We start from the raw sequence: 72,089 nt of genomic DNA on the forward strand, positions 1-72,089 counted from the left end.
CAGACACAAGTCACAAGAAATGCTTATTCTCAATGAGCCGAAAATGCTCAGTATGCCTGTGGTACAAAAAAGAGTACATTATGTTCAACAATGATCATGATATTAACAGAGCACGAAGGTCAGCCAAGTGGTTGGCTTTTTTGTTTCACAGAGAATAAATCATTGACTCAATAGGTTTAAGTAAATCCCATAAGGCAACAGTCCAATGTGCCAGAGGACACGGACAAAGAAAAAGACTCGGATTCATTGAGTCACCTGGAAACTTTATTTTTCTGTATCCAGTTGAACCAGTTCAGCCTACCTCTTTTCAGTCCGTCTTCATGAAACCAAATATTGACCTTATATAACAAGCATGAGCATCACACTATACACCAGGCATGTGCTGGATCTACAGTGACATATTGACTATTTACACCGGGAAAACTGCATCCAATGATAGACGGGACATTCAACACATCAAATATAATATGTATTTACCATTCAGTTATTGTGAGCTCTGAGTGAATGCATGCAGTGAATACATTTTCTTCTTCTGTCCTGCATGTCAGCAATTGGTGACTCAACAACAGCATTTCTTCACAATGCTCATGTGGTTGATGACTTTGCATAGAATACCTGTTTAACCGAAGGTTGCTGATTGGACACGTATCTTGAATCTATTGTCACCTCTTCATTGTTAGGGTCACGACGTCAGAGTCGTTGCATGAAACACTGATATCCTTGTCCCTCTTTATTAGTTTTACTTAAAAACAACCCTGCAAAACAAGAGAGCGCACACTCCACCTTTCACTCGCTGACGCACACAAACTCATGCACAGAGAACACTCGAAAGGCACATGCATGTACACATACAAGCTTATCACCTCTGAAACAACAAATTCCTTTGTCACGGCCTCAGCCGTTTCTTATGTGACTCATAATTCCTCTCTGCTCAAACTGTAGGCTGCAAGGATCATGTTTGATCGCCTGATAAAGTATTTGGGCATGTCATCATTGCATCACACTATTGAGAAATATTTTCATGTACATAACATGACATAACCTTAAAGGAGATATTTGTAAGTTTTGCTTTTGCTACATAGCCAATGTTAGCATTAACAGCTTTTTACTTATCAGTTTAGAAGGATCGTTGTGAGTTCAGCATCAAACAACAAACACCGACAGCTGTCTCCAGTGGTGGAACGCCACTGTTAACTCTTGTCTCTGTTCTGTCTTTTCACTTTCTGATAGCCACTCACTGTACCCCACAATCTGCCCTGAAGACGTAGCGCTGCTCAGATTGCAAATTATAACCTCTTGTCTTGTTAACGCAACGATGGCAGATGCTCTTGTCAAGCGACAATCCTCATCACCCACTCCCGGCAAGAAATCACGTTTGGCAGGAAAGGAAACCTACAAATATCCCCTTTGGTGTAGTAGATATGAATTGTTAGCTATTGTTAGCAAACAGTTGCTTATTTACACGTCAAGCAGGTGGATGGAGCAACATTATCATTCATTTGTAGTCGTGTTTATGTCCACCATGGTAAGTACAATATTCACTCTCTTTTAGCTCCATTTTTGGTCTCTACCAACCCCTGAGGGAAACATCCGGCTCTCCAGGTGCTAAATGCTCCAGCTATGTTCACCAGCTAGTCACTATAACTTTGTTTGTCTATCTGCTGTTTGATACTGAGCAGGTGGGTTTTTTCGAGTGTTTTCCCTCTGATACAGGTTCATGCTGTGCCCGAAAACAGTGCTATGAGAGTGTGAGGGTGAAGCAAAACCCTAAAGTTGTGGCTAAACAACGAGCTGAGGGGAACTGCAGAGTCAGGTGATAAATCATCAGTCTGAAAAATCCCTTGCACATTGTCATTTCATATTATATAAATATCAATTATAGTCACTTTAATTTATTCAACATTCAAAAAATTTTAAATACTGAATAGATATTGGAAGATATAGCTACTGCCCTGTAATATATCTTGGTCTGTAAGGCTTCATATTACTGTGTACACAGTTGTTCGGCCAGTTAAGATAAAAGTTCCTAGCAATGGGTGACTGAGAGCTTTTAAGGAGAGCAACATTAGAACTTGCTCTTGTTTTTTCTTGCCTGAAACTGCATGACTCATTAATTGGTGAAAAATGTTAAATTTCCCAAGAACAAAACCTCCATTAGCCTAAAGCACAGAGTGACTCAGGGTGACAGTGTTGCTGTCAATGCTCATATAAAGTGCATCAACTGTGTCTGTCCCTAGTAGATTGTAATACACTCACAATATACTGTCAAAGAGTGGGCTTTGTGTTCTTAGCACAGAAAACAAAAGCCAGTGAGGAGTGAGGAGTTCAGTCTATGGAAAATACCATTTTTCAAGCAGTGCAAAGTCATTGCTTTCATTGCTCATTGGACAAATAGGCATGGTCCCTACACTTTAAAACCCAACAGCTGTTTTATTGCTTCACCGGAAAAGAAAAAAAAAAAGTTTATGAATTCTGATGGAAGAGATGCAGCTGTTACTATAAATCTATTATGTTTATCTAAACAACCATTCCTCCTTTTTTGGTCAGACGCAAGTGAAAATTCACCACACGGACAGATGGAATGACGACTTGTTCAAGGGAAATTGTTTGGGGCCACTTTGTTAGTCAGCTGGTGAGACAGGGTTTGCTCATGATGCGCAGACAGTCTGAAATCATGTGGAACTGGCTCAACAGCAATTGTCATCTTTCATGTAATGGTCCTTGTGCCAAACCACCAGACCCCTCCCTTGGTTTGTCTCTGAATTTCCTGGACTAAAGTTGTAAATTTACAAGAAAATACTCAGAAAAATTGTGGCTGCTGTGTGTTATGCAGTGGATGACCTAATCAAATTATACCAGAATCATCAGGACTTTGAAGAGACATTGCTGTGAAATGGGCCCATTCACAAGAAATAACTTTAACTATAACGTTTGTGTGTATGTGTGTGTGTATGTGTGTGTGTGTGTTCATCTTGCGTATGAAAAACACACAGCATAATTATGGTCACTGTACATACAGTACATATACTGCAGATGTTTATTGTCACTTTAAATCAGCATAGTTTGTATGTTTTATCACTCATATTCTGAACACTGGTATTTTCACAAACAACCATGTCCACATATTTCCAATACTTTCTTCAAACTGTAACTACTGGTTGGTCGTGCAAATAAGCCGGACAAAGATATAAAGACATGAAAACATATGACAAGTTGCAACAATGAGATGAATGGAACAGTTCCTGTTTTCACTGGAGAAGCTAGACAGCAGCCATGGGCATCAACCACCAATAGATTTTAAAGTCAACTGAACACAGCCCGTGTCATGTCCGGTGGAAGCATAAGGGGGGGCATCCGGCATTAACATTCACCTTGAACCAATTTCGCAATGGCTGAGGCAGAGGCGAGCTAATTTGTGAAAGAAAAACAGCCTATAGCCTGCCGAATCATTCTATTGACACTGTTATACCTTGGATGTTTAAGCCAAGTGTCTTCTATTGGCCGGTTATGAGCATGTTTGACAAATGTTTTAAATTCATTGTTTATTCACGAGTATTTCCTTATTGCTAAATCTGATTGCAAAGTATAATTTGATTAGGCTGATCCAACCCTGCACAGTGAAGTGATGTAGTTCCTTTACCAAAGAGCAAACTCACAAAAAAAAAAAAACGTTTTTTCTTGTAAAATTGGAAATTAGTGAGTGAGTTATTCCAAAATGCCTGCTGCCAGTACGCTATTACAGGTGGTATTATTGTTACCAATGATGACTATGGTTGGATATGCTTGGGTTTTGACTATGGTCCAGACCAGAAGTTTTTACCTCAGTGAATTCTCACCAGCCCTCCACTTGTAAAGCGACATATTAAAAGTTTGTGAAGATGCCAGGTTTTAATGCCCATTCGTGATCAAAGTATTGTTCAACTGTCAGTATTGACCACACCAGTGGATTTAACTGTGCTATAATGTAAAAATAAATTTCACAAGATGTACATTCATGCCAGCTAAATTTCATTAGCGTCACAGGAAATGCTGCTGTGACTGATTGACTGTCAGTGTTTTAGGCCCATAAATATACTGTGTCCTGCCTGTGAAAAATTAAACCAATACTCTTAATCATAGAATTCACTGCAGCACTGTGGACAAATTACTGTTTTAGCTCAGAATTACTGCTTCCAATTTATTATTTTTATGGTGCAGTGGGAAGACAGCATTACCCTGATAAATTTTAGAATATGTAAAACATTCATTTAACATCTTTAAAATGTTCACTGCAGTCTTTTCTTGCTCTCAGTCCACATGTGTTATATATATATACTGAATTTATTCCTCCGAGCAGAAATAAAATGTGAATGTAAGAAAGAAACAGGTTGAAAAAGTTCTGGAGATACCGACAAACAAATTAGATACTTTTAAAATCTGATTGTTTCAGTACGATGTTTATCTTGAGCACTGATGTCAGTAGTTTCAGTGGTTTTATTGGTGATTTTCGACTGTTTTAGTGACCAAAAATCTTTTGGACAGTTTCCTGTCACCACTTTCTGCTGCCACAAATTAAAATGGCTATGAGGCGAGTTTAAAAGAGCGAAGTCAGACCTTCCTTTTAGGAGGTCTGACTTTGCTCTTACACAATGGGCTCACTACAGGATAGACATGCAGTAAAGAAAGCTACAAACACTTCCCATCCCCTTCTCAGGTCAAAGGCACAGTGTCCTTGCTGCTATGGTCGTAAATTTGAAGTGATTTTGTTTATTGCGTGCTCATGTTCAAACAGCAGGCAGTTAGTTGTCTCAAATACAAGATGGGTTTGCATCTTAAATGGGAGAAACTCAGAATAAAAGTGCCTCGTCATGATCGTTGCGTGTGACTTCTCTTTTGAAATAATACATTTGCATTTAATTAGGGTTTGCCTCTTTACACCCTGTTCCCTTTTTCCATGTATGAAGCAACAATGGGGTGGTAATGAGGCGCTACCACTAGCACCAGAGCTGTACTGCATAACTGTGAAAAGTAACAGACCATTGCATATTCTTTTGGTTAGTTTTCTCTGTCCTTTGTTTGATAGTGTAAACTGTAGCAGTTCAATCCTTGAACTCAATTGTAAATGTAAAGAGTCAGTTACTAGTCACATCCTCCAACACATTATTTCCACTTGGATGATACATTTTTACAAGATATTCCTCTTTCTTTTGAAACTTGGTAAATCTGTAGTCATGGTTTTCCAACAGGGGATAGTTTTTACCATGAGGAGAGTGTGTGTAATATGTCCTGTCTGGCCCACACATGAACAAACCCTAAAGTCTCTCAAAAGTCTAACTTTGAACTAATGCATATAACTGTGGTGTAACAAGAAGCTGTGAGACCCAAAAACATCTCGTTTCATGACATCACCACTGAGACATGAGAGGGCAGGGCCAGATGGAATAAACACATGTGCGGGACAAGAACCATGTCCAAGCTACCCACACAAGTGCAAGGACTGTTTGATACTTACAGCTGCCTGTCACTCCATCAGATACTTGGACATTGATTTATTTTAAAAAAAAAATGCATAAGATCTTTGATGGTTAAAAAAAGAGTCACAGCTGACCCTGATAAACACGACAATTAAGGATTTTCAAATGAACTGAATTTGGATTTAAATTCAAATGATTTCATCGTGAGCTTGATACTGAAGCTCGGCCCAAGTTACTTTTTATTCTCAGTGCTGCCAAACCACAAATCATCTTTTCCTCTGCGGTCTCTTGCTGCTGCTTTGATAGATTATCTCATTTTCCCATCATCCAGAGGAGAGGTGCTGTACACGCTGAATCAATGGTGATCTTAGCAGTTTTACTCACCCCCATAATTCCTCTCTGTCCAACTTCACCCCAAGAGTTGGCAATATGGCTGCCAAGTCCTTTATGCATTTATGACTCTTTGGAGCAGTCATGCTGACATCACCAGAGCGGCGTGTTTATGACAAAAAGGCACAGGGGTTGAACAGTCTGAATTAAGGGCAATTACTCTTGTACTTTGGCATTTGTTTGATGCTTAATCCTTCAATGAATGTTAATAAGTGGATTTCTTTTTTTTTTGGAAGAAATATGGCGCTCTGTGTTGACATAAAACATAGGCAGGCTGTTTTTTGACAAGACACAAGACTGGGTGTCACTGGGATTGGAAAGTTAGTGCAAGAGAGAAGCAAGCCTGGGTGAGTACGAAGTTACAAAACCTCCAAACCAGATGTGGGCAGCTGGAGAGTTGAGTTCCACGTGGAGTCTGTTAAGGGAGCAAAACCACATGAACTCAGACATAACTAAGTGTGTGGGAGTGGATCCTCCTGTACAGTTTGTTATCATGTCTTAAAAGCATAACATTGATCCCCTACTTACCTCAGATATTCATTTTTTTTATGAAATCATTAAAACTCTTTTGGGCAAGTAAAACTACTCTCTCATGAAATTTACACCACCACAGCTGTTGAAGGTGCCAGCAGAAAGCCGTAAAAATTCAACATTAAGGTGTTAAATTTAGTGCAATTAAGTCATTCATGCATTAAAATGAAAGTAAAAACATTTTTACATTAAAAGAAGTTTTATGGCCGCTTACACTGCAAATGTAAGGAAGGCTCTGCTACTCAGAGTTGTGTTGACAGCAGCGGAGCACAGAGGCCATCTTCTATAACAACATTTCCTGCACCTTGAGGTGTTTCTCTCTCATCTCTTCAAAGATCAACCTTTGCTCTTCTGTCTCAAGTATGTTGGCTCTGAGGCATCAAAGATTGTTCCTCTATTACGTGTGTGAAACTGTGCTGTGATTTGTGTTTGTGTAATACCGCGATGATCCAAATCTGAAGACTAAACAGGGCTGAAAACTTATTCAGTCGCTCCCTAAGAATTTGCACTCAAGAGATAGGGTTGGGTTTTTTCAGTTCGACTCCATCTTAGTACAGTACCCACATATGAGCACTGAAAGAGATATTGAACTGTATATGCTGGAGTCTTGTGCTGACCTGAGATGACTTGAGGAGTGTAGCTCCCTGGCTAACACATTTGAAGTATGCATTAATGTGATAACTAATCTAATAGTTTGAATAAGTCAATTTCGCTTATTCAAAATATTGCTGGAGCCTCTTTTTTTTTTGACATTTCAGGAAAACGAGAGAGATTAACGACCCAAATGGAGTTAGGGGGGAAATCCTGTGAGCTGCATCAGCTACTGGGAAAATGCTAAACATGTCATCGCTACAAGCTGAGCTGGGAAAGTCACATAAAGCGCTAACTGAAGAAATGTCAGAAAGAAAGTTAATAAAAGCTTCTGTTTCTGCAAAATAATATTTACATTTTTTTCTGCAATGATCACGAGGCGAACATTAGAGATATGGTGTGCACACTACAAAGTAATCCAGATGAATGGACACCGCAGTGATTTGTCGGATTAACTTTATTGCCAGATGAATCTGTGTGATTTTCTAGCCTGTCTGCATTGGCATCCCCACTGTGCTGCTGAACCAGCCTGATGCAGAGCTGAATTAAGCTGGTCCAAATATCCACAGTCCTTGTAAAAATGCACTCTAAGAATTAGCCTTAAGCAGCCTGAGCTCAATCAATGATGTGGTTGTCTTCCAACGTTACTGTTTTTGTTTCAGTGTGAAATTTTCATACTCAAGTCTTTGTGTTAGCATCCATCAAACACAGTCAGGGAAACACACATTTTAATACAAATTTGTATTAAAAAGACCTTGAATCTGAATGAGACCTGCTTGGTTGATCTGACTCAGACCTCTGAAATGTCAGAGCTTTGGATGAACTTAATAGTGTTTTTTGTACGAACAAACAAGAACTGTGGATTACCCATATCTCTGATACTGTGATGCAAGCAGGGAATGATTGCAGCGGCCAATGACCCCTTCAATCACAATGTTTCAACATAGTTAAACAGTTAAAACTGTTTACGGGTTCATTTTAAAGCCAACAATTTCAGTGTTTGCAGAACAAAAAAAAACAAGAACTAAACCAATTAAATAGGTGGTTGCAAATACACCAGTGTTTTAAATTTGATCTGTAATAACTCATCTTTTGCTTCTTACGTTAAAAAACAATTTAACACAAACTGAAGCCACCTGTGTTATTAAGAAGACACACACAAGCTGTTGTTTCAGGACGGTAACCTGGGACAGATAATCATCTCTGGGTCCCGCCATCACTACACCCAGCCCCCGATACCCTCACCACCACCATCTGCTACGGGGGTAGGGCTGTCTGTTTCCATGGTAACTCTGTGCCCCTCCTCCCTATAAGCACTGGGGCTTCTTTTGTGTGTCCCACGTGCAGTCTGTTCCAACTGTAACCCATCCATGCTACTGAGGGGTGCTGGTTGTTAACTGCATGACAGAGGGGTTTTGTAACAGGATTGGTAGCCATAGACAATATAAAGCAGCTTTTTGTCCAATATCATACTGTGAAACGAGGATGCTGTTACAGACAGGATGCTTCAACACTTTAAAGACTCTGGACACCATAGATACACACAAAAAAAAACCTCACACAGAACCTCACTATTGTGAACATCAGTCCCCCTCCCCCATCAAAAACAAGGTGACCTTGCAACTTACGCCTGCCCACCCCCCTCAGGCCTAAGTCACCCTGTCCCCCTCCTGCGGACTGTCCCAGAAGTGGACTGATAGGCAGAAATAGGGAGGAAAAAGTCGTAAACTGGCAAGGAAGGAGCAGTAAACCACAAGACAACAATTCAGAGACTGCACACAGGAAATTTTTTGTGCAGCTGTCAAAAGGCAACAAACTTGAAGTCACAAACCTCAAAATGCAGAAAAGTGCAACTTCAAAAATATATCTAACTTTATTATTTGACCCATAACGTTTACTGTCTCAGCACTCATTTAATTTAATATGGCACCATTTATCTTGAAATGAAGCTCATCAAACACCAAATCTTTGAATCCATAGTCATAAGCCATAGTACTGTAAGTACCTGACTTTCCTTGCTATATATGGGACTGTATGCATGATAACTGAACATGAGCAGTTTAACATTTTAGCCTTTCAGCACATTTTGCTTTCCATTTTGTTTAATCTGTTGTAATTTAGGCTTTTGTGAGTTCATGTTGTCTAGGACTCATCTCTAGCAACGACAGCAAGTCAAGTCCTCCTGTATTTGATATATTCTTGGGTTAAGTTGAAGTGAGTTAGCCAGATCTGATGCAGAACCTTATTAGGCTCTATTTGGGATGCACACAGCTCCTAAACATCACACAGATGGAAAGTATTAGTCTTGCTTGCAGGAAACTCCACTTTCCTGTTGTACTGTGAATTAAAATGTAACAGTGCGGTCTAGGTTTACTGCTGAACTTAATTGCTCTCTGTCCTGTGAATACCTGCCAAACACCGCAAACATGCAGGTAGATTTGCTACCTGAAAATTAACAGAGGGTCATGTTCAAATAAGTATTGATGGTTGTAGAAAGGAATTGTAAAAGATAGAAAATAGCCATGAAGAGTGGACAAAGGCTACAATAGAAAGGAATTCCTTTTTGGGCCACAGCGAAGACACGGCTGCTCATTTTTCTAGAGTCATCTTGGACGGTTGCCAGGTTAACCTTGTGCTAATGCCATTTAATAAAATGAGTTGCACCCTTGTGCTATTTGGCAGGGAGACTGCCTCAAGAATGCAAGTTAAAAGATTAAAACCAGCAGGAGCATGCAGCAAGCATTACTGAACCCTAATGTGACTATAGCAATGATGGTAGTCATACACAGAGAAAAGGAATTCCTTCATTCGCAATAGGGCAATGAATGCACACATGATCTCCTAGTTTAGGAAACACAATCACAGCTGTCAGAGACTGAGTTCTGGGGTGTGAGCCATATTTTTTTCAATCTTCAGAACCCTCTCGAGCATTTCAGCTCCTCCTGCTGACAAAATATCTGTCCACAACTGCCAGCAGGGGAACATTACGGCTTTACCAGCAGAACTTGCACAAGCATTCAGGCACAAAACCAGTTGTAGGCGTCGCAAACGTGCATGAATGTGTGTGTGTGTGTGTGTGTGTCATCAGGGATGATTCACAATGGGTCAGACTCTGAAGCAACAGGAGGGCAACTCCTGAGCAAAGCCCTTTCACCTTTTTAGAAATGTTAAATGTTGCAACATCATATCCTTGGAGCTGTAAGGACAATGTGTGTAAGCAGCCATAAAATCCAGGCATTTTTTGTGGTAAAACAAGAAAAATGTCTGTCAGCAAAGCAATATGGATAAATGAAGCATAAAAACATTAACAAACCAGTAGTTTTAGACCAGATCCATGCTAATGTGGAAGAATCATAAAATGCTATTTGTGTTTTTAAAAACATTGACTCCCACACTGAAACACCACAACAATAGAAGGATGTTTAAATATCCTCTATTGGGAAACCACAGGCAACTTGAGCAAGCAGCTTTTAGCCAGTCTGGATGCTGTATGCCATACATCAGCATTTACACAACCATCAGTTTTGCTATCCACACTAAGATGCTAAATGAGGTGTTTTCAATTTCCTCTATTTTGGAGGGCATTTCTGGAGTGATCTGTTTTTGGTCATTGCACGTCAGCTTATGGATGGATGGATGATAGACAAAGAAAAACAAATGTGTTTTCTAATACTAATCTAATAATAGTGTCACCCATCCAAACCTCTGGATACAAACTGTGCCAACGTACTGTATATCTGTCATAAAATGTAGGCTATCCTTACATGTATAGCACCACTCCAGTGTGAAATGAGGCTCCTCTGAGTATCCGGTCCTCGTCCTGTACTGACTGCACTGTGATCCTCAAAATAAAGGCAGGAATAAAACAACCTTGGTTTCAAGAGGCCATTACAGCACATTAACCGGATAACTGTGTCTTTTTCAAATACAGACAAGCTACTCCGTGATGTTTGGCCCCAGTGTGTATTCAGGATAAACAGTTAATATTCCTGTCTTCTTGTAAACATGCATGCTCAAAAATTGGACCAGTGTAGAATCCACATGCAAACACATTGATTTATTCTGTGTTAGCAACAAGAGAACTAACTTCAGTGTTAAGGAGACACGATGCCAGGCTGTTCAGTCTACAGATTATTTCTCTCTGTCCTTTGGTTTAAGCAGGGTACCCCACATTACACCCAATGAATAAAAGCATGCATGTGGTTCACAATAGAGCTTAGCTGCTCCCCGAGAAGGGGGAAGGGCATTGCATTCCTCCACTGACCTCCTGTTTGCAGCAGATATTAAATAATAACTGCTGCTTTTAATGTGCTTTTACCAACCATCCAAAAAATGAGACAAAGCACCACAGTCCCTTATCTTCGCAGTGCATTCACAACAAGCAATATGTGAAAGTGGAGCAGATCTGCTTTGTCTGCGTTTTTGTTCGGAGAGGAGGGTATAAGCAATGAAGACTGGCATTTCAGGAGATCCAGGAAGGACAATGTGATCATTCAATTTGAGTGATTACCTCAGCAGACCGATTCTGACTGGATGCTTGCAATAGATTTAATCTGGGTACCCGCACATATCTCATTTAAGTCACTTCTCTGGGGAAAGTGCAGCGCAAGCCTACTGAAAATACAGCTGCTTAAAGGAAATCTCACCTTTGACTGAGTACAAAGCTAATAGCATCGTGCAGATGGTAGATGCCACATTATTTCCCCAGAATAACAACTCCATATAGTGCTGAGTTCAGGCAACTGACCATACACTTTGTGATTCAAGACACTGGCCGATCCAGGACATAAATCCTGGTTTTAAATAGTACACACTTCCCTTTGTCTTCTAGTAATGAGCAGAATTAAGTGTAGGATGTTGCTTCAAAGACATGCTGAGGGGGGGGGCTGAGGAAATGCACGTGCTGCTCTTGCCAAAGAAAGTGTGACATGGAGGAAGGGGCCCTATGATAGCAACAACTTCCGAACATCTGTATCAGCAGGAAGAGGGGCACTCACTATCAGGAGGTTGTATGTTGTTCCACATATCCCCAACAGAAGAGGTTAGACGGTGACAGGGCTGCTGCCTGACAGACCACACAAACTCCTGTGACTGCTATCTTCACCTGCTGCTCTCAGCAATGCGGGCAGATAACACCTGCAGGTTCTAACATGAGGCACAAAGGAGTTTTGTATCTGGTGTTTTGGTGATAATTCAAATGCTTTTGTTTGAAAATACATGTGTAATTCAACTGCAAGCACATTATATATTTCAAACAGCTTTATATATTTTGTACTCCAGACAGGACATGTATAATTTCCTTCATGAGCACCTCTGTTGTAACAGATTTCACTGGGTTATTCCCAGTCTCTGAGTCTAGGGTAAAGTTATGGACGAAAGACGAAGCAAGGATTGCATCAGGAATGCAGGCGGTTGATCGTTTTCCTCCACTCTGCGTAGACAGGGGGTGGGGTGGCCGGCTGAAAACTGGGAGGAGAAAAGGGGGGGATTTGGGAATATTCTTTGTCCTCACCCCGCAGTACAACGCATAACAGGGGAAGGACACAAGCCCCTCGTAGGAGAGAAAAACCTGGATGGCTTGATATTAGAGCGGGGGAGCTTTCTTTTAATAAAGAGAAAACGAAGGAAAAGCTCTCGAAATAAACGACAACTTCAACAACAGAGGACCTAAAATCACAACTGAAGGTAAAATAACACACACCGACGAAGCGTGGCAGCGCAGACGCGGCAGCATCACATATAGCCGTTTAGCTCCTGCTAACAATGGTGCACGAGCTCAAGTTTTATCTTTAACTTTTCACCGTGAGTTGTTTTTAAAGCAGTTAAAGCGTTTGGATTACCCGTGTTCACCAGAGCAGTGTCGATAAATGTATTGTTAAACCGCCAAGTTAAGTTTAGGCGCACAGGCTGGCAGGAGACAGCGCTAATTAAAGCCCGCAAAGTAATCAGATTATGTGGAATTGTTGGTAATTTACGACACACTGGCGCAAACTGTGTTGTCATTAGCATCAGGTGATGTGGTGATTCTGCTGGTATGTGCATAATGTTGGATAATTTTAAGGGAAATCTTGACTATGACGACTGGATTTGGTGATGGAGGAACGCGCAAGGATCGTGCCTTGTTTTTTCCCCCCTCTCAGAGTTGCCCTCACCCCCCGCCGTCAAAATCCCATATTGTGGAGAATATCTGATTAACATCTTAAAGTTTTATCACTGAGCTACTTTGTCCACACAATATGGCGAGGCAGTTTCGGCCGTTGGCTCCTTTAACCATGGATATAATCGTGGAAGCATGTGGAGCACCGCGGTGACGTCGTCTCATAGCCACGAGGAGGGTTTTTTTTCTTAAGCTCCCTGCAAATTGAATCAGTTTTCATTCAATATTATAGTGTTTAATTAAAATGGTGTGCTTCAACAGAGCGAGCCCTGCATCATCTTCATTTTCTGTGTCTTCATATTTAGTTTCTGCTCCAGAAGTGGACTGAGCAACTTGTTTATTCAGTTTTTATGGAATTGTGGATGGTGATGTGGTGGGGCGGGTGATTTTATTTTCCCCCCCTAGTTTCACCACCATGATTTAGTGAAACTCATAAATTCAGTTTAACTCATATGCTGGTTATTATTTTTCCTCCCCAAGCCCAGGGCCTCTCGGGTTTAGGGTTTGGGATATAAGAGGGATAACCGTATCTAGCCTCCCAGATGTGAGAGCCACAAAAGCCTCTCTGTTCTGCAGGGCTGGGTCAGTGGTGAAACTCAGCTGCTTTACTTTGCTCCTTACTTGGAAGCAGGCTGTTTTTCTTTGAAGTGCTACAGATCGACAGAGGCTGCCTCAGTGGACAGGACATGAAAAGGACTGAAACTGATGGGGATGTAGTTGTATGTTATGAGGTAGAGACATGCAGAACTCATTATCAAGTTATCAGATTTTTTTTGTCCACCTGATCTATACACATCTTATTTGGCAATCCACAAGCTTTAAGATGTTAACATCAAAGAAGAATTAATCTGATCTGTATTTAGTGAAAGTCCCCCCTTTTTTTCACTCTATGGCAGGAAGAGCTGTTTCAGTTACATCTTTCCACCACATTGTGTTCACCTATCTTACTGAAAGAGAGGCGTCATCAACCAACCACCTGACAAAACCTGCCTTATAATTTGGTGTGGCCACCCTAAGACTAAACACTGTACACACATAAACTAAAAGCCTGCTCCTTGTTTGAATAGGCAGTTGAGAAATGGTTGTTTGTCATTATGTGGACTGACTAAATAACACTGCAGTGCCTCTACAACAGCTCATGTTTAAACAGACTTTGTTTGCATTGTCTGAAAGAACTTAAGCAAGTGCAGTCAGACTGAGCAACAGCAGCAGCACAAACAAGTCCATCCATGTGTCAGTCTAACAACACATGACTGTGGAGATGACAAAAAACAAACAAACAATAATTTAGTTAAGAGTCACAGATTCCAGCTGTCTGATTTGCTGTCTCTGTGTGGGAGTCTTTTTCTTTTTTTTTTTTTATCAAGTTGACACACAGTGGCAGACTCTTGCATGTCAGGCAGTGGTTTTCCTTGGACATTGATATCATTTCTGACTGTGGCTTGTGGCAACCGTTAGCCAAGATTACAGACAGCAGAGTGTGCTGTTAACTTCTATTCCTTAGCATTTTTGGTAAGTATTGAAGATGATCACTGTGATGGCAGAATATAGCTCAGGAGCTATTAAACTTGATTCCCCACCTATAATTGAGCTGGTGCTAAATTTTCCTCTGTTTACATTTTCAGCTAAAAACCAAATGTCAAAAGTTTTGTCAGTTATCTTGATATGGAAATGTGTCATACTGTTATTCACGTGCAACTGTTCTCATGCAGGATATAGCTGCATGAAGGCTGCTCTGCAGAAACCACACATGACTGATAATGTCAGTGTTACTGACTGAGTAAACATGATCAGTAGTGAATACGGACAACTATGTTTGAGATATTTGTGGAAAAACATGCAGAAATTAGTTTGATTGCATACTAACATTACTGGTAAAGATAGCAGATCAACAGTTTGTGTTTTTGTTCTTTTCTTCATGTAAACACAGATTACAGGCAGACTCCACCACAAACTAAATATCAATGATTTCTTCAGTCTAAGAGCAACCACTGAGTCTTCAAGATTGAGTTCATCGCTCACCTCTAAAGCAGATGATTGATTAGATTGTTCATTGTACAAGAATTACTGTTACACAATGGAAACTTGTGTGCTTCATCCTAAGCCTTTTATTTATCAAACGATAGTCGTGTGCACCCCCCCCCCCCCAAACATGACATCAGATGCAACATTCACACAGTACTGCCATTCATACCTGGGAGTTGCCCAACACAAACCATTCTTATTAAATGTGATGCAACATCTTTAGTCTTCTCAGTGGTACTTTGTCATGGAATCTATGAGCACTACTTTGTCATTTTTGCCTTATTTGTTCCATTTGAGTTCGTTTTTTTTATTGTTTTTATCGATCATTGAACTCATTTAAAGAAATATTGTGCCACTGCCATCACAGTGTGAACACAATTTTTCATCTTAATGATGTGGGATTCTAATGTTCAGCACTATGTATTTACATAGCTATTGCAGAGCCTTAGGGCCGTGTTATACTGGAAAAGAAGTGGTTCGTTACATGTGTTGTCCGGCCATGTGGAAGTCAAAGGTGTTTAAACCTGATCTGAACAGAGAGGAGGACGCTTCAAATGCAGCATACTGTCTCACCTCGGCACATATGTCCAGTCCACAGAATAAAGTGGGTGTGAATGTTGAACAGCCAGTTTTGGAAGGTTACAGAAATGGGAGCACAAAGCCGCCTGTAATCCAACATCTGAAAGGTTCTGGGGGTTTGGCTGGGGGGTGGGGGGGTCAAAGATATCTGATAAGTAGCTCTGATGGCGTATACTCACCCCTCAACACTGTGCCACTTGCCTTGTGTATTAAGACTTGCTATCGAGATAAAATTAAACCATGTAACTGCAACAGTTCTGTCATTTACGCAGACTATATTCTTTGGACTTAATATACGTAGTGTTGCAGTAAGGTAGCTGCTGTTTTTTAAAACAGTTGTCTTTTCATGTAAAAAATTTAACCAAATATGCAACCAAATACTGTCGTTTGGACTTAAAGCTATAATTATAATTTGACCTGATGCATTATGGATGTAGATGAGAAACAGTTGTTATAGGCTGCAGACCTTCACAGCCCTCACTGGTGTGCTTTAAAGTTATTTAACTTGATTATTGATTTTCTGTGTCCATTGAAGGTTGATGATCCAATGAATTATATAATCATCAGCTCTACTGTTGATACAGCCTTTTTATTAGGATTATAAATGATGAGTCTGTTTCACAATAGCTGGAATAATAAGACTGGTTGATAGGTAGATTAATTGTAACAGTTATAAGATTTTTGTGTTTGTGTATGTTTTTTATATATATATATATATATATATATAAGATAACCCTTTATTTTTTGAGGTCCCCTATGCGTAGTAGTTCAATTACCCGAAGTGTTATCCGTGCGGGAATAATGAGATTTAAAGGATATTTAATTTTGTGGTAATCTTTGATAAGGCGCTGCCTCTTTGGATTTACTCAGCGGGTCCTCAATTGCTTCTGTATAATTTATTTTAACTCGGATTCAGTAACTTTGGTCACAATTGTGTCTTACAGAAGGCTTTGATGGAAAAGACTAATAAGCCATCACATTGGTGGAATGAACATTAAAGTAACAATATAAAAAAAGAAGATAGCTGCAAACTCATTAGATCAGTCAACAGGTTGCAAGATTTCTGCCTTTTGTTTGAATTTTTTTGTTTTTATTACGTTTATGATTGCTTTTAACTAATTGAGCATTCAGTTTGATTTTCTATGGTATCTTTTGCTGTGAATTGAAGACATAAAGAAATGTAGTAGGTCTGAAGAGGTGAGGGATGGAATGGCATAATCTTTTCGAAGTTACAATTAACACCGTTGTTGCTGTTGTTGTTTAGCTACGTGGCACAAGCTTGGTAGTATAGTTGGATAATTACTGAGCAGAAGTTATGAGGTTAGTCTCAAATGGTGAGAAACCACAGGAGCTCTTCATTACCTCAGTGGAGTTTTAACAGTCAGCTCTGACTTTTTCTTTGCAGTACCACTCAGGTTATTCAACCATGACTATCAGACTGAATGTGATATTGGTTCAGTGTTTGTGGAATGGTCAGATAATGTACCTGTGGCATTTTACATGTGGTGGATGATGTAAAGAGAGCTGTGTTATTGAGCACCAATCACTGAACACTAATATTTCTATTTTGAAACAGTGGGAAAAGTGTTGTAATCCTGGTTACGGTCATTAATTCATAGGTTATAGAATACAACTCTGAATATTTGCTGCTACTCTGTAATATATAGCTATAGTTTCCATAACATTGACTTTGAAAACACGTTTTTCTTTTATCTGTGTGATATGCATCACACACCATCCTTACTGTCCTGGTACAACATGTCTTCATTCCAGTGCTCAGATTAGTGAGGCTGTGGTTGAATGACTCTGGGATAGCATCTACTGAGACTTTCTCAGGCCTCTTTCCCCTGAGCATGTCCTGTCACAGCAGTGAGGACTGGTGTGAGAGAGTTCAAGGTAACAGTGACACAATAGCTCCGCCATGTGGCACTCATGTGCAATACCACAGGGACTCAAGATGAGCAAGTTTAAGTGATGGACCAAAATTAATAATAAAACTTAATTTAAATTAGTGATAATAATGTAGGAGTGCAGGGAAACCTGATACCTTATATTTGTATTCAACTTTTGTTTCCAGCTTATTTCATATTGGTCAACATTTGTCTTCGTTTAAGATCATTTAAAATCACTTTTTTTGTTTGCTTGGTATATTGATGTTTGTTCATGACAAATTTTATTGAGATTGAGTGTTTTCAGTGCTGATGAAATAAAACAGTTCAGATGCTTCCTTTTGCCAGTGACCACTTTTGTAAAGATATTTAAAAACAACCTCTGAAAACAGTTTTGTCTCTTTCTCTGCTCAGGTTTGAGAGGTTCCCTCCTGTTCCAGTGGCAAAATGAGCTGGAGCTTCCTCACACGTCTGTTGGATGAGATTTCCAATCACTCCACCTTCGTAGGCAAAATCTGGCTCACCCTCCTCATCGTCTTTCGCATCGTGCTGACAGCGGTCGGGGGCGAGTCAATCTACTACGATGAACAGAGTAAATTTGTGTGTAACACACAGCAACCTGGTTGTGAAAACGTGTGCTACGACGCATTCGCGCCGCTGTCGCACATTCGCTTCTGGGTCTTTCAGGTGATTATGATCACCACCCCCACCATCATGTACCTGGGCTTTGCTATGCATAAGATCGCCCGCATGGAGGACGATGACTACCGGCCCCGGGGCAGGAAGAGGATGCCTATAGTGAGTCGTGGTGCCAACCGGGACTACGAAGAGGCAGAGGATAACGGGGAGGAGGACCCCATGATCCTGGAGGAGATTGAGCACGAAAAGGAAAAGGAAGTTGTGGAGAAGCCCAGCAAAAAGCACGATGGACGCCGTCGCATCAAGAGAGATGGCCTGATGAAAGTCTACGTGTTCCAGTTGCTATCACGTGCCATCTTTGAGGCCTCGTTCCTCTTCGGACAGTACATCCTTTATGGGCTGGAGGTGGCACCATCGTATGTATGCACGCGCTCTCCTTGCCCGCACACAGTGGATTGCTTCGTCTCGCGCCCCACAGAGAAAACAATCTTCCTGCTCATTATGTACGCCGTCAGCGCCTTGTGTCTGCTCTTCACCATGTTGGAGATCCTCCACCTCGGCATCAGCGGTATTCGTGACTGCTTTTGTGCACCGCGGCCCCAGCCTCCCACCCCCCGTCACCCAGCTCTGGCCAGCCAGAGGTCCTCCATCTGCCGCCAGCCCTCTGCGCCTCCAGGCTACCACACAGCTCTGAAGAAGGACCCAACAGGAAAAATGGGCTTTAGGGATAACTTGGGAGACTCAGGCCGCGAGTCGTTTGGGGATGAGGCCTCATCGCGGGAGCTGGAGAGGCTGCGCAGACACCTAAAACTGGCCCAGCAGCATCTGGACATGGCTTACCAGAATGAGGAGAACAGCCCGTCACGCAGCAGCAGCCCAGAGTCGAACGGTACCGCAGTCGAGCAGAACAGACTAAACTTCGCCCAGGAGAAGCAGAGCAGTACGTGTGAGAAAGGTGAGGCTTCATAGGTTCATTTCTTTTCAACTACACAATGGCTTTCATCTTTATTTTGTGACGGACAACAGACAGAACACTTACCAGCACTGACACCACCTATGTTCACAGGTCTCCGTGCGTAGGTCGTCACCAGCAGATCAGTTCACATCAGGAGCAGTGAGCGCACATAAGGGAATCAAACAAAGAGTGTGTGTATGTGTGTGTGTGTGTGATGTCATGAATTTGCTTGAGGTGGATGAAGTCAGCCCAAGCCTTCCAGTGTTACGGCCGGCTGTGGTCGAACGTCGAGTCGAACGAGGAGGAGAATGGTCGTCTCAACCCAGCAATACTTGAGACACCAGCCTGTCTGAAGATCCAAAGTGCTTACAAACGACCGTTGTGCAACAAGAACGGTTAAGGTTAACTCGTACTTCTCCCTCAGGGCAGCTATTCATTTTTGTTATTTTTATTATGAGACTTAGACCTATTAGTTCTTTTTAAGAGTTTTTTTTCTCTGTTGGAAGTTCACAGTGAGTGCATCTCAAGTTTGCCTTAGACCTAAACTGGAACTCCATATTATGGCATTTTGTCAAGGCAAGGCCAAGCCAATTGTAGTGAAAAAAAAAAAAAACAAAAACCATGCTTAAACTGTAAGAGTTGAATCTCGTCAAACAAAAGGTCATTGGACGAGGCACCACTCATAAAAGAAAGGTACTAGATTTATTGTCATGCTGATGAAGACTTTTTTTTTTTTTTAAGGTGTTTTCATACAAAGATTATTTCGAGTGTGTCTCATTTTTTAGTTTTTTTTCCTCTCCACGATGTTGGCACTGGACCAGTCAACATTCCCAAGTCTGGTGCCTGGCATTGTAACTGGAACACACTTGGGGTGCCTTTGTCCAAAGGAGTAAACAAACCTGGGTAATGCTTGAAAAACATGTAACTCTTGATATTGTCTTGTATTGTTTTAAACTTGTATTTGATACTGTTCTTTATTTTTGTATTAGTTTAGAGTATTGTGGTGTTGAAAAGAGGCTCTCATCACTGTGGCCAACATTTTATAATTTCTTTATTTTTTATTATTAATTATTTTCAAAGAATGACATTCACAGCTGTTTTAGCCCCCCAGAGCCTGATTCAATCCATGGACTAGTGAATTCTCAAAGTAGGTCGGTACAACTCATTTCAGCTGCAACAGCTTTTTTTTTTTTTTTTTTGTAAAAACATTCTTGTAAAACTGAGTAACCTGCAGCTTCTTGTAATGGGTGCACATCATCTTTGACCAACAGATGTTTTTTTTTTTCAGTATGGACCCAAATTATAATTGTATCTGTTGGTTAAATAAGGGATAATACTGAATGTCATGTTAATGTTCCATGTCTGAAAGTGAAGCTGATTTTTGGATTAATGTTATGACTGTTCCAGAGTCTCAATGAGGGTTGTAAATGATATAATCATTTCAATGTGAATTCAGTGGCTTGAATGCTCTCTACTAAGATGCCATCTTTTGTATTCTGAATCATACCCACAGTGCCATCAGTGCCAACTCAAATATTTTCATCTCAAGTTATTTTTGAGCAACGCTTTTTGTACTTTTTATACTTTTTGTATTGATAGTACTTTGTGGTTAGTTTTTAAAATAAATTTTTTTCAACAAATACCAGTTTTCAAATGGATTGTCTCGTTTTATTTACTTGAAAATTGTTCAGTTCCAATTACAGTTATGTATGTATTTTCGTTTTTTTTTTTTTTATTGACTTAGGCATAAAAGAAATGGGTGAATATATTCATCTCTGTAAGGTGAAGGTCTCTTCATATAGAAGCTTAACACACTGTATTATCTTACTAACCTAACCTAGAGAGGCTCTTGCTGTTTCAATTAAAATCAAACAATGTTAGCCACATTTTGAGGTTTTCAGTTAAACAGGTGTTTTTTAAAGGATATAATAAACAGCTGGCTCAGTTAAACTAGATAAAAGATCAATACAGTGATTAAAAGAGACTTGGGTGTGTCATATTTACTGTGGGTAAAGTTGACATCAGACAAACTTTGCACATGTTCCTACAGGTAGAGGACTTGAGGTGGTGCACTAGTGTGTGAATGGTTGCCATGATTTTACTGCTCCATTTAGTCAGATCAACAGTAAACCTCTCTGGCATCACAGGTGGGAGACTAGGGTCTGCTTCACAGGATTATTTATGTTAAAAGATTTAAAATGAGAAGGTCTGTATCTCCCCCAAATCCATTTGTACTGAGGATTACGCAAACTAAAGTTTTAAAATGCCATGCGCTATAAAAGAGCAGCAGCCCCGAAATATGCAACTGAAAGTTTTTTTCCTAACGAACAAATTCAGCATCCTGACACCAAACTGATGATTAGTAACAGAAAATACAGCCATTATTGTGCAATGCAAGAGATCTCACTTCTGCAAGTCACGTTGCAGTATTTCATGTATGGTGCAATATCTTGTTTCACAATGTAAGTGCAGCTGATACTCATATACTTAGATAGGGTTTCTAACAACACAAAAAACAGTTCAAGACCTCTCTGGATCATATTGTGTAGGGCCAGAAGGTGGTGTTATATTTGATATGTCTGTGTTCAAAAACAAATCATGAAATATTTAATAAGGTAGGTAATAATGTAGTTTTATGTAATGCGATATTCGGTGGGTATGTTTTGGAAATAATATGGTTGGTAGCCAAAATGAAATGATCCTCTCCTATTTAAAAGCCTCTCCCTGCAGGTGTTGCAGTGGTTGTGTTTCTTCTGGTTGCCAAATGTTCTCGGGGGGGGGGGGGGGGGGGTGGGCGGTTTATGGAGGCTATAAAGAAACCACAGCATATCTATTAAAAATACTTAGGTGGCAAATTTGTTATCCACCAGCCACTGGTAGAATAAAGTTAAAAGGTGTGAGTGTGAGACTGCGGTTGGAATCAAAAAGTCTTTGGTGTTTTTTTTGTTTTTTTTACTTCAAAACATGTTATTTTCAACTTTTTTAACATGCAGGGAATTTTATAAAATGGTGTTTATATTAAGATGCAGTACAGACATTTACTGATACATTTTGCTGTATGTTGGACTTCCATACAATTCAGCGTGACTGCTATCAAAATTTCATCTTCATGTCGAAAGTTTTTAAATAATGTTTTCTCTTGGATTGTTTTCTTGCCATAAAGAAGCAAAAGGATGAACAAACCGCTCCGAGCATTGCAACAATCAGCAGAGCAAAAGTGGTGTTAAGTCCGACCTCAGCATCACTGGTGGACAGCTCCATACCCAGGAATCTCACAGTGTCATCAGTCATCGGCGCACTTGTTCCTGCAGAAAAGACACTGAGGTCATATTCATTTTGAACAGATTGCTAACAGTAACTGTACTTCTACCATCACTGAATCTTGTGTTCTATTAAAGCAATGCTTATTTTCTTTTTTGTTGAGAGTTAGCTGAGAAGATCCATACCACTCTTAAGTCACTACATTAAATGTGAAGCCGCAGCTGTTAGCCTTAGCTTAGCATAAAGACTGAAATCATGAATAAACCTCTAGACTCGCTCAATCCAAAGGTAACAAAACCCACCTACCAGCACCTCTAAAGCTTCCCCATTAACATGTTATATCTCTTGTTTAATACACTGACAAGACTCCAGGAAGTCTGTGCTCGTGATTAAGAAATCTGGCACACAACTGCTACTTTTTGGTTTTCTTTTTTTTCCCCCCCCAGATTAAAGAGATATAATAAATTTAATTAGTGCTTTAATTATTGAGCTTTAAAGGTGCTGGCTGATGTCATGCTAAGTTAACAGTCTACTGGCTCTTGCAGTAGATACTGTATATACTGTTACATAATTAATTTAAGTAATGCTTTTAGAGCTTCAGTTTCTCACACTGATCAATTAAAACAGGTATCTGAGCAACTCTGCTTCAATTTACCTTCAGGCACAGGGTTTAGACACTCATGGGGCCCTGAGGTGGGGTCAGGGAATCCGTTGCAATTGATGATGGTAGAGTAGACGGCAACAGAGGTCTTGGCCACGCGAGGAAGTTTAGGGTCTGATCGATTGACGTAGAAAAGGCCAAATCTCTCTGAAAAGCCAGTGGCCCATTCTAGGTTGTCCATCAGAGACCAAGCTGTGTAACCACGGATATCGACATCGTCTAGCAAGTAAGCTGGAAGGAGAAAACAAACAGCTTTGGGAATGCAAATGCACACTATCTTTACTGTCAAATTGTTGGTAATTGTCTCTCTCAGCCTGACCTAATCCTAATTATATTCAATGAAAGTTGTAGTTTCATACCTTTCAGCACCTGGTTGATGTATTTTTCATAGTAGTAGCTCCTGTGAATATCATTTAGGTCAATAGGCCCACGCTCTGACATGCCATTCTCAGTGATGATAATAGGTGGATTTCCATATTCCTCCTTAATAAAGTTTAAAATCCTCCGGAATCCAAATGGTGAGACCTTCAGCCAGGATGAGCCTGAATCCAGCCAGATACGATCAGCTATTGTCCCTGCACCCCTGTGAGCATCAAATCAGTTAAATTATGTTATTTCCAATATATTGAAGTTGTACATTTGAAGTTAAATATATGTAAATATTACTTATTAGCTAAATAAATAACCAGTGTATAGCTCATGAGGTTACTGTACTGTGGGAATGTAGTTCTTGCTTACCTGTCAGCATCATAGTGCTGAAGGTTTCCATAGTCCACAGGGAATGCCAGGACAGTGGTGTAATGGTTGAAGCCAAAATAATCATAGGTACCCTTAATTCTCTTTATCTCCTCAGGAGTAAACTCAGGCAGCCTAGAGAAAATGAAGTGAAATAGGTGAATTTACCTGATAATTGTAATATGCAAAGCACCACTGGTTATAACCATATGCCATTATAGTAAAAAAAAAATTCATGTTGCCAATTATAGGTACTTCTTAATTGGTTTTAAAGGTAACTACATAGTAAAGACTTCATAAAAATAAAACAAGAAAGTTATTTTATCTTATGTTACACATGACGATTTCCATTATTTCTCTTTCAGAATTAATCATTAGTTTTTATAATACCGAGATTTTGGCAGACCAGCAGCTAAGCTTCGCTCTCGAATGATTGTCTTCATCATGTCACTGTAGTCTCCATTAAATATGGGATGGGCAAACCAGCCAATATAGAACTGTACAGAGACACACAACAGCTATTAGAGACTCCAACTATTGCCATATATGTCTGTAGTAAAATATGAAAAGAATGTGCATACAGAAGAAGAGCCTGCAAACTATAAACTGTAAAAATCCCTTTTTTTCTTTTTAGATTATACCTGCACCACACGTCTCGCAGCATCAATGTCCTCCTGCTTGTAGGGATTTCTGGGTTCTGACCAGTCAGAGTTGATGGTGATTGAGATAATTCCTTTCTGTTTGGCCCGGTATTTGTCATTATAGAGGTGCCAGGCCTCAGCATGAGCTTTAAGCAGGTTGTGACCCACAATGTAGGGCAGAGTGCCTGGTCGGAAACTGATCCCTGAACACACACAGAGTAATAGCCACATTTGCAGATTTGTTTAGCTATGTGCTTTTTGTCACTGTGGTTTAGAAAGATCTAGAAAGATTAAAGATTGGTTTACAAAAACAGATTCAGTTTCAAAATATACAGATTATAATCTTGAACTTGGCCACAGTTTTAGTTTCCTTAATGATCTTATTTCTCGTGCCACTTGCAGTAGAAGAAAATGATAAACAGCAGTGCTAGTTAGCAATACTGTTTTGATCAAATTCCATTTTTAACCTATTTTTCTCACCAAACAAACAGACATGCATTGGTGTGAGATATAGTATAAAATGGAAAGCATTGCATAAAGACATACCTGGGGCAGCTGCGCCATAGCCATGGCCTACGTTGGCTATATTGTATGGCTCATTAATGGTGATCCAAAATTTGACTTTGTGGCCAAGGCGGCTAAAGATGAGGTCAGCAAAATCCTTAAATTTGGCAATAATCGTCTCATTCTCCCAGCCCCCAATATCCTGCAGAGCTTGCGGAAGATCCCAGTGGTAGAGTGTGATCTGACAGCAAACATAATCAAGATTTACCAAATTTAATTAACTTTTCTATTGTAAGCATTTCTTGAGATGCTGGCAAAGACTACAAGAATTATGGAGTTATACATGAGGCTTGATGTTTGCAGCAAGCAGTGCATCCACCAGTCTGTGGTAGTAGTTGAGTCCAGCCTCATTGATGTGCTTGGTAGTGCCATCAGGAAGCACCCTCGGCCAAGATATGGAGAAACGATAATGGGTCACCTTAAGTTGCCTCAATATAGCAACATCCTCCTCTACTTTATTGTAACTGTCACAGGCTATGTCCCCACTGTCATCATTGAACACTCGGAGAGGAGTGTGAGAAAACTTATCCCAGATGCTTAGACCTTTTCCATCTGCTCTCCATCCACCTTCAATCTGAAAACAGTAAAAGTAAGATAGACATTGAAGTAGGCAAAATCAGAGTCAGGAGTATACATGCAATTCCCTGATCAGGCATTGATCTAAACAGTTCACCTGGTACGATGCTGTTGCAGTACTCCAAATGAAATCTTTGCGGAAATGTCCATAGAGCATCTTCTCATCATCTGGTGAAGGGAAACCATTGTCCTTTACGACCTGGTAGTAGAAATGAGCTGAGTACTTGGGTGTCCTTGGCCGATGTGGGTTGGTGAAATCCACATGGTGTAACCCAAATCCAACTTTGTACCCATTAAGCCACTCAAAGGAATCCATGAGGGATGTTGCTATGTATCCTTTCACCTTCACACCATCAAGGTCATAGGCTGTTATCAAAACACACACAAGGAAATAAATGATCTAAAATTCTAAACAGTTATGACATTCATTAATATTTAGCTTAAGAAATCTAGTTAATGTACCTTTGAGAGCCTCATCAACATAGGTCTTGTAATAAAATACTCTAGCAGAGTCATCCCAAGTTGTCTTGGATTCTGTAGCTACACCATTCTCAGTAATGTAAATCTCTGGATCTCCATACTCCTCTTTGATCCAGTTGAGGAGTCTTCTCAAGCCCCATGCTACAGCTCTCTGCTTACTGATTGCAGTAGTTGGTGAATCACCTTCCTCTTCTTCTGACAAATCCCGGTCATATTCATAAGATTGTGGGGTAAGTCTCAAGGTAGCATGACGTGCAATCTTTGTAGTATAGTGATTTATACAGAACATGTCAGCAGTTCCCCTGATGAAGCTCTTTTCTTCCTCAGTGAAGAAAGGTAGTCTTGACTCTGAAAGACCTTGGAGTTCACTTTTGTTTCCAACTTGCCACTTCATTGCGTCAGGATAGTCACCATTCTTGAAAATAGGGTGTGCAAACCAGCCCAGTTGGAACTGAAGAGCGCGGTCAGCAGCTGCCACTTCTCTGGGAACGTTAACATCTTTAGGTTCAATCCAAACAGCATTTAGGGCAATGGATACTAAACCACCTTGGGATTTGCGATACTTATTGTCATATGTGTGGTAGGCCTTGGCGTGAGCTTTTATCAGGTTGTGTGCAACTCTATATGGAGCAAGTCCTGGCTTTTTAACATTTGGTGGAATCTGTCCAAGTCCATATCCTGACCATGCAATTGTATGAGGCTGGTTGAAGGTGATCCAAAATTTCACTCTGTCTCCAAAAGTGGCAAAGGAGAAGTCACAAAAGTCATTAAAAATGTTAATCATATCCACATTGTCCCATCCACCGAGGGTCTGCAAAGCTTGAGGGAGGTCCCAATGATAGAGTGTCACCATGGGTGTAATATTATATGCTACGAGGCCATCAATGAGTCTATTGTAATAGTCAACACCTCTCTGGTTCAGTGAGGTACGCTGACCATCAGGAAAGATCCTGGACCAGGACAGAGAGAATCTGTAGGACTTCACCCTCAGAGCTCGTAGCATGTAGAGGTCTTCATCAAGTCTGTGGTAGCTGTCACAGGCCACATCTCCACTGGGATTGCCAGGAATACTGCCAGGTTTATGGGTGAATGTATCCCATATGCTGGTCCCCTTCCCATCTGCATTCCAGCCACCTTCAATCTGGTAAGCTGATGATGATACTCCCCAACTGAAGCCTTTTGGGAAGGTACCATAGTGGTAGAGTTTTCTCTGAAATTTGCTTTGTTTTGAGAATTTCCTCCAGACATCCATGGCTTGTGATGGGACAGTGGAGGGTGGCATTGAGGAAACTTTATTTGACCTCATGTTTTTCAGTTCTGGTGCATGTACCATCAGGCTTTTGGAAGCAAAACCATTTTTCTCAATGACTTGGGAGTAAAAGTAGGCAGATTGCTTTGGAGTCCTGGGTCTGTCAGGTAGGTCAAAGTTGACATGGTGGAGTCCAAAGTGTTTACTGTATCCTTGTGGACCCTCAAAGCCATCCATGAGTGACTGGACAGTAAACTGCTGCACATTTACTCCATCCAAATGTATAGCTGTTGAGAGAACAAAGACATTGAGCCACTAAAATTCATTTAACATGACCTTGTATGACAAGTCTTCAAAAGCTTAAAGTAGAAAACACATATGTAATCAGGTATTTAAAGGGTCCAAGACACAAAGCATACATTTCAAGGCCTCATTGATGTAACTCCTCATGTACTCTATTCTGCTGGTGTCATTGAAAGTGTCCCCACTGTGCTCAGTAGGCATCCCATTCCCAGTTATGTGGATCGGCACTTTGGTAACGTTCAAGTATTCTGTGGAAATGTAGTTTAGAAGCCTTCTGAGACCCCATGGTGCTGAATAAATCCAGTCAGAAGCTGTAGAGGACCATGATGGGTCCACATGTGCCTGGAGGTCACCAACCCCCTGAATACCAGGGGTGCAGCCTCCATCACTCTTGTTGACCAAACGGGAGGTATAGTGGTTTAACCCTAAAAAGTCAGCTGTTCCATGTATCCTCTTTCTCTCTTCAGAAGTGAGAACTGGAAGTCTTGCAGGCTCAGAGTGGGGACACTCTCTTCTTTTCTCTTCAACCTGAGTCTTGAGTGTTGCAGGATAATCTCCATCTACAAATATGGGATGTGCAAACCAGCCCAGCATGAACTGCAGGTAGCGATCTGCAGCTGCTATGTCTTCAGGTCTGGACGGGTCCATGGGCTCAGCCCAGTCAGAGTTCAATGCAATGCCCACTTTCCCTCCTTGTTTCATCCGGTACTTGTCATTGTAGACATGCCAGGCCTCAGCATGGGCCTTGAGCAGATTGTGAGTGACCTGAAAAGGCAAAACTACTGAGTGCACCAGAATAACAATGAAACAGTCTATATTTACATTAGAGTAATGATATTACTCTCACCTGATAGGACGCGACCACATAGTCCTTTACTCCAGGGGGGTGTTCGCCAGTGCCATAGCCAGCATGGCTCACCACCCAGGGGCTACTGAATGTGTTCCAGGTCTTGACCCTGTCTCCAAACCTGACGAAGCAAAAGTCTGCATAGTCCTTGAAGGCTTCAACAATGGAAGTGTTGGTCCATCCACCATTGTCCTGAAGTGCCTGAGGCAGATCCCAGTGGTAGAGAGTGACCACAGGTTGTATGCCAGATTCAATGAGTGCATTGATGAGCTTGTCATAGTAGAGAGCCCCTTTTTCTGATTGGCTGCCTCTGTGGCCTGAGGGGAAAATACGAGCCCAGGAGATGGAAAACTGGTAGTTGTTGACATGAAGACCTCTCAGGAGGTAGACATCGTAATCCACCTTGTGGAAACTGTCACAAGCTAGATCAGCTGTCTGATTCGCAAAGGCCAGGCCTTCGTGACCAAAGTGGTCCCAAATGGTCTCTCCCTTTCCACCTTCTGACAAGCCACCTTCAACCTTGAAGGACTCACTGGAGGTGGCCCATTGGAAGTCAGCAGGGAAGGATTCTATGAGGAAAGCATCTCGCTCTGTTGTAGTTTGGGCCTCAAACTTCTCCCACACACTCTGATAATTGTTTCTGAACCCTGTCATCCCTGTGTCGCCTTCAATGCTGTCAGTTTTGGAGAAATTAAGGTCATGAAACTAAAATAAACGAGGAATCCTTTGACATACTTAGGAAGAAGTGCATTTTTATCAAGATAAACTCTTACCTGGCCTGAGCATCCTCCATGTCCAGCTTACCCAACATGTCCTTCATGTCACATCCCACAATATTCAGGTCTTTGTTGTTCAGTACTGTGTTAACAACAGAGTTACAGACATTAGTCATTTAAGTTGATGGTCTCATCTAACTACTCAGCTTTTTGAAATTTCTTTACCACAGTCAAATTGTAATGACCTTTTTTTTTTTTTTTACATTAAACAATATGCTGAGACATTAAACAGACTGCTGAACCTATTGTGTAATTAACTGTAATTCTGCTGTTTGATGCATGAAATACAAAACCAATTCGTAAGGCTCTGTGCCACCTAGCAGATGATCTCTCTTGTAAAACTTTATTGGCCCATAGCAAGAACAATTTACACAAATCACTGCCATATGATAACCTTTATGATTATTGTACTGTAAATGTTTATGATATTGCAGTTTACAACAGGCCTGCCTTGGCTAGCCTCAATCATTATCTTCTTTGATCATTAAAAACACATTGATTCAAATAGGGTTGTTGTTGTTATGATGTTACTTACAATCTGTTAATAGTTGCATTTACTGCAAATTGTGTTGTGGTGAAAGTTCACAACAGATTTTCCACCTTAAGCACAATGCACTTACTCTAGAGATTATTTTGATAGCATGCATCAGCTGCACACATTATTCAGTGATATCGGAATAATCTTTAATTTTAAAAAAATTGTCACTATAACAGTACAGACTTTGTTGGAGAAGCAGTATTGTAACATAGAGAGGTAGTGGCAATTTTTACATATACAAATACAAATACATTTTATACTAATTAGATAAGTAAGATACTTCCAAGTAGTAATATACATATATACATATATGTATATTACTATGTGTGTGTATATATATATATATATATGGATAACAGAGTAATATTAAGTGAGTTGTAATGACATTACTGTACCTTGCAGGAAATCCCCAAGGAGCTGGAACTGACTGTAGGAACAATCATGAACAGTCATCTTGTATATCAGGATAGGCAAGTTCCCACTGGACATCTACAACATAACAAAACATGCATGGGGTTGCAGTGTCGTAGCAATGAAAGCTATGAAATTCAAAGTGAAAAGTAACACCTTGTCATGTTCACTGTACCTGTAAGCTCCTCAGTTCCTTTGTAAAGCTTGATGTGGAGGCACAGTTATATTCAACTTGCACTGACAGGAAATCCATCTGGTCCAAAGATACAAAATAGTTTGATATCAAACTCCTGTCCATTCATGAAAAACAAGTTGCTTGTGCAGTTAAATCCATTTGAGACTAACTGTTTTAACGCATGGTTTCTGATTGGTAAATACGTCTATGAAAATTCCCAAAATGTACAACTTTTATTTTCAAATCTATTATTATTTTAAATAGTTTTTCTGAAGAATATCCCAGTAGGATGTTGCACCGGGTAACAGCAGGCATTAGAGACAGAGCAGATAAACACCTCGGACAGGTTGACAGTCTGCCATAAAACAAATACATGCAAACACCTGGCCATTAGAGTGTCCACAGAAATAAAATAGAAATAAATGTCCACAGAAAGAGCCTAGATTTTTCACACAGAAAAGATGCACACAGACACAGACAGATACAAAATGCACACAGACCTAATTTGTGTTCATGTAAAATAGGTAGGTAAAACTGAGGGTTTTGTTGTTACGATGAGTGTCCACAGGAGGGCAGAGACAGGCACAGGTAAGATATTGCTGACACATGATCTTTAAGCGTGTATTGTTCAAGAGTTAAAATAAGGAGAGGCATAACATGTTTTTAAAGGTTTTCAACATTCTTTCCAGCATAGATTTACTACTAGGATCTTGTCTAGATTCAACCATTATTTCCTGTACAGAGGGGAAGGCTGACAGGGAGGCCACATCAGTAAAACGGATCATGTGCTGCAGTCTGACCATACAAACAACTGTGGGAAGCTCTGCATTAGAGATGGAAAGATGGAAGCTTTACATGACGGAAAACATTGTATTATATCAGTTGAAATACTGTATGTTAAATCTAATGAGAAAAAAAGTAGAATTTTGGTCCGTTCTTAAAGAAATTTGGTAGATATATATAGTCTTTCTCTTCTGAAAGAACAAAAGGAGATAGTAAAAAGGGGGTCAGCCCTATGTTCCCACATTTCTTAGAACTTTTTTTTCACAGAAATTTTTGAAAATTAGGGTTAGGGCTGTGGGAATATAGGGCTGTGGGAACATAGTCACGCTCCCGTAAAAAGTAGGGCCAAAAATATAAGCTGAAAAGAGGTTGTTTTTCCTGCCAATAATAAAGTTTATTGGTTAGTAACAAATTTTGCTTCCATTTATACAGGTGGAATTCAAGATTGACATAATATCCGCAAAAAATCTGGAAAATTTCTCTTAATAATATTGTTAAAACCATATCTAATGTTAATTTACTTCTGAAAGTTACTACTGAAAGTTCAAAAGGCACATATACAGGAGGACAGATCTTACTGTTGTTGAAGCTTTGATCTGAGAAATAATGGCCACATCTCTAGCTCTCAACCCAATTGACAGATGCCTCCCTGTGAACATACAAGCATGAAGACATTCTTAACACAATGTAATATCAGGGCCATATATGGCAGACTTCAGTTTCCTATCAGCTGAGCAGAAAAACACCTTTTTCTTTTATTGATCTCACCTGGACTGATTACTGACATAGGCATGATAATCTACACATGCAATCTGAGCACACAGGTTAGTCTAATGGGGTGAAGGGTCCAGCTGGTCATAAAGTAATCATAATTCTCAAGACACATTGAAAAGGCAATTTATATTTTAACATATTAATGATTACATAATATTCTTAATCATTAAGTTAATTCTTTTTCTATTTAACTATAAAAAATAGTGAGAACTGACCAACCCTGAAAACATCAACTAAGTCAGTTAATCATATCTTTAATCGTCTCCTCTTCAGCTGTTGGTTTTACCCACCTGTGTCAGGAGACCATTGATGGTAGAGCTGGTAAATGTTCCTGTTGAGCTGGAGGACATTTTGCAAAGGTTTGGAAACATCTGCAGAGTCCAAGTCATGCCAAACATTATCCAAATCACTCAGTGTCACCCATGAGTGTGCCAGTGCTCCGAACTCCTGAAAGGCAAACTCTGCATACTGCTGAAACATATCCACCAGCCCCTGGCTCTCCCAGCCTCCATACTTTGATCTCAGAGCAACTGGCACTGTGGAGTCATGAAGAACAACCAGAGGTTGAAGGCCCACCTTCAGCAGCTGTCTCAGCAGGGTCTGGTAACAAGTAACCACAGCCTGTTGGGGCTGGCTGGGGAGGCCTGCAGGTAGAAGCTGAGCCCACGACAGCGGCACTTTGAAGTGAGTCACTCCTCTGCTCTGGAGGTACTGAAAGTACTGTCTAGAGCCAGGAGGTATGGGATGACTGCAGTCAAAGGCTTCATTCACCCCACTATCTGAACTTAGCTGTTTTGTCAGAGGGCCAGCAAGAAGCATGAAGTCCTCCTGCCCATTCACCCCACTGCTCCAGCACTCACACACACACAAGCCGTACAGACACACAACCCACCACAGGTTCTTCATTGTGGCTCGAAAAGGATTGAGTGATATTATCCGCTGATAGCAACACTCTTTAAATCAGTAGTGTTTTCTTGTTATTGCATTGTTACACAATTAAGATCAATATCACATCCAGGTGGTGCAATTTATAGTGTTTTTATTACAGCTATGTGATAATCAGGCAGACTCTGGACTCACATGTCAGGTTATTACTGCATCCCTGTCTTCTGCTTGTGTTTCGGGCTCATGTAATATGCAGTTGCAAACTGCTTTTTTAATAAAACGTTGCGCCGTTTTTTTTTTTAGTTGCATGCAGGTAAAGCAGCAGCTGACTTCTGAGATTTAGATGGTTGGTATTTGTGTCACAAAGGACGAGAATACTAAACTGGTAGACTAAATATAGACATAATATATTTATGTTTGTATATATTTGCATGTTACCTGTGGGTTTTTCGTTATTCATATTTAATGGATTTAATTCAGCTACATTATACAGTGTATTTTGATGCACACGCTGCTGAAAGGGGAAGACCTGCACATCCTGCAAGCAGCTGGAAGACATGATTGATTCATCTTGCTACAAACACTGTGCCAATCACCTTTAAATTAGTATCTTGATTTGCATGTGTACTTGATGAAAGTAATTCTGAATAAAGTCAGCAGTCATAAACATTGTTTATGTATTTTTAAAGGCGACTTTGTACATTTGCAAATGTGCTGTACAGACGGCGCTGACAACACTTCCGCCTCAACACAAAAAAAAATCCCTCTGTGTTAAAATAGATGACACAAAGTAACACCTCTACAATAACCACCTCTGCCTCTTTAGACTTTTCAAGGTACAATGTTGAGTAAGAGTTTGATAGCCAGTATAATAAATTTCATTACTCCATGATATGCTGGCACGGATGTGGATAAAAAAACATAAAAACAACTTGCATTTCAGCTGCCAAAAGGAACTTTTTATTTTTTATTTATTCATATTCTGAAGATTCCTTTTTCTTGTGCAATTAAAAAAATCACCTCAGTTCACTGGAATTTCTGTTGTAAGAAACTGATTTACAGGAAAGTCATTGTGCCTGAAGATAATATAACTAGAATTACCACCAATCTATCAAGCTGCAGTTTTGCATACATGTCTGTGTAGCCGTCATGATTACAGCCTTTATCTGCAGCGACTTCACAAACCCTTGGGAATTTGTATTATCTTTTTCTATCAGACCTCAGGATGAACTCTTTTCCTAGGAGCCCAAACAGTTGATTACCTTACCTGTCAATAAAATTCACACAAGACTGATGGACAAAATTACTTTTTACTTTGGCCCATATAAATAGATAGAGAGTTTGTTTTTTTGTTCTATTCTGCCGTAATTTTGTCATTTTAAATACATGTTTTCCCTGAAGTCTTTACCACTGTAATATTGACTTTCATATTGCATCCATGTGGCACAAAAATCTGGGTTTTTGTTTTCATTTTAGTAGTAACTATAAAAAAAGGAATCAATATTTATAATATTATATATAAATATATATATAATGGTTGAAATTTTGTGGTTTCTAATGAATAAAAATAAATTATTGGATATACTATACTATAAAATATTATACTGAGATATTATGGTTTTGCCACACTGTTTGACAAACAAAACTATAACCAGCCTCTCTATGGACATTTAATGTGACACCTAGTAAACCAAATTGTGTCCTTTATTTTTTTCTACTATTTTCTCCTTGACCTCAGATGTTAGTTACCATAAATCTGTTCTGCCTCCTGTTTGACCCTTTGTATTTTATCAGAAGTTTTCAAGGCTGTGACCACTCTTAACAAACACACCATAAAGCCTCACGGCTGTGGTGACCCCAGCATACAGTGGTGAATATTAACTGAAACAGGGCTTCTATAAAAGCTTAGCTACCCAAGGGCTCGATCACTTCCCCTCGCTCTGACAATATGTCGCTGCTGGGGAAACTTCTCCCTCTGTGTTTGATAACTCTGTATGGGTGCATGTGCCAGAAACATGATGGTCAACATCAGGCCATGTTTCTTGCGGGTCCTATGACCAATGAGCATGTGCTGGACACCTTTGACTGCAGTCATCCCATACCTCCTGGCTCTAGACAGTATTTTGAGAATCTCCAGAGCAGAGGAGTGACTCACTTCAAAGTGCCGCTGTCATGGGCTGAACTTCTACCTACAGGCCTCCCCAGCCAGCCCCAACAGGCTGTGGTTACTTGTTACCAGACCCTGCTGAGACAGCTGCTGGAGGTGGGCCTTCAGCCTCTGGTTGTTCTTCATGACTCCACAGTGCCAGTCGCTCTGAGATCAAAGTATGGAGGCTGGGACAGCAAGGAGTTGGTGGACATTTTTCAGCAGTATGCAGAGTTTGTGTTTGGGGAGTTTGGAGAGCTGGGAGACTCCTGGCTGACACTGAGCAGTTTGGATGAGCTGAAGGGTGCTGAGCTGCACCACGCTCTCGACGCGCACACCAGGATCTATCAACGTTACCACCAGCTATTTCCTGGGAGAGGTAGGAGACCAGTATTTTATTGCGTTATGTGCTGAGTTTGGATAACAGAATGAGGAAGCCGAACATTAAAGTTTTCTTCTGTTTGGAATGGGAAAATATTAATTTGTGGTTACATATTCACTAAAAAGGGAAATATCTGTTCAGTTGTTATTTAAAAACTGAAACATGCGAATGTGCTAATATTTCTTGAACCTTTGTGCCACTGTTTTCCCTCTAATCTTCTGCTTGTGCCAATACATTACTGAAGCTTAACAAACATTCAAACACAAGCAACCATGCATGGCTGGAGAAATGAAGAGTCTTGCACAGCAATTTATGCACATTTCCCTCCAATTTTACTTACTTTATGTTTATGTTTACCCGATTTATCTTAGCTTAGAGGTTAATTACCACCACCATTAACTAAACTCCTATAAAAGGACAAAAGTAGAGTTGTTTTGACACATAATCATATTTTTTATTTTTCATCTTCTGCTGTATTGTAGTTGTCCAGCTTTATTAGATGCAGAGTGATTATGACAGTGCTTGATGAGATAAAGCTTTTCATATCTATTTACCTTATGTGCCAAAGGTAATGATAAGGAGGATGAGGTGATGCACGGGGAGGAGAATGTGTACTCAATGGAGAGGGTAAATTAATAACAGAATTTAAATATGATATGTTGCAGATGGGCAAGTATCAGTTGGGGTAAAGGGCAGTAAAATCCCAATCATCTGTGACTCCCGACAACTGGTAGGATCACACAGTCACATCAAATATAAGCTATTAAAAGAATAAAAGTAAAACTTGTGTTCGTCACTCATACTAACATAGTTATGTCATTATGTCAAAACTTCTTTTAATAGAAAAAGCTATTTGATAAACATGGTTAATTTCATCTGTGTGAGATGAGAGAAAAGTAATATGGATTCCACACCCCACTACACTAACACATGCATCTCTCTCTCAGAATTATTTAGATTTCCTGTCAATTAAAGTTCAGTATGACTGCACCACTGGACAAATCCTGGCTGAGGAGCTGCAAACTGTCATGGTATATAGCTCATACGTAATAAATGGTAAGATCTTGCTGTCTTACAGTGTTACATGAACTTGTGCTGAATGTTTCTGTTTTCTTGTAGGAAAAGTGTGGAAAGAAACCAATTCTCATTTATGAGGTGAACATCAGTGTTCACTGTTCTCCTCAACACTTCCTGTCTGATACCAAAATATTAAAAGGTAATGTTTTCATTAAGAGTCAAAATCTCAGTGAATAATATTGTTTGCTTACTGTGAATTAAATTGCAAAGTTGAACACCAAATTGTATAACAGATCAATACTTTTATTTTCCTTCCTGTCAAAAATACAACTATATCTGAAATAATGTGATTATGTAAGTAATGTTTTGTACTAGTTCAGACATTTATTTATTTTATAAATAGAGCAGTTTGCACTTTTGCAATTATGTCATGTCATGAAAAATGGTTAAATGATTCAAGAATTGTAATATAGACGGATCCATGCATAGTTTATATATATAATACATTGTTATTATACTTTTACAGCGCTGAGCAATGCAGACCAAAATGTTCTTGGGTTTGACATTGGGGATATGTTACGTCCAGCTGACTCTATCTCAAGAAGGTATTATAATATAATTCATATAGAAAATGATGAATTTAATCTTATATCTTGACCCACCTCTCTTAAACTTTTGTATGTGTACATGTGTGATAATTAAATTTGTGAAGCACAAAATACACAACATGTTGTTGGGGCAGTTCAGCTGAAAAAAGGGTTATTCAGTTTTTTCCCCACAAATTTGTAGTACACAGTGTCACATTTTCACAATCCGTTTCACAAACAGGTGGCACATGAGCATACTGAAAATGACTCCTGAAGTGGGGGATGAGGTGTCGGGTTATAACAGAGGGAGTATGATGAAGACTGAAAATGGAGATGATGTTTGGTTCTAATACAGTCACTTATTTTGTCAAATATACAAATGATCATGTTTAATCTTTTTTTGTCATTATGATTAAAGGTATGATCATTTATTTTCATGATATTAGAACTTAAATATAATTGGTTTGCAGTCAGAAGTTACGGCTTATTTTTTCTAACCTTAGATGAGGAGTGATAAATACCACTGATTTTTGAAAGTACCCAAAATGTGAAAACAATGGTGTCTTGGTGTAATGGTGAGGCCAAGAGTGCATAACTATAGGAGTGTGCTTTGATTAGGGCCCACAGTAAGAAGAGAGTATAATGACAGTAGTTTTGCTCAACTGGTACAACACGGTTTTACTGCACCTGTTATTCTTATTACATTACCTTATCTCACAATAGGTAGCTTTGTCTGTTTATGTATGTGTATATTGAAAGGGGAGGGGACTTAAATTGTTTTATTTCTATTAAAGGGGGTTCGACTGAAAATGTTTGGGAACCACTGTACTTGTTACGCTGTACTTGTATGTTTTGGCTATGTGGTTCCGTCTATAAACTGTTTTCACCAGTCCTACGCCAGTTTATGCCACAGAATATTTGTTGAATTTCTCCTGAAATATTCCCACTTCATCTCATTTTCAACATCTTGTTCTCTTTCTCTTAATGTAATCACATCAAAGTTATGTCACCTACAACAGAAACAATCTTCTAACATCGTCATGTTCCATGACCTACTGCAAAACATGGAGCAATTTTGCCACCATGACCTCATCTGAGCGAGATGCTTTCCTCATGGAATCCTTCCCTTCTGACTTCCAATGGGCCACCTCCAGTGAGTCCTTCAAGGTTGAAGGTGGCTGGTCAGAAGGTGGAAAGGGAGAGACCATTTGGGACCACTTTGGTCACGAAGGCCTGGCCTTTGCGAATCAGACAGCTGATCTAGCTTGTGACAGTTTCCACAAGGTGGATTACGATGTCTACCTCCTGAGAGGTCTTCATGTCAACAACTACCAGTTTTCCATCTCCTGGGCTCGTATTTTCCCCTCAGGCCACAGAGGCAGCCAATCAGAAAAAGGGGCTCTCTACTATGACAAGCTCATCAATGCACTCATTGAATCTGGCATACAACCTGTGGTCACTCTCTACCACTGGGATCTGCCTCAGACACTTCAGGACAATGGTGGATGGACCAACACTTCCATTGTTGAAGCCTTCAAGGACTATGCAGACTTTTGCTTCGTCAGGTTTGGAGACAGGGTCAAGACCTGGAACACATTCAGTAGCCCCTGGGTGGTGAGCCATGCTGGCTATGGCACTGGCGAACACCCCCCTGGAGTAAAGGACTATGTGGTCGCGTCCTATCAGGTGAGAGTAATATCATTACTCTAATGTAAATATAGACTGTTTCATTGTTATTCTGGTGCACTCAGTAGTTTTGCCTTTTCAGGTCACTCACAATCTGCTCAAGGCCCATGCTGAGGCCTGGCATGTCTACAATGACAAGTACCGGATGAAACAAGGAGGGAAAGTGGGCATTGCATTGAACTCTGACTGGGCTGAGCCCATGGACCCGTCCAGACCTGAAGACATAGCAGCTGCAGATCGCTACCTGCAGTTCATGCTGGGCTGGTTTGCACATCCCATATTTGTAGATGGAGATTATCCTGCAACACTCAAGACTCAGGTTGAAGAGAAAAGAAGAGAGTGTCCCCACTCTGAGCCTGCAAGACTTCCAGTTTTCACTTCTGAAGAGAGAAAGAGGATACATGGAACAGCTGACTTTTTAGGGTTAAACCACTATACCTCCCGTTTGGTCAACAAGAGTGATGGAGGCTGCACCCCTGGTATTCAGGGGGTTGGTGACCTCCAGGCACATGTGGACCCATCATGGTCCTCTACAGCTTCTGACTGGATTTATTCAGCACCATGGGGTCTCAGAAGGCTTCTAAACTACATTTCCACAGAATACTTGAACGTTACCAAAGTGCCGATCCACATAACTGGGAATGGGATGCCTACTGAGCACAGTGGGGACACTTTCAATGACACCAGCAGAATAGAGTACATGAGGAGTTACATCAATGAGGCCTTGAAAGGTATGCTTTGTGTCTTGGACCCTTTAAATACCTGATTACATATGTGTTTTCTACTTTAAGCTTTTGAAGACTTGTTATACAAGGTCATGTTAAATGAGTTTTAGTGGCTCAATGTCTTTGTTCTCTCAACAGCTATACATTTGGATGGAGTAAATGTGCAGCAGTTTACTGTCCAGTCACTCATGGATGGCTTTGAGGGTCCACAAGGATACAGTAAACGCTTTGGACTCCACCATGTCAACTTTGACTTGCCTGACAGACCCAGGACTCCAAAGCAATCTGCCTACTTTTACTCCCAAGTCATTGAGAAAAATGGTTTTGCTTCCAAAAGCCTGATGGTACATGCACCAGAACTGAAAAACATGAGGTCAAATAAAGTTTCCTCAATGCCACCCTCCACCGTCCCATCACAAGCCATGGATGTCTGGAGGAAATTCTCAAAACAAAGCAAATTTCAGAGAAAACTCTACCACTATGGTACCTTCCCAAAAGGCTTCAGTTGGGGAGTATCGTCATCAGCTTACCAGATTGAAGGTGGCTGGAATGCAGATGGGAAGGGGACCAGCATCTGGGATACATTCACCCATAAACCTGGCAGTATTCCTGGTAATCCCAGTGGAGATGTGGCCTGTGACAGCTACCACAGACTTGATGAAGACCTCTACATGCTACGAGCTCTGAGGGTGAAGTCCTACAGATTCTCTCTGTCCTGGTCCAGGATCTTTCCTGATGGTCAGCGTACCTCACTGAACCAGAGAGGTGTTGACTACTACAATAGACTCATTGATGGCCTTGTAGCATATAATATTACACCCACGGTGACACTCTATCACTGGGACCTCCCTCAAGCTTTGCAGACCCTCGGTGGATGGGACAATGTGGATATGATTAACATTTTTAATGACTTTTGTGACTTCTGCTTTGCTACTTTTGGAGACAGAGTGAAATTTTGGATCACCTTCAACCAGCCTCACACAATTGCATGGTCAGGATATGGACTTGGACAGATTCCACCAAATGTTAAAAAGCCAGGACTTGCTCCATATAGAGTTGCACACAACCTGATAAAGGCTCACGCCAAGGCCTATCACACATATGACAATAAGTATCGCAAATCCCAAGGTGGTCTAGTATCCATTGCCCTAAATGCTGATTGGATTGAACCTAAAGATGTTAACGTTCCCAGAGAAGTGGCAGCTGCTGACCGCGCTCTTCAGTTCCAACTGGGCTGGTTTGCACACCCTATTTTCAAGAATGGTGACTATCCTGACGCAATGAAGTGGCAAGTTGGAAACAAAAGTGAACTCCAAGGTCTTTCAGAGTCAAGACTACCTTCCTTCACTGAGGAAGAAAAGAGCTTCATCAGGGGAACTGCTGACATGTTCTGTGTAAATCACTATACTACAAAAATTGCACGTCATGCTACCTTGAGACTTACCCCACAATCTTATGAATATGACCGGGATTTGTCAGAAGCAGAGGAAGGTGATTCACCAACTACTGTCATCAGTAAGCAGAGAGCTGTAGCATGGGGCTTGAGAAGACTCCTCAACTGGATCAAAGAGGAGTATGGAGATCCAGAGATTTTCATTACTGAGAATGGAGTAGCTACAGATATTAAGACCACAGTTGATGACACGGACAGAGTATTTTACCACAAGACCTATGTTGATGAGGCTTTAAAAGGTGAGTGCACACATCAGTTATTACATTTTTAGAAAAAATAATTTTTAAGAATAAATAGAAAAAAAAATCTGGCTGATATGTCCCTGTCACTTGGTCCTCTGAAATTAGGTGACACACATAATATGTCATATGATTGTTTGTCTGTGGACAGTTTGTCTGTGGACAAACAATCATATTCTGACTCAAATGCATCATATTCTGTGGAATTATACTATATGTATATAATTATACTGTACTAAATCAAGGCCATCTATCCACAAATGTCACCTTTTTCTGCTAATTATGTTATTTTTTTCCAAATATATGCAGCTCATAATCTTGATGATGTGAAGGTGAAAGGATACATAGCAACATCTCTCATGGATTCTTTTGAGTGGCTTAATGGGTACAAAATTGGATTTGGCCTGCACCATGTGGACTTCACCAATTCAAACCGGCCAAGGACACCCAAACGCTCAGCTCACTATTATTACCAGGTCATGAGGGACAATGGCTTCCCATTACCAGATGATGAGAAGATGCTTTATGGACAGTTTCCCAAAACCTTTAAATGGAGTACTGCCAGTGCTTCTTACCAGGTAGGCAATGCCAGCACATTGGTGGAGATCACTTCACACAGGAATGGTGGAGTGTCAGGATAGGTTTTTATATTGTGTTAAATTTGGGGCAACTTTGAGGTGTCTTTCAGAGCTCCTGTAGGATGCACAGGGTCTTTCCCATGGATGGTACTATATGACTACCTTTCTTGCATTTCAGATTGAAGGGAGCTGGAGAGCCCTTGGAAAGGGACTGAGTATCTGGGACAAGTTTGCCCATACTCCTTTGAGAGTGGACAACAGTGACAATGGTGATATTGCTTGTGATAGTTACAATAAGATTGACAAGGATGTTGAGGTGCTGAAGAAGTTGAAGGTATCCCACTATCGCTTTTCTGTATCCTGGCCCAGGGTGCTTCCTGATGGCACCAACAACCACGTTAATGAAGCTGGGTTGAACTACTACCACAGATTACTGGATGCCTTGGAAGCTGCTAATATTCAGCCACAGGTAGGCGCTAGTGTTGTTGTTCATATTAAGGTACCAGACATTCAATTAATTATATAATGGTTCCCATGTGTAGGATTTGAACATTTCTGACTTCGATGGCACTTAATGGTTGTATTAAAAATGTCAGCAGTGCATGCGGGTTAAAATGAATGTTTCCTTAACAAAATACAATTTGGTCTCAAAGGGAAACATTTCACCTGTGTGAAAAGTGTACCATAATAAAGTAAACTTTTCTTTCCTCTATTTGTCAGGTCACGCTATACCACTGGGACCTTCCCCTGGCTCTACAGAAAGTTGGAGGCTGGGAGAATGAAACCATTGTACACAGATTCAGAGATTATGCTGATGTTTTATTCAGCCGACTTGGAAGCAGAGTGAAGTTCTGGATCACTTTAAATGAACCCTACATCGTAGCCAACCTTGGTTACGGATATGGAACCTTTGCTCCAGGTATTCTTTTGAGATATTCCCTTTATTAACTGATTTTTATTGATTTATTATATGATTTTTTTTTTTGTATGGACCAGCACTATCTACTATAAGTTTAAAAGTTGTAGAAATTACCCACTCTCACTATCTTTGGTGCACCCCAGCCAGCATTTGTATGTTGGCCCCATAAAGGTTAAAAATGGTCTGAAATATGGCATTGCAATATGATTTGTCTCGGGGTTCCACAGTGGCCCCTGTGGAATTTCACCAGGCTGCAAGTAGGACCCAGTTGGGTTATTTATAGGAGACCCATATAGGCCCCACCTTTTCCAGTCAAGGTGGGTGATACCTGGGCATATATGTATCTGTTCTAAGCCATATGAAGTCATGCACCCAAGGATATGGGTGAACACATATGGGTCTAATGTCTACTGTAAAAGCCAGATTGGACCCACATGGACATGCTGGCTGGGACAAAACCAGTGGAGTGTCCTTAAAAAAAAAAATATTATGTACATACAAAAGTAGTTTCAGAGAGATAACAAATTGCCTAATGTAAACTGATCAGTTTATGTTAGAAACTCTCAAAGAAGTTAGTCATAGCTGGAAATCGGTTTTGGAAATTGTCTTTGTTGTCGATTTTGCTTAACTTTAAGATCCCTATAACAATTCTAAACCACATAAACATATCCTGTATGTGGTCTATTGGTTGTAATTGTCCTGTTTTTGAAAATCTTATAGCACTGTTAATAACACCTTGAATGTTTCAGGCATTGTGGGTAAGCAGTATATTGCAGCTCACAACTTGATCAAGGCCCATGCTGCGGCTTGGCACCTCTACAATGACAAGTACCGTGCAACACAGGGTGGCCTCATCTCCATTACCATTAATTCTGATTGGGTGGAGCCACAGAACCCACACAAGCAGGAGGATGTGGACGCAGCCAAGCGATACTTGCAGGTAAACAAATACATGTAAACACCAGAATTGAGTCTGCCACTTTGTACCTTTTTTTTTTAACCTTCACAAGAAAGATAAGATTGTGTCAGGTAAATTAAAGCTAAGAAAAGCACATCTAGTGGAGAATGCTTTTTAGTGAAAACTTCTGGAATGCATTATGTTTTCCCACAAATTTGTTAGCCATAGCAGATAAACTTATAGTAACAATACAACATATGATTTATTCTGCAGTTCTTCATTGGCTGGTTTGCCCATCCCATCTTTAATGGTGATTATCCTGACTTAATGAAAACAGTCATTCACAAAAGAAGCCTTGCTGCAGGTCTCCCTGAGTCACGGTAAATGAATGATAGTTTATTCCATCACAAGCACAGAAATATTATTGATGCATACAATGATATTTGCTATACACTTGGTGTTGAACCCTCAATCAATAAATGCATTCTGTCATGCTCTACTTACACTTCCACCACAAGTATTGTTTATGATTTGGTTCAGTAAACTAAATGTAATTACCTGGAATTATGCACTGTAAGTGACAAATGAACATTATTTTTTTTGGTCTGAAGACTGAGAGAACATCTTTAATCAAAGATTGTGTTTTAAAAATTACCTCTTTCTAACATAGGCTTCCGGAATTCACTCCTGAGGAAATCAAGAGGATCAAAGGGACTCATGATTACTTTGGCTTTAACCATTACACCACAGTTCTTTCATCCCCTGTTGATTTGGGAAATCAGCAGGATTATGAAGGTGACAGGTAAGCTTGAATGAAAAAAAAAGACACCTTGATAATGTTTTCTCAGTTGCCTGTTTAATGGCAGATACCAAAAATATATATGACATATTTGAGCAATGGCCAGAGAACATCCAATCCAATATCCAGGGGTACTAAAACCACACATGACCGCACCTGGATTGAATCTGGCTCCTTCTGGCTGAAGATCACTCCATTTGGATTCAGGAAAATCCTCAAGTTCATCAAGCATGAGTATGGAAACCCGCCCGTCTATGTCACAGAGAATGGGATCTCAGAGAGAGGAGCAGTGGACTTGAACGACATCCACAGAACGCACTATTATGAGAACTACATTAACCAGGCACTGAAAGGTACCATAGCCAGTAAATATTTGACAGATTTATTTGAAAAACACTATGGATAAAATATCAGTATGATAAATATATCATTTTGCATTATGAGCATTATCCTAATGGTTTTAAGTTATGTATGTGCATTTAATATAGTCATTATTGTTGACTTTCAGCCTATGTTCTGGATGGAGTCGACCTGAGAGGCTACACAGCCTGGTCATTAATGGACAACTTTGAGTGGGCTGCAGGCTACTCTGAGCGATTTGGACTTTTCTATGTGAACCGCTCCGACCCCATGCTTCCTCGCATCCCTAAAAACTCAGCCTCTCGCTACGCCTCCATCATCAACTGCAATGGCTTCCCAGATCCAGCCATTGGGCCCCATGAGTGTTTGAACCCTGAAACTGAAGGTAATGTAATGCCAAGTCCATAGACACAAAAACAATGTATGAAGTAGTGCTGCCTCTGATGTTAATCCTGGGAAACATTCTTTCAACAGCACGCAAATTGTACACTACGAAAACTAATATACATTTTTGCTGATCTAAATGCAAATATTATCTTAATCACAGGAGTATTGATGACATTTTTCTTGTTTCTTGTCCCTGTCTTGCAACAGTTACAAGTACCCCCACTGTGACCACAGAGAACACTGCTCCTGCAACTGTTCCCGTTATGCCTCCGAACATGGTGGACTTCTTGGGTCTGGAACTTTCATCTCATGATGCTGAAGTAGCACTTTACATCACCTTTGTGTTTCTTCTTGTAAGTGTAATAGGGATCGTCTTTGTTCTGTATGGGCTCATGAAAACAAAAAGGAAGTTAAAGAGAGCAGCTGTGGAATCTGTAAAGATGGAAAGAATGTGAGGAAGGTTTTGGAAAGGAGTGAAATCTCCATTAACGGTCAAGGGCGATCTGTCAGTTTTTGTCTGCTTTTGATGGATCCAGATCAGGTTCTAGATAGACACCTGGGTTGCTGATAAATTCATGGTTTCCCATTTAGATACCAGCATAAAGACCATATAACTTTTTAATAAACAGCTTTTTGTTAAAAGTGGCGGATTACAAGCATGCCCAGAATAAGATACGCAATTTTTTATTAAGGTAATTGAAAATAATATTTCTAAACACTGTGTATTTCTAATTTAATACATGTAAAAAAAATGTGTATGGTTATATGTTATTTGCTTCACTCAGTCGCTCCAGTCCCTGTTTTATTACAGTAGTTTCTGTGCTTTCACTTGTTGCTGTACAAAAAAACAGTCTCTGAATATTGGACCCATGGGTCTGTCATCCAGTTTCTCAGTGTAATGTTGTGATCATTACAGCTTCAGTGTTTACAATACTGATTTTGTGAAATAAAGACTATACCTTCACTGCTTTCAGATGCTTGTGTCAGTGTCAATGAATGACCTCTGGATGGCGACAGTAAATCATTTTCTTACTGTTCACTGGCTGTGATGCTGTTGCTCTCATCTGTAGCAGTTTCATATTTGTTAAATATACATAAATATTTAACTGAAACAAAAACGAAGGCTAAATAAGGTTAAAGACTGCCATAAGTAAACCCAAAAAAGAAAAAAAGTATGAGATGTTGTGAAATAGGGTGTACTCTCACTATGAGCCAGACATTTTCCTCTTTTTGTACCAATATGATTTCACTATATTCAAGATCCCAATTAGGAATACATTTAACTGGAGGGTTTTCTAAGCTCTCACACCACAACCTGCTTTATGCTGATGCGAAACTTACACAATATTCCACTGGGACTAATAAAGCATTTTATTAGTGGAGTCTTCCGTATGTGTACAGGAGCTTTTTGAACCATCAACTTTCAGGACGAAATCTAACACCTCCAGGCTTTTGTTTGCCACTTGTTTTACCAAGGATTTCTTGCTCAAAATCACTGGTAAAAGAGTGTCAGAGTCCTGGAGGAGCCAGTCAGACAAGGCCCTGCATGTCTTTCCCACTCAATACCATGATCCACACAAACAGCTCTTCTTTGGCAAAGGAGTTAGCAGGGCAACTGCACATCCTCTTCGCACTCCTGCTAGGATACCTACGTCTGGTCTCCAGGGTGACCCATCTTCTCAACAGGATGTACGCATTAACTCACGGTGGGTGTCTGTTGTGCATGCTCTCCCCTGCTCGCTCCTCAACAGCTCTGATCAACAAGGGGTCCGTTCAATATCTGAAACCCCAGAATCCGTCTGGATGGGGTATGAGTCAGACTGGAGGAAAACACATTCGCTCAGAGTTTTCACAAATTTTTTTTAGGTCAAGTTGAGTGACTTGCATAAAAGTTTGATGACTTGCACATGCTGATCTGTGGGATATACACATTCCTAAATAACACTGTTAAGACTGAGGAGCTGCAACTGATATAATAATTGAAATAATTGGATGCAGTATGTGCCATTAATAAAATATGATAGGCTGCATGCAGAGTATCCACTTCAATTCAGTCATAAAAGAAAGCCAAAGCATTATAATTAGCATGTTTTTTTATTTTACAACTCCTATTAAAACTAAACACAAGTGTACCAGTATCAGTAACCATGATCACATACTCTACTCTACTACTACCTTAGAATGGGCTTTTTTAAAACTGTGTTCTCTGTTGTTTGTTTGTTTTCTTGTTAATTATTTCTGTGTGCATTTATACCATTTTAAGTGAACTCTTGATATCATTGAAAATAAGGTTGAATAAATGTTTGTGTGTGTGTGTGTGTGTGTGTGTGTGTGTGTGTGTGTGTGTTTGTGTGTATGTGTGTGTGTGTGTGTGTGTGTGTGTGTGCGCATTTATTACACACACTGATAGAAATAGTCTGATTGTCAGATGATCATCTAAAAAATAAAGTGAGATAAAGTGAGATTTCCATGTCTTCTTTGATTATAAAGCAGGTCTATGTTCTATATTAATACTGTGAAAGTTTCAAAGCGCTCAGCCCACAGAGAAATACACAGGGCCTGTATTCAGAAAGCCTTAAAACGAGCTGTCAGGACTTCTGTAACTTTGTGATGTCACAACAAAGCAGTCACCACTCTCAGCCATGCCCCAAGCCCCGCCCACCTTGACCCACCATCCAACCTTGCAGGATTTGGTTTCTCTGAGTGTTTAACTGAAATCTGCTATATATTTATTCAATTACTCAGAAAACAGTCAGCCAGTCAGAAGAAAGGCTCAGAGCCTCCTCTCTTCTGATTGGCTCAGCAACCTGTTGTTACTAGAGCTCCAGAGAGAAGCCTGAGAGAGGAGATGTAAAACTACACTGAGATGGTTTTCGGTTCTTAAAACCACAAATACAGTATAAGTTTTTATGGGTATCAACACTTGTGCAACTGAAAAGGGAGACAAATCCTTGACATGGCAACATACCTTTTCAAAACACTACACTACTCATATGCCTTCTTTATGCACTTTATTGTTAAGCACTTTGACTGTTAAAGTTCACAGTTGGATATTAAGCAGTAAAGAACTGCCATACAGTTGAAGAATATTCCCAGAGTCAAAACAGCAAATGGCTCAAATAAATCTTTCAAAATATCAGGGTAACACAGCACAACACTTCACTTAATGTTGAAATAACATGTCAAGAGAAAACATACTGTTATAGATTACTCTACCACCTTCACTTATGTGGGTGTGGATATAATAAGGATTATACAAATACGTCGATATAAATCATGGTACGCTCATAAGCTCTTACTGGAAACAACTCATTTACATGATATTTAATCTTCATCATGTATAGAAGTAGATGTCACATTATTCTCTCGAGACTCTTGTTCCTCATCTGGGTCCTTGACAACTTCATTTGCACAAACAAACAAACATAAGAAATGTACTACACATCTGCTCCTCTGCACAACCTCTCCATCCCATGTGTGGCACTGGCACAAAGATGGGACTTGACGCTGTTGCTTTAATCAAATGCTTGCTGGGTGGAAGTCTCCCTATAGTGTCATGGAGGCAGAGTGATGGTGATTACAAACTGCTGCATGCCATCTTTGCTCCCTGGTAGGCCCTCGGCTTTTATGAGCACAAGATGGAACAGTCACTCTTCACAAGAGTTTTCGGAAGGTCGGAAAGAAAATAGTTCACACTTTGCTCTCATGTTTTGATTTGTCATTCCTGTACATTCTGGCTGTGTGCAACAGCTCAGATGTTCTGATCTTGTCTGACATTTAAATTACACTTTACAAAAGACAAGGTATTTTTGAAGAAAAGTGGGAGCGTTTTCCATTCTTCCCAGCAAAGAGGCTGAGATCTTCCTTGTTGAAATACTAGATCAGGAAAACATTATTGTTAAAAAATGGTGTGGGATGGGCCGCTGGAATTGGAGCTTACCAAAATGGAGAGGGAATATTTTCATTCCAATAATTGCAATGTGATACTGTAGGAATGTTTCCAGCTGAGCCAAAGCCAGCACCTTCTGCAACATACAGTATTATTTTAGTACGACACAGGAATACAAAATGATCCGAATCACAAATATGCATCATTATGGACAATTTTGAAAGACATCACATAAAAAGCTCTGTCAATAATTTATGTCTTATGTTAGAATTTGGCATTAAAGATGCCCACCATGGTTCCCGAGGTGTCGCTATGACTCCAATCACTGCATTACAGTGGAAAATTCTAGGTGTTACAAAAAGTCAGAAAAAAATATTCGAATATACCATCTGTAAATAATTATTCAAATAAATGGTTGTTGGGTGTTGTTTTGTCTGTTTCCCATGGCAACTTCAGATGTGGTAATCCAGGTTGGTGAACATGTTGCTGTGTGTTACTTTTATGAGTCTAATTACTGAAGCACGTGCTCTCTCTCTCTCTGTATCTGTACACACACACATACACACACACACTCACATGAACATACCCAAGCAAAACAAAGAGTTGCTGCTGTGTGTTGTGTCTTTTTTAAAGGCCCAATATACCTGCCAATATAAGCTTAAAGCAAATGTATTGGGATCACTGTTTATGTCTGCCAAAGGAACATTTTGGAACATTATCCATCCATCCACCTGTTATTATGTCCATTTTCAATTTGTGAATTAGATAAAAATGGAAAGAGTTGAAATATTACAAAAAATGTTTTTATGCTTTCCGAAGGTGGAAAAGTTGTATTGATAAAAGAAAAATAACGGACTGGGGCTGTGCAACGGAAACAAACTTAGTGAATTAATCATGCCGCACATGGAGCATGTGACTTAATCAATTACTGAAGCTCCTTCTCCGCTAAAGAGACTAAAAATAACGGCAGGTGAAAACACCAGATCTGTTTGGAGCATTTGGAGCTCTGCTAATTATGTCATCTCATCGCACCCTCTTGTTCTGCAATGGTTTAATGGCCCCCAACTGGAAAATTAGTACCTCCAGCTGTTTATCTTAATGTGTCCAACCCCTAATATTCCCATAACAGTAGTAGATGGAATTGCAGATCATTTATATTTTGTTTTGCTTATTTTCTGGAAGTTAAAATTTGCTAAATTTGTAAGGAAACGTTTCTAGTGTTGCACTACAGTTTGTCCACTAGAGAGCACTGACAAGTTTATTTCTAAAATGTACCCATTTCTTCACCACAGTTTTGTTTGTTGTTGTTGTTTATGTCTCTGTTGGACAGTTGGCAAAGAGAGGAAAATGAGAGGTGCAACAAACATCTCGACTGGGCTAAAACTGGTGCATTTATATATCATATGCATTTTTTTACGTTACGTGTTGTGTATCTTATGAAATAAATATTGGCTAACATATTGATATCCAATTTCTATATTCTGTAATATTGCCAGTGATCTGAAAAACTAGTTTCAGCAACATCCTATTCATAATTACAGGGGAAGGCCTCTCTGACAGTGTGGATACAACTCATTAGATGCAGCTTATGAAAACACTGACATCTGCCACCCAGATGTGACTTGTTGGCCACTAAGTCGAATTGGAAAAAGTATGTACATCAACACCACTTAACTCAGGCCTGATGTCAAACTTCTAAAGACAAGCTTTAGTTTGAATAAGGAAATACAATACACACCAGGTTACAGGCTGGTGTAAAGCTTAAAGTGTACAGCACTTGTTTTAAAGCCAGTTAGAGACCACTGCTGTGTTAGGAGTAAAACCTCCAGAGGGAATCCTGCTAACCCTGTTTGAAATCACCTTATGTTTTTATTGAGATCATTATCACAAATATTGCCTTTGACAGAATCAATTTCCTTGTTTTGTGCTCTGCGCTGCCATATCTGCTAAATGTTGCATTCTTCCTTCGCAAATCCCACTTTACAGGTCCCTGCACGAAATAAAGCAGGAATGGAAACTGGAGCAGGAAATTGAAAAGAGGGGTCCTGTTGTGTTGTGGAGACTGCTGTGCCTACTGCTATTTCCTCTGAACATGCCAGTCTCTTACACTCAGCAGATGTACTTGTGCCCTGTCTAATAATCCTCACAGTCCTTGAGGGGAAAATTCTGGTCAGACATGTGATGCAGTATTACCCATAACACTGTTGCTGTTTCAAAGATCGATTACATTTTATTGTTAGGGTACTGACATGGAAGTAGCTATGCCATTTGGCATCCTCGGTCCGTCTTGGCTCATTCTTCATGCAGCGTGGTTGGCTGGAGCACTTCAAAGGGCATGCAGCAGGATGGCACACAACAGCTGGCATACAGCTTGGCTTACAGACTGTTCACCAATGTTTACTGAGTGCCAAAGCCAGTTTAGAGTCTCTGAAGACTATAGCAGTTCATTTTCAGAGGTAAAATGAGATATTTGAGTTACCACATTTCAACAGTTTACTTTTTTGTTAAGATTTTTACTCTCCCCCTGCTTTATGTTGGTAGTGACCATGATATGAGGGAGATTGAAGGGGGGGTAGACACAAACAAGATGTTGTAAATAGTCAACTTTAGCAAATGAAAAATGTCGTTATTTTGTCATCTAAAGCTAAAAAAAACAAATTCTGTCCTGTTTCTGCACAGTATTTATAACCAAAATAGCAGACAATTTTCATACAATAAACTGTCAGGCTTTTATGTAACAGTATGTATCATCTGTACAAGTATATAACTGTACATTTCTGAGAGCATTATTGCAAAGTTATTGTGCTCCACTGTTCATAGAGCAGTTTTGAACAACTTCGTCTGGCAGGTTGGATTGTTTGAAAATCCTAATTAGGTCTGGCTGTCTGGTGTAGCTCTGGTCTCCAGGAAACAATTAGCGAAAGCCCCACCATGACAGGATGCAGTCCGCCATCCTCCTGCTGGGCTCACTCACCCTGCTGCGGAGGACCTGTGCTACACTCTCCTCACTCAAAACAAACAAACAAACAAACAAACAAACACTCAGGAACTTTCAGGGTCATCACAGAGATAAGCAATTTAATTAGTTCTATGAGCGCAGTGCTCTAAAGGTATGGGCTAAGCTGAAGGTGTAGGCTATACTCACAGTAAATCCTACGTTTATATTATTGTCATTGTTGTGATTTTAGACAATACTTATTTTATGTTACCATTCTAAAAATGTTGAAAAGAAATTTGGAAATTAGCATTGAAACACGCAGAAATGATGTGCTATGACATTAGTAAACTGCATATTACCAGTCTGTGATTATGTATCAAGAGGACCTATTATGCTTTTCTGAGTTTTCCCTTTACTTACAATGTGTTGTATAGCTTTTTGTGGATGTAAATGGTCTATTAAGTCACAAGTACAGTGGCTCTGAGAACTCAACACATTGAAACTTAAGAAAACACATGCAAATAGACAAATTACAAACAAATTCAGAAAACATTTTCATCAATTTGACACATGTACTGCAGAGGGTGAATAGAGTGCAGTATATTATGTACAGGGTAAGAAAAATAATGTCTTTTTGGAGCATTGACACATGGAAATCTATTTTAGTAGACACCAAGAATAAATGCCCATAATAAGTCCTCTGTAATATCAATCAAGTGTACCCAAGATTCAGCAAATTATTACAAAAGCAAAGCATTGTGGGGTGCCCCAGTTGCCTAATGGTTAAAGGAGCTATTTGTAAGTTTTGCTATGGCTACATAACCAACATCAGCATCAACAGCTGTACATACCCGAAGGAAACATTACGAGTTCAGCATTAAACTTCATTCCAAGAGCTGTCTCCAGTGGTGGAAAGTAATGCCAATTTTAAATATGGTTTCTTTTCTTGAAGTTAGCATGTTAACCAGCTAGCAACCCATCTCATTGCTTTCCCATAGCGAGTCACTATAGCCTTCAATCTGTCCTGAAGACGTAGCGCTACTTAGAGGGCGTATTCTTAGCGCTTGTATTATAAAGACAATGATGCATGAAGCTCTTGACAAGCCACAATCACCATCACCCACTCCTGTCAAGAAAGTATTTTCAGCAGCAGAGAAAACTTACAAATAGCCCCTTTAAGACGCATACCAAATAACTGAAACCTGAAACATGCATGGTTCAACTCTAACCAGGGGACCTTTATGTTGACTTAGGAATGTATAACAAGACAGTATCTGAGTGTCTGTGCTCGACAATAAAAAAAGAGAAACATTATCATCACTCATTAGCACTTCTTTCTGGTTCTACTTCACTGGCCACAACATCCATGCTGGTGACCTTTGTTACATACAGTCACATGCCTTCTCTCTGTATCTCTCTCTCTCGCTCTCTCTCTCTCTCTGCACATTCTTCTTATTCTTTCAATATGCGATAAAAAAAAGAAGATAAATGGAAAGAGGAACAAGTGAATAGGGCTGCCAAATGAATCCAAATGAGTCACGGAATGACTCATATGCCATTCACTGCCTCTATTGCTGCACATGTGAGACAGAGTCAAGTGTAGTTAAACTGAATTAATGTTGGATTCATTCACAAGACAGGATGTGTTTTCATTTTCAGTATTTCACAAAAATCATTCCCTAAATTCAACCAGATGTGTTTTAATAACCTAAATTTAATCACACGTGGGATACTGGTCTGAGGAGTCAAAGGTATGTGCTTTGTGCTCCCTGTAGTAATCTGTAGTAAAAAAGCAAATGGATGTCACATCATGAGTGTGTTTGTTAATCAGTCAGTCCACCTCTTTAGCCCACTATTTGGATTTTGTGCAGACATTCATTGTCACCAGAGGATGATCCCCTGACTTTTCTTGTAGCACCAACATAAGGTTAGTAACATATTTGAACAACCACTGGATGGATTATACAACATATATTATAAGACATTCATGTCCCCCTGAGGATTGTAATCTCTTAACGCCTCATTAGGTCTAATTAGATCCGGTGGACACCACTGACTAAACAGATTGCTCAAATGAAACTACCTGTTGTAGCGTGGGGCTCAGCTCGGCTGTGAATACTAGTTCTCTGCTAAATTGCTTTTCTTGATTTGAAGCCACAATCAAAATGTTTCATGTGGCTCTGCATTAAAAGTGTTTTCATTGAACCAATCGGAATAACTGAGGTAAAATTTCACTAGGGAATATTATAATTAGCAGTGAGAGGTACACTTGCCCTGGTGGATTTCACTGTCGACTGGAGTACAGTGAAATTCCCTGTAGATGTTCACTGTTTGGCTCCTTCTGTGTACCCAAGACAGCATGATTTATGAGAGAGCAATGGATTTATCAGTCCTTTAGAATGACCTGATCTGTAAAACCTGCTCATTTATAATCGCCATGTATGACTGCTTCCACTCAGATGAGGCTTGTGTGTAACAGGTGTGTGTATACCTTGCTGCTGAATTTATTCAGACCCTTAAGTAACTTTTCCATAAACACTTCTTCTCTGTGTGTATGGCAACCCTGTCTCCTTCAAACACTTATATACCACTAAGCCGCAACAGCAAACACCTGCAGTTTTATAATTATACAACATGATGTTGTACGTTCCATAGGTATTAATCAACCACTTATGCAATTAGCAGTGAAGGTGAACCACACAGGTCTCAGGTTTAACTTACATGAGTGGCTCTTATTTTAAAGGTCACCCCCCTAAGACAATCAGACACTGATTTAGAATCACACAGTGAAGCCCTGCAGGGGTTTCGTGCATGTAAGAGATTATCTTGACTTTTAATAAATAGTTGTAGCTGCAGTCAGAATTACAGATGACCCTGACCATAAATGTTTGTCATAATATGATCACATCGAAGGCAGCATACCAACTCTCAGCTGCTGGTACAGTGCATTGTCCAGTGGAGTAATTAGTTGTGTGCTATGAATCCTTTTGACAGATGAGAGGTAACTTTACAAGCACAAATGCATTGTATGTACTGGTGAATATAGACTCTAAATGGGATATTGGAGTAGTGCCACAATAATGCAAATGTTTCGCTTTTTTCTATCATTCTTATCTCTCAAGTGTTAGGGCTACGTGTATTATGAGCGATCACAGCTGCAGGGTTCCAGGGTTATTACTTCCACTGCATCCACTGCATCCACTGTATCTTATTTAATTTGGTTTTTAGGGCTCTGTTTAAATATTCATTAATGCGACATTTGCAATTGCATAACTTATTTAAGGCACAACCAGTGCATATTGGACACAAATACTAACTAATGTGTTTGTTACTCAAATTACACATCAGTGAACTAATGTAGTGCAATCTGTCCTTCCTATACTGTACGAGCCGGCAACAAAACCTGCACAATGTGACTCTTTATCCAGCAGGTTTAAGTGTACAGCCCCAGTTATGTAATAGATGATAATCCACTGTTACCATAGTAAAGCTGCTCACATCTGGTGTGGAGATTGCACTGTAGTGAAAATAAGAATCAAACCACCTGCCTTAACCACCTCACTGTCATTTCTCCAGCTCTGTTGGTGTTGTCGGCGGATTAGAGTTGCATTCTGTTTATCACACTGTCACAGTCTGCTGGAAGTGTTCTCCATACCTCTTAGTCCTCTTAGTTCCTGAGGAGCGTCATTGTGTGGGCTTGTGGACAAGCATGCAGCCTGGAACATACTCTGTGAGGCGTTTGACTGGAAGCTTAGATGTACAGTAAACAATATATCGTATATTGCTTGTTTCAGTTTCTGTGGAGGTTTTCAGAACCTGGGGGACCAAAATTTGCTGTAACAAAAAGGGATCGTTAGACTTCAAAGACAAATATACACCTAATGCACTGATATACCATTTCATCATCTAATGTTGAACTCTCAAGCCAGGTCTAATGAAAAACACTGTGAGTGAAAAATGAGAAGCAAACTGTTCGGTCTTTTTCTGTAAATCTAGGAAGGATTTGCTGGATGGATGTACTATGAATTGAGCATCTGTGCAGCTGGCAAAGCAGAGCGGATGTAATAGTCCAGTCAGTGATGTCTCATTATCACAGGGGTTCTGCATTAGTGCGAGACTGGAGAATTAAGTGTTCTGGCAGAGCGACATTACTTGGGATTGCCGGATGGACTTCCATGCAAAACTTATATATATATGACTAAAGACTAAACTGACAGATTATCGGTAAATTCTGTCATTTTTAATATACTCAGAAATATTTTACATTTACAAGTAATTTTATGTGAGTCTACACCATTTCACTTCATGTATGCCCTGAAACTCAACATAGATAAAATTGTTTTTCAAAAGTTACAGGATATCACAAGGAAGTCTGCATATTAAGTCATGTCATGAACTATAGCAAAGATTGTTCCTTGATCAACAAAATGTAAAATAAGGAGAAAAAGAATGAAAGAAAATATGCACTTGTCCATGGTGAGGCCAACAGAGTATGAACTGCAATGAAAAAGGAAGAGGAAGAGAGAGACAGAGAATGAAACACACAGGGGAACATACAATGGGGAGATGGTACATATGCAGGCAGGCAAGATAACAGTCATCTGAGGGATCCTCGGTGTCAGGAGACCCACGAGGGATCACAGGAGCCGCACACATCTGAACTACTGCCACCGTGCCTGTCTTGGCTTAACAGGATTGGCTGGTGTTTTGTGACTTGGATACCATTAATCCCTCTTATCCACTTACTGCACCTTAAACTGTGGAGGAAGGATATACATTATAGTGAGCTGTTGCTATTCCCCGTCGGTTATCCCTTCTTTAAACCTGCTTCTGAGCAAATTTACATATTACAAAACCACTTGTGTGTGTTCTTAGTCAGTCAGTTGGTTGATATTTCTGATGCATTGTATGGCATTGTATTCTGTTCATCGAGTGAAATCCTGAAATCGCTGAATGCACCTGTTCCTTATTGTTTCAATGACTTTTATTTTCATCATCCTTTTACTTTGGGGACAAAAGGAAGCTAAAATCATTCCGCTTTAAAAGATAAACCTTAAAAATAATGCTCAAAATCAACCAAGCCACAATTTCACTTCTGCAGCAAATGCAGGAGAAAATCATCATCCTGACTCCCGTCGTGCCTCAGATTTGTGAAGTGATGAGGATTTCCTGTATCATGAATCATGGGTTTTGGTTCATGCAACATGAAGTCCTTAATAAGTGTTTCCTGTCTTCTAACTATGTGTTGATCTAACAGCTGAGATGATCGAGGAACAAATTACAGCCTGCAGGCCTGCTTCTACAGTATCAGCTTTCCTATAGCAGTTAGTATGCAGTCATGCAGATCTTGCATATTGTGGACATCCATAGTTAGAAAGCTTGCTTTTCACTATCTTGGATAAAAATGACTTGAATCTGAGAGAGAGTTGTCTTTGTGCTGGACCACTGGGCCGAATCAACACGCTGAGGGTTCATGACAGAAAGGACTAAAACCCTGGGCCTTAATTAAGTTAGCTGGATGCACAAACACACGCCCTGTTAGCCTTTTCCCCTCTTCTGTGGGTGGCTAAAATCTTGAAATTAAATAAGATAATGGAAAAGAGGAAAATGATTAGATTATTCCAAAAGGGTTACAAGTAAAACGCTGTTCTCTCGCAGCAGTTTATAGCAGTACCAGCAATTTCCCCTGTTTATCGTGTGTGACACATTTGCATGCCCTGGCATCCACCCTCCCCTTCCCTTTCTCAGTTTGAATTGTATTAACCTACAGCGTGCAAATGTGCCAACGGTAGCTTATCTCCTAAAAGATAATGCTGTGCTCTCTGGAGAGTGCTCTGCTATCGTGGGATTGGAAAAATCGATCTTCCCATCACAGCGTACAGGAAATCCATCCACTGCTGTCAAAGCAATATTACAATGAAGGCATACAGTGTGTGTTTCCTGCAGATCTTGGATGACTCCGGAGCTTAAATAGAATCACCAGTCGTCTTTTGGAAGAAGAGTAGCGAGATTTGATGAAGCAGGTGTTTTGAAAGGCCTGTACTGGCATTTCTGGAGAGTTTTTGACAGTGTTTTGGTTGTACAAGCTGCTTCTGTTAGCAGAAGAGAATTAGTTGTGGCTTATTAGTATTTTTGTGTGACAAATATAAAATGCATATTGTTTTTCCAGACATAAACTAAACTAAAGGCAACTGGCTTCTGTTTGGTATTGTGACGCTCTACCTTGAAAATTTTTTATGTTGACGTTTATATGTGTTCCTGGATAGGCGGGGTGTTGCCTGTGTGTGTGTGTGTGTGTGTGAGTGTGTGTCTGCTCATCTGTCTCGCTCTCTGTTCAGACATTCAAAGGTGGTGAAACATTGTTCCAGGTCATCCAGGCCAACTTTAACCCCACTTTCAAAACTGTGACTGTGTCAAGAAAAAATAGTCCCCATGACCATCTTATGTTGAATTCATGTCCTGTTTGTCCTAGAGTTCCTTGTCTTTATATTTCATGATGTAATGGACACACTCAGTAAAGAAGACTTTGTCTGATGTGCACTTCAGTTGTCTGTAAAGTCCTCACTGACCTTCCCTCAGCACTTTGATTCCAGTTTAAGTAGGCTTTTTTTTTTTATGTCTACTCTTCAAAAACCACAGGAGTGCGTGGACGATAAGGCACACTCATGGAGGACATCCTACCCAGAATGCACTGTGATCTTTCATTATTTCTGCGGCTGGAAGATCATATACTATATACATAAAAAATGAAAGTAAGCGTTAACAAATGATAAGTAGTTTAGATAGACGTTTTAGACCCCCCCCCCCTTAGTAGTTGCCGTTATCTTTTGGCCAGGGGGGAAGTTGAATTTACATTTACTAATTTGGCAGACGCTTTTATCCAAAGCGACATACAAGTGAGTGGCAACACTAAAGCTTATTTTTCAATTAAACTCATCTCAAATTGTTTCTACCTTACTCTACAAATGGCCACACATTACCATGTGTTGAGTTATTATTCATTATGTCCCAGTAATCTTAACTTTAACATTGCACATTCTAGTCATGAATAGCCTGAAAAGCCTTAGCGAGGATAGCCTTTACCATTAGCACCAAAAGCTAGAGAGTAATGCCAATCAATAGAAATGTAAATTATTGAATTTAAACCATCTTTAAACCAACAGCAACACAACACATACCCAAGCCCTGGTAGAGGCCCTGGGCCCGTCACACATCTCACTTTATGTTTTATGAGAGATATTTTCCAGCGAGTCGATCTCAATTGCTCAGACATCTGAAGCACAAGGTTTCCTTGGAAGTGTCGCAAATGACAGTGAAAAGTGTCATTGTAAAGACTGTGACTCATTCAGCTTTACTTTAATAACATCACTTTGCTGAATTAAACAACATTTCAAAGTGTACAGCACAGTTGCAGGGTCTTTACCAATGTCAACATTCAGGTTTGTCAGAGTGTTAAGGTTTTCTCTTCTGACACCGAGCTAAATTTTCCAATAAAAGCCTCTCTTTACTATCATTATATTTTTCTGATGCAAAGACAGGTGTCAGCGATTCTGACAAGACTCACAAGACGGGTGCCAACACAGGTGTGGAAAAGTCTCTCTTGCCACATTTTCTTGTCATTCAAGCTCTTAAAAAAAGAAAAATAACAATCACTTTTGTCACCTTTCTCTGTCAAATGAACTGACATAGAAAATGACACTCGCATGACGCTTTATGAAATGCCTGCATGGTAAAAGTTCCCATAAAGTGTTGTGGTACAGTTTTTTTTTCCTTTCAGTCTTAGACACCAAAAGCTAACACAGTTTACCTCAGGAACTTTTAATTTAAGGACCATTATGCAACCTAATGAACCCCAGAAAATTGAAACTCACCCAGAGCAGCAATTACATTCAAAGTAAATATACTTATCTCATTTAAAATGGAATTCAGACTGGGGCTTAACACTGGTGGAGGTGTGGTGGAGGGGCAAAAGCTGTGGAGCGACATAGACTGCAGAGAGAAAAATGTTCTTTAAATATTCCTCAGCTAATATGATCATTGGATGATATGAAAGCCTGTGCACAGAAACCCAGTGAAATGACTGGATAGGTTAGATGACAAGATCGATACCACTCATGTCTGTATGCTACAAATGGAGCTACAACCAGCAGCCGGTTCACTTAGCTCAGCTAAAAGTCTGGAGGTAGGGGGAAACAGGTTACCTGTTAGCCTCCTAGCAGCTCTAAAGCCCACTAATTAAAACTTTACAGCTAAGCTAACCACCTGCTGGCTTTAGCTTCATATCCAGCATACAGATATGACAGTGGTATCGATCATCTAGCTCTTGACAAATAATCATAATTCCCAGCAAATGTGTCTGTTCAAATAATGATGCATGAATCTGCTCTTAGATATCCAGATACACACAGAACACGTGTTTAATAGAAAGCGAATCTCATCAGAGCTGCAGTGAAGCAGAATAAACTCTGTGAGGTTAGTCAAGCACAAAAGAAACTTTTCTCGCCAAATTTTTGTATAGAACCTTGGTACAGATTTGAATAATTATTGAAAGTTGGACTTTAATATTGTAGATGGCACAAGGAGAAGCACACCAAGAAATTCAATGTACAGTACAACTTGTCCACTGTGCATCTGTGCCTTTTGCAGGACAAAAAGAATCATATACATTGGTTGATTAGATATATGTATAGTCTGCAACTGGGTGAGAGACAAGAAAACAGGCCTAATACAGTCTTGTGTAATTGCCCTAAGAGCTGGTGGTATATCATATTGCATGGTATAGCATCATGTGTGAGCCATATCTGCTTTCATTACAGCAGATAAACTCTGGATGCATCCCATTTTACACAGCCACGGACAAGTTTCAGAGGATACTTATTATGTTGTCAGCGGTCTCCTTTTAGAGGAGAGTGTGGCCGGGTTGAGTTGTTCCATCTACGTTCAAATCAGCTTTCTTTACTTGCTTATGTAGACATGCCCGCTTGAGTGGATACTTATTATGCTGTCAGTGTTTTCTTTAGAGACCAGCTCCACCGGGTTGAGTTGTTTCATTTCTTTTCAGATGGGTCCCCGCTCTTAAAGCTAGAGTGCCAGTGTTTACGCAGCCCTGGTCTTACTGTTGCTATATTTGTGGCAACATCAGGTGTCTGTTCAAGCCTGGGCAGTGATACAGTTGTATGCTGTTGTGCAGTACTTATATTAGTGCTTCGGATCACTGTCGATGATCAGCACTAAACACTGCTGGAGGACATAGTTACCACATAACTGCAATTCATCTGCATTCTGTATTAGCAAGTGTTTCCTATCTAATTCCATTGCTTTCACTCCCAACTATCCAGACTATACATCTTCCTCCTATCCAGTCCTCATAATCGGCTCCAGACCGATGGTAAGCAGATGAAGTGTTTGACGGGCACGAGGAGATTCACAGCTCAACTCAAAAGATTTTTTCCATAGAGCATTGTTTTTTGTTTTCACTGATAGTGTGTCATTTTTCTTTTCAAGGCAGCGCCTGTCAGTGATGTCTTTGCTACTTGTTTAAGCTGCGAGATATGTGCGACTGCTCGTGTGTTGACAACTGTTTATTAATAGTTGGGGGAAGATATGACTTGATAATTAAAGGCTTCTTGTGGGACAGTGTTACTGCCTTATTTTTTTTTTTTTTTTTTAAAACCCTGTTTTAAAATTATACCTACCCTTACAAAATAACTGAAGAGACAAATGATGGTATTTATTGAAAATTATAAGTTTTAGTCTTATTTTGATTAATTATGTTGATTTCTATATAGACATTAAGACTCACTTGTGATTATACTCTGAAGATTTAGAGTTCAGAGTGTTTATGTATTACCCTTGGCTTGTTTGCAGTCACTCTAACTGTTATAAAGATGCATAATGGAGAACAATTTGCATTTACCATCATTTAGCATCACATAATGAACCAGCTGTTGTGTAATGGGACTATTGGGAAAGTGTTTGGCGGAGGAGTTTCTCTTCTTGAGGAAGAATTTAAATAGTTTTATGTTTGTCCTAAAACAGTTTATTATATCCAATTTCTCAGTGTGCCGGCAACCTGACACCACCAACCACCAACTTTTTTTGGTTTGAAGGAAGTGTTCTTCTCACCTATCAAGTGAGGAAAATGTGTGGCACTAGCACAGGGTAAGGTTTCAGTGTCTTACTTGTGCACACACATCAGTGAGCTTTGGTTTTGTAGCTATGGAACTGTTCCCTGAAAGCCATGAATCTGCCTTTTAAATACTTTGTTTATGAGTAGCTAGTGGTGATAAGTCCTACATTTCCAGGAGAATTTTTTTTTATCAGCAAATGCGCCATCACGGTACTTGTATCTTCCAGGAGGCTGATTATCTATTATTTCCTTCACAGACAATGATGTAAAATTGCTATTAGCAAACATGTTGCGCTTCACATAAAGAATACAAGTGTCCCTTTTCTCAACTGGAAAATCTGCTGTTGGTATACGTCTATCCACGTAAATATTAAACCAACTGCTGAGTATGACAAGTTGACACATGCTGCAGTTGTGGAAAGTCATCCTGGAAAAGGCTTCCTGGAAATCACCAGTTTAAATAGAAAAAGGTGAGGCAGACTGAGGTTACACAAGAAAGCTAATCATAATATTCAGTCACTGTGATGCATTGACTTTGATTTGTGATGAGAAAAAGTCTTGGAAGTTGATATTATCTGTTGTGTTCTATCTGAGTGTTTCAGTAAACAGGGACCTTGGCTTTTGTTGCATGCATATAAGGATGTATCGAGCTGAATATCTAGGATTTTTTTTACTTTTTTATATTCCCTTATATATGCTTGATATTCCTTTAAAGGTGTTGAAAATGTCTCTTTTTTCACTATTGATTATCTCACAGTGAGAGGGATCTGAAGTTTTTGTATTTACTCTATTATCTTTTTACTGGTTTGAAAAGGGTAGAGGTCAAAAAAAAAAAAGAAAAAAAAAAGGTGATGTCACACACCAATCAGAATTTAGCAACATTTAAATACTTATGGTAGTCAGGGGGCCGTTTGCATGTGTTGCCGGAGAGATACCACACTGTCAGTCATACCTGAACAAAACAGAGCCACACTTTTCATAATGAATCAGATTATCTGAGATTTTGACTTAAAGATTTAATAGATAATTGCTAAACATTAGTGTTTGATGCAAAAAATATTGAATACTTTAAAATACTTTGATACAGAGGTTTCAGGGCCTTTACATTTTTTTCTGTTTTTGGCGGCATCCTTTTAAACCTTATTGTATGCTGGCATAATATTAAACTCATCATTCCACAGACACAAAATATTACAATAGAAGATGAATAAAAATTTAAATACTGTATGTATAGAGTTTCCCTTTAGAATGCATTATATAAGTTCAATATAAAGTCGCTACTGAGCATCAGTGGCATACTGGCACACCAAATAAATATTATAGTGATAACATGGGTAGTTAAACCTGATCACTACCACAGTCACATAAAACATTACCAAAAAAACCTTATAAAGATGGCAGTAAAGGAACATCACATAAACCTCAGACATCATGAATCCATTGAACAAGGCTCAGTATATTCTCCAGCTGACTTGGAGACAGCGGACACAAACAGTATTGTACACACCTGTGTGTGGCCCGTTGCCTGCTTCAAACAGCAAGAATGACAGACTTCACTCTTGTAAACACTCACGCTGACACAATTTGATTCTCCTCTCAGCTGTCAGTCATCCTGTCCTGCAGACCCCGCCTCCTACGGAAATACAGGAGGTTGTCCGACACGTGATTAATTCAGTATGGCGGAGCTGCTGGCTGAATGATTTTTACAGTACCGACGGGTCCTAAACTCCTGCACTGTGGATGCTCAGGGAGACCGGGAGGAAAACAGCCTTTTGCGCCTAAAGGTGCTAAATTCAGGTAGTGTTTCTTTTCTTTTCTCTGTCCTTTGTGAAACGCAGTTACACAGCTCTCTCCTTGACTTGAACGTGTTGAGAGAACCAAAAATTTATCTTGTAGTTGGTTTCTGCGCTTTTCCTCCTCGGAGTCAAACAGAGTTGCTGCTACTCCGCTATACTTGACTTTCTCTGCGTGTGTGTGTGTATGTGTGTGTGGTGTTTTACAGCCAACAAAGGGAAAGAGTAACTGTTGCGCAATACAGACATTGTTGTTTATTTGGTAACAACTTGTGTGTTTAAAATGGTTTTCAAATGTTGTGCAACATTGTTACTCCGCCACCTTAGCTCGGCTGCACTTTTCATCTCACTGTTAGCTACATCGTTTCCATCTCAAACATGCTGTCACGTCGGAAAAGTGGCTTTTAGACAGCGGATAACTACTAGGCTAAGACTGTTTTTTTGCTTTAAACTTTTCCCTGTCCCATTACAAGTTGTGCTGCAGCACAGCGCCACACTTGTGTCATATTGTTTTCGTCCCCAAGTGTAAGGTTGGTGTAAAGAGTTGCCAGATGTAGTGGGGAATTTTTCTCACCCAGTTACAGTTGTTTTGTTTACAAATAACCCTCCTTACCACATTTTGAGGAACTGTATTAGCGCGGTTAAACGTTGTCTTCCATTGACGTAACACTGACCGTGTTCAGAACTGTCCTCTACACGTATTTCTTCACATAGCACAACCAGACATTGCGTTCGTGTGTGTGTGAGGGGAGAACGCAGTGTTTGTGTGATGGAGGTTTGTGCTGAGGTTGAACCGCCGCTGCCACAGCTTTGGGTGTAAACTTGTGTCTTCATGAAGTGTAAACACAGCAGCAGCAGCAGCAGCAGCAGCAGCAGCAGCAGGGCTGTGTCCCAGCTCTGGTAAGACTCCTTTAAGCCTTTGCTAGCGGAAACTATTCCCTCAGCATTACAAGCTCTGGAGGAGTGCGCTTGTAAACTCCAGGCCCCACAGAAACAAGGTCAGAGCAGCCCTAAAAAAACTGGCTCAGAGTGCTTCTCTTAAAGGATGATGTGCTGAGAGCAGAGCCCTGATTGGAGCAGATGTAAAACAGGGTCTTTGTTGTTGTTTTGTTGTTTCTGACATGTTTTCTTTTCAGTTGAGCATCCTTTTGTTCATTTGGCAGTCTGTTACCTGCTGAAGACAACTATACAGTATATTATAACCATGATTTAACCGCTGACGATATATGTATGTGTATGTTTCTAGATACTGCAGTGACATCAGATATGAGAAAAAAACATATACCTTCTCATTCCTCTCACCAGGCTCTAATTATTCACAAATCAAACAAAGAAATTCATTGTGGAGGAATAAGGGTTGATAAGGCCTGTTCTCTGTGAGGGGATCACTAGACCATAACGCATAGCAGCCATAAGAAATGTTGCAACATGAATAACTGGTGTGACTGAAACTTGCCATGTGCTACACACCAGCAGGACTCTGACCACACAGGATGTGCTCAAGTGACTCTGTGGTGTGTGACTTCACTCAAGAGGTTGTTTTGTTTTTAATTTGATGTAAATCACCTTTCTGTTTCCTGATTAGTGATCATGCAATTTATAGAACATGCAACATTTTTGAAACAAGTAAGTAGCTCTTCAAGTTTGATTTTGTTGTTTTAGAGAGTGGCAAAATCCTTATTAATACAAACTACACACACCATATGAATTTGAAAGTGATTTTTTCTTCTAAGAAAACCACATTGGAGCTGAAACACCTGCAGTGAATTGAAGTAACAGTCTTGCATTTGAAGTTTGCCTGTGTATGCAGATTTGTGGGGCTGAAGTGTCTGCTAATTATATCTTGTGGGATTTTGATGCACAAACATAATAGAAGCCAGTCGATGGATGCCTGTAATGTCTAAAGCCAGTTTCACATAGCCGAGGATGGAGAGATTTTGCAATGTTTTCCATAGAATTAGATTCTATTTATGCTGCTAGCTTCAATCAATTATCAAAGTGGGCTGCCACAATAAAGCAATGTATGGGAGATTGTATGTATGTGAGAAGTGTGAAAATATTTTTGATTCATCATGAAACTGTGGTGCGACAAATCAGACTGTGGAAGAGGACGTCAGTTGAGTAGACGGTCCTTCAGTGTAGCTCAGGACAGATTTGCATTCACACTGATAAAAAGAATGGAGCCATATGTGGCCCACACCACCTCCGAATGTGGTCTGAGTGATCGAGTTGGGTGGGTGCGTTAACACATGTACTTAGAGCTGTCCACTTGTGATGCAGTCACTCAAGACTCATGTTAATGCCAGGTCTGAACAGGGCCTATGCTGCACACCACTGTTGAATTAGTGCTGCTTCCATTACCTTTAACCACTTCATTATGTCTTGCCAATTTAAATTCTATTTTTTCACTCCTTGTTTTACGTCTCCTTGTGACAGAGATTCATTTAGCCAGAGACTGATTTTGCAATTTTTGTTTTCAAAGGTTAAAAACTTTTTAATTTCATCCATAACTCCAGACAACATAAACTTTGACACTGGTTTGGGATTATTATGCATTTAAGCCGCTTCTTAGAGTAATGGGAAGTTCCAACCATGTGTTGGCTTTGATATCTCCATCATGCAGATGGAGTGGCACTTTTTGTCTTATTTTACAGTGAAGACAGAGAAGTAATGTCTGCGGTCCCCAGGTCCTCAGCGGTAATCAAACAGCTGATGTTGCGGTTGCATGGATCATGTCTCATACCACAACGCTGCAATCAATTACCACAGACTGAATTCAAACTGACCATAGCTGCTGTTTTTCATCACTGAGGAAACTTTTTAAAGCCACCTTTTCAGCCTGCAAATTGTGAGTGTTGGACAAGCAAAAGATAGATTTCATGTGCAACTACTTTATCTAAGGACAACAAATGAGAAAAGATTAAATTTCCTGGTCCATCATCTTGTGCTTAAATTCTCACTGAGAGATATTGTGGTTAACTGTTGTATCTAAATGAATGAAAAACATTACTTTCACTTTACTCTACGCATTTGGTTGAATGTAAGTTTAACTACCTAATGCAATAATATATAATACATCATTATTCATTTTGTCATTTGTTTCACCCACAATTATGCTTAAGAAATGAAATACAGCATCGGTCAAATATTTAGTCAATGTAATGTTAAACTTATATATTTATGTGATATTGAAAAGATTCAGTGATTAGTTTTCTTCTAGTTTCAGTGACTTTACGATACTTGTCACATTCAGATAGATAGATAGATAGATAGATAGATAGATAGATAGATACACTTTATTTTCATTCAAGCTATACACCAAACAGTCCACATTTGAACGAAATTTCGTTGCATTGGCTTACAATAGTAAAAACTGTAATACAGCTACACTGCAACAAAGAAGTACTAAACATTAAAATAAGTACAAATAAAAATAAAATAAAAACACTGGTATATTGCACTTATGCATAGTAAGTTAAAGTATCACAACAGCGGATAAGTTCAAATATGGTCCAATAACAGTCCAGCGTGAGTACGTTCAGGGGCAACGTGGGTTTCAGTATCTTGCTCAAGGACACTTCGACATTCAGCCAGAGGAGCTGAACTTCATATTAGTGGCTGGCCTGCTCTGCCTCCTGAGTCTGGCTTTAGTAAAAGCATGATTTATCCTTAAAATGTCTTTTTTCCAATCATTATTTTTCACACTAGTCTTTCAGAACAACCTAAGGAACGTTTCACCACACATACTGTTACTTGTGTGTGTGAATCTGAGTAACGGTTTGCTGACAGGTTCATTTTCTTTTTTCCTTTAATTTTGTAATCAAACTGATTCTTCCTGAATCGAATCCAGCCGATTAGACTGTTAAACTCTTGAGCCAACTTGCATGTCACTATCTTACCAAAGTTTGGGAGCACTTTATCCTTGTTCTTTACTTGTCCCAAAGTTTGCCTCTTGTAATCTCATTAATAAGCTAATTTAGCTCAGTTCCATTGTGCTTTGTCAGGGCTCAGGCCTGACTTTCCAACTTCCTCCCATCATTTATCACAAGCTGGCACTGGGAAAGCTTGCTTGTTTGTGGACATTTTGTGGGTGTTGTCACACTAATGGACACTGATGGGTTTTATTAATGCCACTGTTGTGCTCGAGGACAAATAAGTTGACAGGAGCCTGTAACGCACAGACATGTTCACCCAGCGGGAATTTGTAAACTGCTTGGCAGGGTCTTCCCTTCAGCCCAGAGCCATCCAGCATATTATTGTATCTTTGTTCTCATCCATCCTGTTCATTTATTTGTCTGTCTCTCCTTTACACATAATGCTTGAGAAACCGTTAATACAGTTTGAATGAAACTTGTGTCATGTCACCACAGCCTTACTGTCAATCATCTAAATCAACCAAATTGTGGACACAGCCCACCACCAGATGGAATTTTGATTTGAAACTTTTGGATCAAATTAGCATAAAACGCAAAGGTCAATGAAATCTACATACTTTGTTTTTTCTCATTGGGCCTGCTGCTGTGCAACTTCATAAAAGCGAGGAGGTTGGATATTGGCCAAGGGGCCAGAGAAGCAGTAAAAGTAGACAAGAGGAAGATTCAAAGAGGTAGACGGGACACAGAGCTTTTAATGGGCAACAATACTGAAGCTCTCAGCCTCAACTGATGTGATTTGAGGCTTGATGAATCGTTGTGTTGATCCTTGTGGTCACCCAATGAGTTCATGTCTGCAAATCATTCTCCCAGATTCACCCCCTTATACCCATAGTGTGCCTCACGACTCCAATAATAAACCAGTTTTAGCTTCTTTGTGCTTTGCTGGGATCTTGTCCTGACCCTGAACCCATCCTGCCTCCCCAAACACAGTTCGCAAGCAGTAGGCAGTTAGGGAAAGGCATCCTTGTTTGTTTGGGATGTTATGTTAATGGTTATGAATGAAATCTATTAATCGCACTGTAGTCTTGGATACAAGCTTGTTGACATGACCCTGCCATGCATAGGCACACTCTGTCAGTCCTGATCACCGATTATACAATATCACAGATTGAATCTTGTTCTGAAAATTGCTGTAGATTATCTGTTGACTTGTCTTTTGGCACCAGTTGCTACATGACTGGTACCTAATGGACAGAATAAAAATGCAGACTGTGGTACCTCATTTCGGTGCAAATGCCCGAGCTGTTATTTGAAATATTTACCCTCTGGTGTTTTGAAACCGACGTTACAAACAACAGAAGCATCATGTCCAATTGCTAGTTAACATTACACTTGCTCTGATGGCAGCAGGTAGCCTACTGTTCGCTGGTATCTATCATAAACACAGTTTAAATGCCTAAAACTAAATGGTCTAAACTGTGACTGTATTTCAAGTGGAAGGACTCTAACACCAGTCGACATCGACTTTGGCTGACTTGATGGTCAGTGTGAACTGCTGGTGACTGCAGGGATGGACTATAAAAAGACCGAAGTCAAGTTAGACACAGGCTCCTTCCCGTAGTGTGAGTGAGCTCAGTACACCTGTGTCTCAGCAGCAGGTTGTTCACACAGCTCTTTGCAGAAAAACTGCAAAGATGTTCTGTGCCGCAGTATTTATATTTTCATCATCATTATCTCTCCAGCCACTGCGGGTCAAAGCCACTCACTCTGCGTTTGAGAACATCTGTGAAGATGAATAAAAAGTGATGCTAAAATCATGTAAACGTTGTCTCGTTAATACGCCCCTAAAGACTTGGTACTCTCGCCTTGACTCTTCTCTCGCACTATGATCCTGTCTTTCACCGGCACCTTCCACTTGAGAGAACTAGGCCTACTTTCAGTACTCACAAATTAACTATATCTCGTCAGTAACATTAATTTACTTTTTTCCCAGATTAGAAGAACTAATGATGTCCGCACTCTGCACTATTTCACCCTCCTCCTTGCGAACTCTTTTGAAAATTATCTGTGATTTGAGACATTTCTGGAAAAAAAAAAAAAAAAAAAAAGATGGGATGTAACGATAATTTAGGGGAAACCTTTCAAGAAGCTGGGTGTACAGCCGCAATTGCAGTTACAAACATCAAATTCATCGAGTACAGAGAAAACAAGTAGGCCTACTAGAATTTTGTCAGGAGGCGGAGGTGGCACGAAATTTGACAGAGGCGGCCGCCTCGCAATTCTCTATGCAGGAAAAACCCTGGCCACTTGGCTAAAGTTGGTACAGTATCTAATTGTAGAGGAGCTAAATATGACAAAAGCCGAGCACTGTGTTCATCACCCGGTCGAGATGGTGAGTCCGAATGAGAGGAACTAAGTGGTCTAGGTCAAATTTGAAAGAATTTGAACTCAGCGGTTCAGTGTTTTAACTAAGCAGTTCAGTGTGAAGTCATAGTGCTGCTTTGAGTTAGACGTCAGTGCTCCCTCCGTTAAAAATGGTTTTACTCTGTGGTCTAGTCATGTGAAAGTGTGTGTGTGTCCATGTAGTGGCTCTATAGAGGAAACAGCTGGGGGGGTACAAAACTTTGAAGGACTAATTTGGCACAATGTCATATCCATTGACAACAAACTATAAAGTTTTGTTTTCCTTTTTTGTTTCTCTTTTAAATTATGTAATGGCGTATATTTCTACACTATTCCTACACTATCTGCGGACAGTTGTGTATGCTTTTTCAAATGGCCTTTCGAATTCGCAAGTACTGCTCCAACATCTGCCCTTTGCACTAAATCTTTATAATGGATAAGACAAGAGGTTCAAGGAGAATCAGGGATACTGGGGGTAAAAGCAATACAAAGGGAAAAAGTACAGGTTCAAAGATCTTACAACCCCAGTAGTGTCAAAGACACACAGTGCCTTGTTTCTGTACCACCTCAATTCTCTGCACGTTTCCCTCTATTATGTGTAGAGGAATGAGTGACATTGAAAAAATGTGAGTAATAAGAGAAAGGAAGTTGAGTGGACTTCTGTTATTAACAGGACTCTGCACACTTCATGGGGAGATGCTACTTCCTACTTTTTCCTTGGCTCAGAATAGTTGCTCTTTTGTTTCCAGGGTAACAACACATGAGTGTTTGATTACCCATTAACATATCAACAGACTTATGAGTGTATTACAGCTGTGTCCTTTTTTATAACTCTAAAGTTGCTGACGATAGATCAGACTAAGAGACGTCAAAGAATATCTGACTTCATACCATCTAAAAACAGTTTTCCATTTGTCTCCAGATGTTCACCATGATACAGTTTGAAGCTAAATATTCCACACATCACATTTATGTAACAACAGACAGGGTTAGTCCAAGTGCTTCATCATGCTGTGCCATGATATTTGATGCCACATATTCTAATCCCCAACCCCACATTTCTCTCCAGGTTGCAAAGGAATGCAGACTCACACATGCAAGGGAAACATGGCACTCTGCAGTATTTTCCCCCCAACCTAAAACTTTAAACATACTTTTGAGTTCAGGCCGTCTGGATTTGAGGAAGCCATGATGGCCAGTCCCAGTAAAGTTCACATTTTACCTCTATCCCTTTAAGTCATGAGATTAATGATACTGTTCTGACAGATGAAACTCAGCCATTCAACAGAAGCTGTTGAGCTTGAATACATTCATTTTCATGCTGAGGTTAGTTACCACATCTGGGGAAGGTCCTGTATCCTTGTTAAATCTAGACCCTGTCTGCAGGTTATACATCTCAGCCTGCCAGTAACTTCTCTATTGTGTATTTCTGCAGCCTTACTCAGAATTAGTATATTAGTATATTGTGTGTTGCAAAGTTGAAAAAAAAAGACTTAATGAAGTGACTGAACATGAAATAAAGGTTTGACATTTTGATACAATCCTGGTTATTATGGTCTGTTGTTCAGAAATGACACGTTGTAATAAGCCCCCCCACGTAATTTGTACCAAAGCTTCAAAACGCAGAACAAAAATTCATCATAGACCTGTGATACAAATGTGTTTTCAAGTTACTAATTTGGAAGAATTTCACATGGGATGTGTTTGTCTTGATTTGCATTTGTGCTCATCTGAAGTGACAGGTCTCAAGCATATTCACATAATTTTCATACACGTCTTCTCATCCCCATGTTAAATGCTTCCTTCATTTGTATTCCTCTATGAAATATTCAGCTCAGTCAGTCAGCTTACAGGGAAATGTTTATTTACATAAGAATACAGCACAGCAGAACAATTAATGTTTGGTTTCTTGGCTCTTGACATCATCACTTCCTGCAGAGAGAGAAAGGGGGGTGGGGGTGGGGGAGTGATGATGGCATATATCTTCTCCCCAGAGAACACAGCCAGAGCCTACAGGT

General features: G+C 40.0%; 4 protein-coding genes across 8 annotated transcripts in view; 3 read left to right on the forward strand and 1 right to left on the reverse strand.

The window, feature by feature from the left end:
• Positions 1-12,476: 12,476 nt before the first annotated feature.
• gjc4b (gap junction protein gamma 4b) lies at positions 12,477-20,849 on the forward strand. 2 transcript variants are annotated; one of them, XM_023423113.2, is made up of 3 exons: positions 12,478-12,650; positions 18,030-19,209; positions 19,321-20,849. In XM_023423113.2, the coding sequence occupies exons 2-3, from the start codon at positions 18,063-18,065 to the stop codon at positions 19,332-19,334; spliced, it is 1,161 nt and encodes a 386-aa protein (XP_023278881.1). In that variant the 5' UTR covers positions 12,478-12,650; positions 18,030-18,062; the 3' UTR covers positions 19,335-20,849. The 2 variants fall into 2 exon arrangements, with proteins under 2 accessions (XP_087034591.1, XP_023278881.1); XM_087178465.1 differs by lacking the exon at positions 19,321-20,849 and having other exon boundaries at positions 12,477-12,650; positions 18,030-19,294.
• A 1,287-nt stretch (positions 20,850-22,136) lies between these two features.
• Positions 22,137-32,889, reverse strand: LOC111667436 (lactase/phlorizin hydrolase-like). The gene is made up of 17 exons (XM_023423112.2): positions 32,274-32,889; positions 31,788-31,858; positions 30,427-30,504; positions 30,236-30,329; positions 29,300-29,384; positions 28,527-29,199; positions 27,796-28,444; positions 26,110-27,663; positions 25,745-26,013; positions 25,355-25,645; positions 25,054-25,252; positions 24,508-24,710; positions 24,257-24,363; positions 23,870-24,001; positions 23,491-23,714; positions 23,126-23,362; positions 22,137-22,514 (listed from the first exon to the last, which is right to left on the reverse strand). Exons 1-17 carry the CDS (start codon positions 32,887-32,889, stop codon positions 22,303-22,305), a joined length of 5,694 nt encoding a protein of 1,897 aa, XP_023278880.1. The 3' UTR covers positions 22,137-22,302.
• A 1,927-nt stretch (positions 32,890-34,816) lies between these two features.
• Positions 34,817-46,017, forward strand: LOC111667458 (lactase/phlorizin hydrolase-like). Of its 2 annotated transcripts, none has more exons than XM_023423171.2 (17): positions 34,817-35,393; positions 36,062-36,126; positions 36,344-36,427; positions 36,516-36,612; positions 36,940-37,018; positions 38,002-38,686; positions 38,769-39,417; positions 39,550-41,103; positions 41,413-41,681; positions 41,860-42,150; positions 42,402-42,600; positions 43,350-43,540; positions 43,772-43,878; positions 44,169-44,300; positions 44,427-44,650; positions 44,806-45,042; positions 45,252-46,017. In XM_023423171.2, the coding sequence occupies exons 1-17, from the start codon at positions 34,817-34,819 to the stop codon at positions 45,497-45,499; spliced, it is 5,688 nt and encodes a 1,895-aa protein (XP_023278939.2). In that variant the 3' UTR covers positions 45,500-46,017. The 2 variants fall into 2 exon arrangements, with proteins under 2 accessions (XP_023278939.2, XP_023278940.2); XM_023423172.2 differs by having other exon boundaries at positions 38,020-38,686.
• A 17,652-nt stretch (positions 46,018-63,669) lies between these two features.
• Positions 63,670-72,089, forward strand: part of hdac4 (histone deacetylase 4) — a 124,025-nt gene continuing 115,605 nt past the window's right edge. For 2 of the 3 annotated variants that reach the window (XM_087178503.1, XM_023423121.2), the window contains exon 1: positions 63,670-63,797. The gene's annotated coding sequence lies outside the window, so the exon portion shown is untranslated. The remainder of the gene's footprint in view (positions 63,798-72,089) is intronic. The other variant, XM_087178505.1, reaches the window with a different exon arrangement.

The sequence above is a fragment of the Seriola lalandi genome, unplaced genomic scaffold, assembly GCF_002814215.2.
Source record: "Seriola lalandi dorsalis isolate HSWRI2012SDOR001 ecotype SW California unplaced genomic scaffold, Sedor1 jcf7180002054689, whole genome shotgun sequence".
In the NCBI taxonomy this organism is placed as follows: Eukaryota; Metazoa; Chordata; class Actinopteri; order Carangiformes; family Carangidae; genus Seriola; species Seriola lalandi.

Coding starts and splice junctions, on each gene's coding strand:
- gjc4b (XM_087178465.1), top strand. CDS start 18,063: ATGAGCTGGAGCTTCCTCACACGTCTGTTGGATGAGATTTCCAATCAC.
- LOC111667436 (XM_023423112.2), bottom strand. CDS start 32,889: ATGAAGAACCTGTGGTGGGTTGTGTGTCTGTACGGCTTGTGTGTGTGT. Junction 30,505..31,787: donor AGATCAAAGCTTCAACAACA/GTAAGATCTGTC, acceptor TCTTTGGACCAG/ATGGATTTCCTGTCAGTGCA. Junction 24,002..24,256: donor GCTGGTCTGCCAAAATCTCG/GTATTATAAAAA, acceptor CATTTTCTCTAG/GCTGCCTGAGTTTACTCCTG.
- LOC111667458 (XM_023423171.2), top strand. CDS start 34,817: ATGTCGCTGCTGGGGAAACTTCTCCCTCTGTGTTTGATAACTCTGTAT. Junction 35,394..36,061: donor CCAGCTATTTCCTGGGAGAG/GTAGGAGACCAG, acceptor GATATGTTGCAG/ATGGGCAAGTATCAGTTGGG. Junction 36,127..36,343: donor TCTGTGACTCCCGACAACTG/GTAGGATCACAC, acceptor TCTCTCTCTCAG/AATTATTTAGATTTCCTGTC.